The sequence below is a fragment of the Thamnophis elegans genome, chromosome Z (genome assembly GCF_009769535.1).
Source record: "Thamnophis elegans isolate rThaEle1 chromosome Z, rThaEle1.pri, whole genome shotgun sequence".
NCBI classification, from domain to species: Eukaryota; Metazoa; Chordata; class Lepidosauria; order Squamata; family Colubridae; genus Thamnophis; species Thamnophis elegans.
Window position 1 is genome coordinate 109,729,119 of NC_045558.1, and position 72,089 is coordinate 109,801,207.

Sequence of the window (72,089 nt, forward strand, 5' to 3'; positions counted from 1 at the left end):
TAAAGATTGTGGAGACAAAGGAGAACAGGCAACATTGGCTTATTCTATGAGCACACTATGCCAAAACAAAGAGCATTTCATTTAATTAGTCTACTAATTGAATTTTTTTGTGGGGGAGGCGGGAAGTTATTCAATGAGAAAACCAGAATCTTTTTTGTTGTTTGTATCCTACATCCTGAAATTTATTTAATTTATTTATTTAATATATTCCTACTAATTTGTATGAAACTTTATATATTTGTTTGAAATAATTTCAATGTTGCATAAGAAATTGCATTCATCTTTGAACATTTAAAATACCTTTTAATTTCTAACCAAATTCCTTTACTGTGAAATAGATTTCTGCTTAATGATAGCATACTGTTTATATATTGTTTACCAAACTTTATTTCTCGTGTGTTATCAGGCAATCAGTAGGAAATTGTCAGTCAAATGTATCATGTGCCATTCTGAAAGGAAAGCCTCAATTAAATTTTATAGATCAATTTAAAAAAAAATTGAACAAATCTTTGACAGATACTTCTAGAAATATAAATATTACTTAGGAATCTCATTATTCAACTATTTCAGGAATCAACATTAGCTTATAAGGAACATAATGTGGAGAAATCAGACTGAAATCACAGAATTTATTCTTCTTGGATTTGGAGAACTTTATCATCTGCAGATCTTCTTGTTTCTAATTTTTCTGGTAATATATATCATGACCATGACTGCCAATATTATTGTTATTCTTCTTATTGTGAATGATAAACATCTACATACCCCAATGTATTTCTTTTTGGGAAATTTGTCCTGCTTGGAGACTTTCTATAGCTCAACCATCCTGCCCAGAATTCTAGCTAGTCTTCTGACAGGAAACAAGAAAATATCTGTTTCAGGTTGTATTACTCAGCTATATTTCTTTGCATTCCTGATTAGTACAGAATGCTACCTGCTTTCTGTGATGTCATTTGACAGATATTTAGCTATCTGCAAGCCTCTCCAATATGCAACAATTATGAATATGAGACTTTGTGTTCAATTAGTCTTTGCCTCTTGTTTGAATAGCATGGTATTTACCTCTATATTTTAGGCATTGTCTTAAAAATACAATTCTGTGGTCCACATGAAATTGATCACTTCTATTGTGATTCTCTACCACTTGTAAAACTTTCTTGCAATCACATCAACCTTGTGAAAAATGTCACAATGATAGTTTCATTCATCTTTACTTTTCCTCCTTTTCTTTTGACACTGACATCTTATGCATATATTATTATTACTATCCAGAAAATTTCAACCTCTACTGGGAGAACTACTTGTCTTTCAATGGCTTTTGTTCATTTGCTATATAATTATTTTAGAATGTTTAGGTTTCCATTGATTGAACTGTGTCTTCAAGCATGACTCAGGAATTATCCTTTTTCTGCCACAGCACTTGACTCCAGAACAAAGATTCAAACTATCCAGGGCTTATTTAATTTAATATTCCAAAGGAAGTTATGTTGTACAGCACGGGTGTGAAACTTGCCACATCATATTGTCATGAATGATGATTCATGATGTTTTTCCTTCTTTGTGGGCTGGGGTGGTTGTGACCTGTGCATGATGCATCTGGCCCATGGACCACCAGTTTGACATCCCTGAAGATAATGATTCTCTTATACCCTAAATTGTGAGATTACTAGGAGTTACATTTGGCACATACTGTACAATTCTAGGTTCCCAGTAGCCTTCAAAGGCAGTCCCATAGAAAATTTCAAGGAAAATATATAAAGCATATTGGAATAGCCTATGTAGGTGTTAATAAGGGAAATTACTATTGCACAGAATTTATATTCTAAGTAGGGTTACAACTAGCACACCAGCTGAAGCTAAACCTCATGGATATGACCTCCACATTTGTATCTAGCAATATCCATTAATAAAATACTATGCCAAAAACACAGATTTTTTCTCTTAGGAAGTTTTCCATAAAAACTACGTAATGATAGTCATAGGGTACAAATAAGCAATCAGGAAACAATCAATATAAATATAAATTGTAAGGATACAAGCAACAAAGTTATAGTCCTATAGTCATAATGGGAGGAGATGGGTGATAGGAATGATAAGATTAATAGTAATGCAGCATTAGTGAATAGTTTGACAGTGGTGAGGGAATTATTTGTTTAACAGAGTCATGGTGTTCTGGAAAAAAACTGTTCTTGTGTCTAGTTGTCTTGGTGGGCTGTGCTCTATAGCCTCGTTTCGAGGATAGGAGTTGAAACAATTTATGCCCAGGATGTGAGGTATCTGCAAATATTTTCTTCTTTTTGACTAGTGCAGTGTACAAGTCCTCAATGGAAGGCAGGTTGGCAGTAATTGTTTTTTCTGCCGTTCTAGAAAGTCTAGAAACATGTAACTAGAAAGTGTTCTAGTTAAATGTTTCCCTCTCCATTCAGCACTACCCCTTGAAAATGGTCAAAATTGACTTTATCCAGGGACAGTCTTGAAAATACAGGGCATATACCAACTTCCTGCTCTCAGAAGATTCTCTTCTTCAATGAATCATTGACCAGTTCCAATGGTCAACATACTAGAGCATATTTCCTTTATCTTATCAGAGTCCACATATCTGTATTCTCACTTTAAAATGAAAGCAATTGCTTTAGGCATCAAATTTGAAATTTTCCATGAAGAGTTAAGAATCAATTTCTGTAGTATATTGATTATACAACACAAGAAAAGATTAGTAAAGCACTGCAGCTTCCTTATAAGAAAGCCTCCTCAGGAGAGCAGGATCATTTGCAATATGTGAAAATAAATATACTCTAACTAAAGTAAGAGAATGAGGATGTTGTGTTAGACAAAATTAAAGACTACTAAGCTATTAAACTACTACTATCAAGCCTATGCAAATCAACTGTGCCATTCTTCTGAGTTGCCTGGAATTGAAAACATTGTACTGCCCTAATGAGGTTCTAACGAGTGAAGCAATCGTCCGTGCTTTGCCTGCATTTCACTCATTAGCATCTTATTAGAGCTGAAAAAAAAGCTTCGAATATTTTTACTGCAGCATACTGTTGGGAAAATTTTCCTGGTTCATTCCAGCTGGGAGAAACCGATGAAAAAAGATTTGAAGACTGCCTTAAGAGAGACTTCTTTTGTCCAGTTTCTATTTTTGGGAGATAATCCTCTCAAGGGCAAAGCAGAGAGTTCCTGTAACTATGTGATTTCTATTCTTTTGGGGATAATCCCTTTCAGGGCAAGGCAGGGATTTTTTCCCCTATCTGTGTTTTTCCAATGGTTTTCTTCAGGCAAGCACTTGACTGGTTTGTTGATTCAGCTTTGTTACATTTTTATGAAGTGTGAAGTGCTTTTGGATGGATGCCCAGACATCTAGTTAAGCTTATTAAGAAGTTCCCCAGCTGGGGAAGGAAAATGTGACAAAAAGTATAATTTTATTATACTGTTGTGTTTATATGCTTTTTTGATGTAATGGGAATAAAAATGAATACCTGGTAGGCAGATTTTCCCCCCTCTTTTCCTCCCCCAAAACATTGGTGTGTCTTATACTCTGAAAAATATGTACTTAAATATCCACAGCTCTAAAAATTAGTAAGAATAATTTGTCAGAATAATCTGTCAGATTAGTTTACTTCCTTGGCTAGGTATTTTATTTTACTTTTATTATTTTCAAACTCAGAGTTTGAAGGGATTGAAGACAATAACCTTCAACCTTTGGAGACCAGTGTTTCCTTTCTCTTACTTACTAGTCTGTCCCCAGTACTCTGTCTTGCAGGAAGCTATGCTATAAAAGTAGATATTGCAAGATTCCTGAACTGCAATTTCATTTGGGTGAGGAAATGAGTTAATCATGACAAATATTTCATTCAACAATAGCTTTGAGGCAACCATGAACTCCATTTATATTTTTGCCTTCTGAACAATGGTATTAGATCTTAGTTACATAAAATTAGAAAACACTAAGTAATTCAGAGTAGTGATACATCTACTCTGGCATCCTATTTTGTACCAAGAACTCTATAGAAATCCTATATGTAGAATAGTAAATCTTTATTATTGTTTCCAATCAATAATCTAAAAATAGAATAGGTTAATAACAAAATGACATATTGAGTGAGGATTTTGGCAATTACCACACTCTATCATGTTACTTGAAATATAATTTGAATTTCAACAGAGTTGAACATTCCCACTTCAGTCATTATTCAAAATCTCCTGATATTTTTTTTACTAATGCCCAAGGGGATTTTTTTTTTTAAAAAAAAACCTCTGATATAAGCTAAGGAGAACAGAACAGAAGATCAATTATTGTTGGATGAATAAGATGTAGTAAGTTATTGTATTCTAATATGTATATCTATATATTTGTATCGCATAATACTTTTAATTTAGATTTCTGAATTATGATTTTCATTTAGCTTTGAAACCTATGGTCTATGTTATAATGTTGATTCCGACTTGATTCACACACCTAAGTAAATTAGTGAGATTTATTATTTATTTGTTTAGTTGTCCTTAGATTTCTTTCTTATGGAGGAGTGGATTGTAGTCAGCAATACAAGGATCTTGAAGTTAATTCTGCTTACTTTATCTCTAACTTAATCAAAGAATATTTAGTATTGTAAAAAGAGAAAGAATACTCAGTATTGTAAAAAGAGAAATTGATCTTTTATGTTGTTTAAGATATTTATTGACATGTGTCAATAAATCTACTTTACTTTTACTTTATAAATGTAAATTTAAAATGTAAATTTATAAATTTACTTACATTTACTTCACCACCAAACATAATCCACAATCATCCATTTTTGAATTTGGGAATCTTGTCATTCTTTCGTTGAACATTTGCTGTTTTGTATGTAGATATTTTATACTCCTTATATCTTCCCCATTGATATAATACAATTACAGCTATTTTATAGCATTTTTCTAGGTTAGAGTATTTTCATTGCACATTTGCAATACATTTGCACAAAATGTATTTGGCACAAAATGTATGTAAATACATCTCTTTTCCTGCTATCTCTATCTCTTTCATATCCATTAGAATTTTTCAATATAGTAAAAAAGTATTCAAAAACTAAAAAGATAAAAAGAAAGTACATTTTTAAAAAGAACATCAATTTTAACTGAAATTATCATCTTAATTTTTTTCACATAATTTACATTTTCAGTATAAGCAATAACTACTCTTTCTATCCTCTTAGGGGGTCAACTATGCACACACCCACATACATACATTTTTAAATGCATTGCTGTAAGATAAAGCAAGCAAGCAAGATGAAAGAACTAAATGATTAATGTATGTGTATGTGCATGTGCATTCATGTCTGCCTTTAAAAGGATAAATCTATTCTGAATGTATTATTTTTTAGAATATGTAGATGAAATAAATATGCAGGCCTAATGTTCAGTAAGTTTATATAATAATTTCACTATTACATTCTTAAACAAAATGTTAGCTGTGAAAGAAACTGATTATTAGCAGAGTTGAAACTGGAAAATAAATTTTAATCTGTATATTATATTATATTATATTATATTATATTATATTATGTTATGTTATGTTATGTTATGTTATGTTATGTTATGTTATGTTGTTATGTTATGTTATGTTATGTTATGTTATGTTATGTTATGTTATGTTATGTTATGTTATGTTATGTTATGTTATATTATATTATATTATATTATTATATTATATTATATTATATTATATTATATTATATTATATTATATTATATTATATTATATTATATTATATTATATTATATTATATTATATTATATTATATTATATTATATTATATTATATAATATTATATTATATTATATTATATTATATTATATTATTATATTATATTATATTATATTATATTATATTATTATATTATATTATATTATATTATATTATATTATATTATATTATATTAATAATTTCACTGTTCCTACATAATGAAGAAATGAAGTTTTTTTTTAAAAAAAAAAGCCAAAGGGAAACATAGAACAAAAACTAAAAGTCTAATAACTGAAGAGGAAGTTCTGCATACAATCACAATATTTTAGTTTTTTTCACAACATAGGGGGCAGGGAAAGATAGGAGCTGAAAGAGAGAGTGGAAAAACCTACGCCTATGAATTCAGTTCTAATATCTAGATTAACAGATTTGGAAAGACAACTGGATTCAATTCATGATGTGAAAGAATTTAAGCTATATACTTAAATTGCTCATTCTTTATAGTGCACAACTACATCAATACCCTGCTGTTTTTATATGCATATTTTATTCAGATATATTTTCAATAAATTGTGAGCTTATGTGTGAGGGAAAACATATGTTTTATTAAACAGTGAATTCTTTTTCAGTGTCTTCAAAATATTAATATTTATACATATATTTAGTTAAATCAGGTTTTCAAGAGACTTGAATACAGATGCCTATCAAGCTGTTCCACATGCCATTTGAGGATTATAGAACTTGATATGAAGCTCATCTGTGCACTTCCAGTTTTGAGAAAATAGCACTTACAAAATTCATGTAATCTGAAACTTGTGATTCTATATGAAATTGTATATGCCTGCCAGAATTTATATAATTTATCTTCAAATTGTTTAAATCATAACCTCAGATATTTATTATGAGAAACACAGTACGCAAGACACAAATTATAACCATAGAAATTTTCAGCTTGAGATTTTGGAAGCTTCATCTGTTGCATATATTTTTATTCCAAATATTTTTAGAGATTGACACTATCATTCTAAATTCCAGCTACTCTGTCTCTTTTATGATAGCAACTGATCAGCACACATATATAATATTATTGAATTTTCTGAGTAATGTGTACAATATTATACCAGTTATTTCAAATATTCTCCTTGTACTATTTACATTATAAATGTTATAATGAATGCACTGCAGAGGAACCAAACTGAAATTACTGAATTTATACTTTTGGGATTTGGGGAGCTCCATCATCTGCAGATCTTCCTGTTCATTGTATTTTTAGTGATCTTCACTTCAACTATGGTGGCCAATTTCCTTACTGTTATTATAATTGTGCTTGATCAATCCCTGCACACCCCAATGTACTTCTTTTTGGGAAATTTAGCCTGCCTGGAGATGATATATAGTTCAGCCATTCTTCCCAGGATGATAGCTGCTCTCATGACTGGAGACAACACCATCTCTGTAAAAGGATGCATGACACAGTTTTATTTTGGTTCATTCCTGGTTTGTACAGAATGTTATCTCCTCTCTGTGATGTCTTATGATCGTTTTTTAGCTGTTTGCAAGCCTTTACATTATGCAACTCTTATGAATAGCAAAATCTGCATACGGTTAGCAGGAGGCTCATGGCTCAATAGTATTTTAGCCATCACCCTGTATTTGGGCTTGTTTTTACAATTGCAGTTCTGTGGACAAAATGAAATTGACCATTTCTTTTGTGAGGCTCTCCCACTGCTGAAACTCTCCTGCAGTGACACATTTCTGGTAAAGCTTGTTACTTTCACTGTGGTTTTTATCATCACTTTCCCTCCTTTTGTTTCAACTTTGATCTCCTATATCTATATTATTGTCGCCATTCTGAAAATCCCGTCTACCACAGGCAGACAAAAAGCTTTTTCTACTTGCTCCTCTCACTTGATTGTTGTCTCTATTTTCTACGGAGCCATTGTGATTGTGTATCTCATACCAAAAACAGAGGAAGTGAGAGATTTCAATAAGATATTTTCTCTCTTGTATACAGTCCTGCCCCCTTTACTCAATCCTCTCATATACAGCCTGAGAAATAAGGATGTCAAAAATGCTCTGAGAAAAGTTTCAAGAAAGTTATTGGATGGACAATGTGTAAATTAATGACCCACAACCTGATAGACTCTTAAAGCTTCCAAATTAACATGAACACTAGTTTGTGATTGTTGATTTTGCTTAACTGGTCCATGATCGTTTATGGAGTGTATTTATTGAATTAATTTTGGTTGTTTGTTTGTTTATGTATTTATGAAATTTATTTGCCAGTCATCTTGTATCCAACAACTCTGAGCAGCTTACAACTTTTAAATTATTTTAAATGTTTTCTCCTCATATGTAGAACATACTACATGATATGTCGCCCAAATCCAAATGTATCTTTGGTCTGAAAATGGCTGCGGAACTTTGATATAGATTGGTAAATTATAGAGTTCAAACTTGATTAATCCAAAGGATTTGTCACTAGGATGTCACATCAAAGAAAGTTCTTGATTTTTTTTTGGGGGGGGGCAATATGCCAACTCTGTAAAGAAAATGTAGAGATTGCTCTGTAAAGTAAATGTAGAGAATGCTGTAAATCTAAGTGCTATTGCTATTGAAGATCTCAGCATAAAAGAATATGCAATTTGTCTATGTAATTTGATTGTATTTATTTTCTTTATCTTGCCGTCCATCTTATACAATATAACTCTGAAGAGGGGTGTCTTACAAACAGTAAAAACTATTTAAAAATAGTAAAAAAATAATAATAACCAATACAGTTAACCCTATCACTCCAAACCACAGTGCATCTTCAAACATCCATAAATAACATTTCTGGCCTCACACAGCCCCCAATGCTTGTGGGAAAAGACGCTTTTTAAAAGCGTCTTCTGAATACAGACATTCAGAGGAAATGGTATTCTAAAGGGCAGAGACAGAGTCAAGGAGGCATGCTACCAATTAGATGGCAACATTGAGGGAAGAGCCTGGAATATGCCACTCTGTAGGACCTAGTGGGATAGTGAGAGAGACTATCCTGCATATAATCTGACCACATTGGCATTCTGGATTTTAAACATAATCATGAGTCATGTTTAACCAGTATCATGGATCACAACCGGAAAGAAACTGGAAGCCAGAATTGTCCACATAACGGTAGAATATAAATGTGTAAAATCTGAGACATTCAGAACTGTGTGTTCCAGCAATCCCTCTAGGAAATGATCTTGAGTGATTAAGCAAGATTCTTGGTGAAATTCATGTACAAGATGAATCTGTGGAAAGACCCCATCCTTCATAACTTTTCCTTGCAGAAGGAATAGAAGAGCCGAAGACATGAGTCTAGGAGGATGCACACAAGTTTTTTCAGAGAAATGCAACCCCACCAGAAGTCGAATATCCAGAACCAGAACCATCAAACCTAGTAACATATGCTTATCTGAAAGATTAAGCCATACATGTTTTAAGTAACACAAAAACATAAAAATGAATGTTTAATGAATGTCTGAGAGGCTTCTGTCTTGCTAGGGTTGAATTGAAATTGATTCCACCCATCCAAATATTTTAAAAGTCAATTTATTGGGCCAGCAAACAAACAACATTGCTTAATCAACCAGGGTTGAGATCAGTGGTTGGTTTCAAAAAATTTTAGAACCTCTTCTGTAGGTGTGGCCTGCTTTGTGGGAGTGGCTTGCCAGCCATCGGACTGAGTGGGAGTGGCTTGGCAGTAATGTGACTGGGTGAGCATGGCCAACTTGTAAAATCTGGTGAAACTCACTTAACAACGCTCTTGCTTAGCAACCAAAATGTTGGTATTTGAAGCATGCAAAACTGTCAAGTTACAAGACTCTTGCACCCCTAACCCTTTAGAAAAAAAAATCCCAGGGGTGTTCAAACATGACAGCTTTAAGACTTTAAGGTTTAGATAGAGGTGGGCAGGGTGATAGGTGAGCCAGCTAATAAGTGTGGCGGACAGAGCAAGCGTGGTGTGGACGGGTGGGGGAAGGGAGCTGGAACCAGTTCTAAATGTCACGGTAGATTTGTGAAACTTCTTCTATAGAAGAGGTTCGATCTGGCAGGAACCCACCCCTGGTTGAGATGTATAACTGTGAATCATCAACATACTGATATACACCATGTATTCTCCCAGATGTTTCATGTAAATGCTTAAAAAAAGAATTGAAAGACTGAACTACTAAGAAACTTAGTCTAGGACTAAGCCTCTCATACCCCAGAATCACTCATTGGAGTCTTTGACAGGCAAAGGAGGAAAACCAGTGTAATAGTGTTCCCACTCACAACCTCCAGAGTTTGTCCTCAACAAGTCATTCACAACTACAACCAAAGTCTGCCTCAGTGCTGTAATCTACCCTGAAAAGTGTATGGTCAGTTGACGTCATACCACCAGCTGATCCATCTTTCCCCAACAGGGGAGTTTTAAAAGCAGGTGAAAATTGTTTTAACAAATTGGGTTGGTTTGTTTTTATTGTAGACTGTTTATTTGAAATATGCTATATCTTTAAGAAAACTGTCCAGAAAATGCAATCTTAGAGCAAATCTTTTGGAAAAATAACAGCAGGATAATGCTATTTAATTAGAGTCTGATAATGTTACAGAACCCAATCTAAGTCAGTCCCGGGAACAGGGAGTTTCTGGACCTATATTGGAACACACTCTCAGGAAATGTCTCTTTACCAGAATGTACCTCACCATAATTGAGCCAAAAATTACTTTAAAAAACAATTAGAGTTTTAAGAATATTCAAGAACCAATAGCAAAAGGCAAAAAGGAAAGGGGAAAAGAAAGGCAAAACAAAAAAGATCACACACACACACACACACACACACACACACACACACACTGATTTAAATTTCAATAAATAGTTCAATATTTATCTCAGTATGAAATGTTTTGTTAGAAAAGTAAGTTACTTTTGTTATGATAATCACTTAAATATGTTTCAGTTATGAAGAGCATGCAAATCATATGTACTAATAATGAAATGATAGGGGCTAAAGTTAGGATCTTGATTTGCAATACTTTTTTTTCTTTCTTTCTGGTTTTATTGAAATAATTAGTACATAATCATAAATCTTACTTGCAATGTTTCTGTAGATGAAATTTCTACTTTCATTATATTTTAAGTTATATTATAACTTTAATGATGAAAAATAGATCTAGATCAAATGTTGCAGGTCCTTTTTCTTTATTGTGTCTTCATTGAAAGTACAACCTTTTATCTAAGTATATAGGTTATTAAGTGATTAATGGATGGCATCTAACATGGAACATGATTTATCTGACAAATTAGAGAGATATCCCAAGATATTTAGAAGCTATGTTCTACTAAGAATATGTATAATAGGAGATCTCAAGGGAAAATCTCCAACAAATATTGAAGCATCATAATCTTTCTCAGCATGTTTCTCTAGAGTTCAGTACCTTGGGTATAATTGAGATATGGACCTCTATTAATCTGTGTGATATCTGGTTTTAATTGTTAAATTCCATAGGTTGGGGTGAATGGGAGTGGTTTACAATTATGAAAATAAACACACTGAACCTCCAAATAATCATACTGAGAAATCTTGACAATTGCTGGAAATTAAATTTTTAAAACTTGATGGGAAAACAATGCTATTCTTGTGACTAAGTCTATGGTTTTCAGAAGGTGTTCCTAAATAGACCATACAGGTAAGAAAAGTTCACATTTATTTATTTGTTTGTTTAATTATTTATTTATTTTTCCCATCTTACTCACATGATGGCTCTGAGCAGTGTACAGACAAAATCATAAATGTCTAAAAATCACATAAAATATGATCTATCAATAAATAGAGTTACATGACAGAAGAATAGAATAAGTTAAATGTTAAATGTTAAAAGGTAGGAAGAGGACTGTCAATGCTGTCAACTCCATTGAAAGCCCAAGATAGTGGAAAACTCATCTAAAGGGAGGATATTCCAGAGGGTGGGGAGAAATGGTAGAGGAGGTCCTCTTCCTGAACCATGACTATCTACTAAATGTAAAGTACAAAATGTTCTGGATGACCATCAATGTTCTCAAACTTTTGTGTACAATGCAGTGTAACATAACTTCCTGTCACAAAGAAAGAAATAACATGCATTGTTTTGAAGTCTATAGAATTTTCTTGTCTCTGAAAAAGAAAACAGAGAGAGAGACACACACACAAACATTTATTAAGCTGCAGAAAGTAAGAACTTTTAGATTGTGCAAATTTCCTTCTACTCCTTGTTATATAACTATTTCTAATCTGTTTCTGATAGATTGAAAATCCATAAGCAAATCTGTATTATAATAGTGAAAAAGTAATATTATTGGTTGAATGACTTTTTAATGAAAGGTGGGGGAAAATTTAAAATTTCATTTACATGCAACACTTCTATTCAGTGAGTGAAGAGATAGAGGGAAAGTCTTAAAAGTTTTTTTTTTTCCAAAAAAAAAAAAGGCAGTATTTTTTCCTTGACAAAAAGAACAAAATATTTCACTTCTCATTGAAGAAGCTTCAACAGTTGTAATGGGCTGCTGGTGCTTGAATGGAACAATAGATACAGTCCAGATTGAAAAAAGCACTTTCAAGACAACTATAATCTGGATGTCTGAGAATTTCCGCAGAAGGAAAGGGAGAGGGGGAAGGGAGAGGAAAAAGGGCAAAGGAGAAGGGAAAGAAAGAAGGGAGAGGGAGGGAGAGAGGAGGGAAGGAGGGAAGGATAAACACCTGGTGATTCGAAAATGTGTAATGGCTAGAAACATTTAACTAGTCAGAAGATTTATTGCAATCTGTCATTTTCCATTAACTCTGAATATACAGGACATTCTTATCTAATTTGCATTGTGGATAAAAAATAAAAAGTATAACATAAAAGATATGTACAATATATGGAAATGTGTTTTTGTGAGATTAATAAAATGGTGTTGAAGTCCTTTTCTGAAAACAGTCTTAAATATTAATAAGAAATTAAGTGTTTTTTTAAAAAATCCTAAGTGGCTTTATAAATCTAAACTATCACACATAAATAAATAAAAAGATACTACCATATATTTAAATTATTATCAAAGAAACGAATCTTTTCTAATGTAAAAACTAGTGTGGTCTAGTTATTAAGGTGTTAGATTAGCAGCAAGGACCAAATTCTTTAAACACACCAATGAGCAGAATAATTTTTTTCCAGTCAGTCTGTCTCAACCCTAGGAAAACAGTTCCTGAAGTCTAAAGCTGAACCATTCTTTTAACAATAAACTGATAATTTATTATCTTATCACAATCTATCTTCTGTTTTTCGGGATGATTTTGAAAGTAAATTTGTTTATCTGTTCAAGGATGAAGTCTTTCATGCATTGTAAATGTTATAGTGTTATAGTAACTTCAACAATAGTTTATTTTAATATTAATATTAATATTTTAATAGTTTAATATTCTGTACAAGAAATTAAATAAATAAAGTATTCATGGGACATATGGTCATTCCAATGTTAAACGTTCCCTCTCAGCACAGGGATAGGACAAGTTGTTTGATAGGTTCCCTATTTCCATTTGCAGGATTCTGTATCTTGTTCCAATGTATTTAATTTAATTTGTGTAAGTGTCTGGGAGCTGTATGGAAAAAACAAAACAGCTTATCTATATATTGTATTTATTTTTTAACAGAACATGAAATTCCTATTTCCATGATGATCAGAAATCAAACAAAAATTGCAGAATTTGTCCTTCTGGGATTTGGGGAATACAGTAAAGCACAGACACTTCTTTTCATGATCTTCTTAGTCATTTATGCAGTATCTGTAACTGGAAACAGTCTCATTGTGGCACTAGTTATCTTTGATCATCACCTTCATACACCCATGTACTTCTTCCTGGGAAACCTCTCCTTCTTGGAGGTTTTCTACAGCTCCAATATATTTCCAAGATTGCTTTTTGCTCTTCTTACTGGAAACAACATGGTTTCACTTAGAAGTTGCTTCACACAGTGGTATCTCTTTGGTTCCTTAGAGGCTACAGAATGTTGCTTACTTTGTGCAATGTCTTATGACCGATATCTAGCTATCTGTAAACCACTGCACTATGCAACAATAATGCAAACCCAAACTTGTATCCAATTAGTTGCTGCATCTTGGATCAATGGATTTATAACTATTGTGACATTATTTCATCTCATGTTACAGCTAACATTTTGTAATTCAAATGAAATGGATCACTATTTTTGTGATTATTTCTCAGTTCTTAATCTTTCTTGCACTGACACTAGCTTGATAGAAGTTATTGGTTTTATTATGGCTGTTCTATTCACACTTCCACCTTTTCTCCTAACTCTGATTTCTTACATATATATCATAGCTGCAGTATTGAAAATCCCTTCTATCACTGGAAGACAGAAGGCTTTTTCTACCTGTTCCTCTCACTTGGTTGTGGTTTCCATTTTTTATGGTTCACTCATGATTGTTTATATGCTACCAAAGAATGATGTCAATAGAGAAATGGAAAAATTTTCCTCTCTATTATACACAGTTGTGCCCCCTCTCACCAATCCTTTCATATACAGCCTAAGGAACAAGGAAGTCAAAGAGGCACTGAGAAATAATATTAGAAAGCTTGTGCAATATAGAGTAAAGTCCCCAAAACTAATTAATATAACAAAGATATAATAAAAGGGATATCCCATATAAGCCTCTTTTTCAAGCTTCTTAAGAATAGAATAGATTAGAATAGAATGGGATGGGATGAGAGGGCAGACAAAGAAGAGAGGAGAGGAGAGGAGAGGAGAGGAGAGGAGAAGAGAAGAGAAGAGAAGAGAAGAGAAGGGAAGGGAAGGGAAGGGAAGGGAAGGGAAGGGAAGGGAAGGGAAGGGAAGGGAAGAGAAAACAAGATATTTTATTTGGCCAAATGTGATCAGATGCACAAGGAATTTGTTTCCAGTACAGAAACTCTCAGTGTACATGCAAAGCAACTGAATAGTAATAATCATAATAATGATATAAATAATAGGGGTTATGGAGAAGATGAGAATGTTATTAATAATAATACATCCATACAACATGGAAGAATCTACTTAGACATAAGACTGTATGTGTGGATTAGGTGTTCAGCAAAGTGATGGCATGAGATAAAAAATGTCCCTGTGTCTAGTTGTTTTAAGCATCCCAAGGGAAAAAGTTCAAACAGATTGTGTCTAGAATGTTGGTCTGTGGTTATTTTCTCACCCCTTATTCTGACTAATGCAATATGCAGGTCTTCCATGGAAGACAGACTGTTTGCAATTGTTTCTTCTGCAGTCCTAACTATCAGTTGGAGTCTGTAGCTGTCCTGTTTAATTGCTGTACCAAACCAGACAGTTATAGAAGTACAAATGACTGATTCAATCATTCCTGTGTAGAACTGTATTAACAGCCCCTGAGACAGTTGACAGGGCAGCACCTCGCATGACCTAACAAATGGCTCCGCACATCACCTGTGGCACGCATGCTGTAGGTTCCCCATCACAGGCATATGGGGACCTGGAAGGATCTATGTGGCAATGGGCTTAACAGTATCCATCTTTACACTGTAATATCCCAGTAGAAATTTAAAATCATTGTTCCCACCTTGACTATATATGATTATCATGTACACAATGGGAATGAAACGAATCTGTTGTAATTTGTCTTTGTTCATGCTTATTATTAAATAATTCTTCTCCATTCCTGCATATGTTTAATAATATATTTGTGTATATCTACATAATATGTTACACTTGTTTATCTGTATTCCTTCTAACATACTTCATTTCTGTTTTCCATCATAAATGTATTTGCAGAGCAGTTTTTCCTAATATAAATTATCCTTGGTAATTATATATATATATATATATATATATATATATATATATATATATATATATATATATATATATGTGTGTGTGTGTGTGTGTGTGTGTGTGTGTGTGTGTGTGTGTGTGTGTGTGTGTGTGTGTGTGTGTGTGTGTGTGTTTGTTTTATTTGTGCTGATAAATAAATAAAGGGAGTCTCCTTTTATTTATTTATCAACACAAATAAAAATAATAAAAAACAACACAAATATAACAAAGGCAACAGAAAAATATTGGGTTTCTGTCGTGATGGACTCTTGTGATGAGCCGATTGACAGATGATGGAAGCAGTTAGCTTCCTCCCATAATTGGGGCTTACCAGGGGTTGTAAAAATCTAATACATACATACATACATACATACATACATACATACATACATACATACATACACACACACACACACACACACACACACACACACACACATGTTTTGAGACTTTTACAACATAAATACCTCTTTTATTTAGATAGTTTTGGAGAGTGTCTCAAATTAATACATACTACACATATTGTTTTTCTTCCAGCCAGAAGCTTTACATTGTGGGTTTGCATGAACAAGCCTTTTATCATTTTTTGAGATTGGAAATTCTGGATTCAAAAGCAGATTCAAACTATGTGAGTCAACATTCAAGGCCAAAACCTTTTAAAAAGTATTTTATGGTTTCAAATTCAATCTGATTTTTTTTAAAAAAAATCCACAATCCATAATGGGGAAGTATTAGAAAACAAACCATCTTTTATTTTGTTACATGAGATTAAAATAGCAGAAAGAATAAATCCTTTAGACTTTAGCCTATTAACCTTTAGATATTAACTCTGTCACTCTTTCACAGTTTCATTACATTTTTATTGTTATTGCTATTGCATTCCTCTACATACATACAAACTTTCAAAATATCTTTCAAGAAAAATGAATGAACAGTACATTAGCTTGAAATCATAAATCTCCCACCATCACAGTGGGTGGGGGAGCATAATTCATCATGTTTATGTTTAGTTTTTGTGAAAATACTGGAAGGATCTCACAATGCAGTTTAAAATATATTGATTATTTATAAAACTCTTAAAAGAAACAGATTGCTTGCCTAATAGATTCAGGATCTACTGTGTCTTTACTGTTGGGATAAAACAAAACACCCATTTTAGAGATTTTAAAAAAATGTGAATGGCAATTTATTCTTCTTTCCTAATCCTGAAAAGAAGGAATGTGATTTTTTTATACTTCTCCCATAAACTTTTAAAAACAGTTTAGGGACAAATTGTCTATTTTTCATCCATTTAGCTTTCTCTTTTTAATGATGCTGATGCATGGTGCTTTAATTATATCGCTGGGATTTGTTTATTTGTTTTATCACCCTCAGCTGGCAGGCTAGGAGTTTCGGATATAACTAGCCAAAAAAACAAATAGGCTGTAACAGCCATATGTTTTGCAATTTTGTTTATCATTTATTTTTATCACTCACATTTATGAACTGTTTGCTTCATTTGCAGCAAAAAAATGTTAGAACTATTTTTCAGATATTCTGGCCAAATATATCAATTAATTTTCCTAAGGTTATAGAGGCCTTAGATATGCAAAGTGCTTAAGGGATTTTCCCTTAAGGGCTTTGAAAAATGCATAATGATGTAATATTTTACTTCCATAATAATCTATGTTTTGTTTCCCATTCAGTTCATACTTGTTTGTTTTCAAAATAGATATCTGTTGGCTGCATAGCTATCTAACTTCTCTTTAGCAAAAACCAACATTCTTGGATAGTAATGCTATTCCAGTATCACTAATTTATACTCTTAAGTTAAATTTTATCATTTCTAGATAAATAATATTTCTTAGTGCTAGTAATTCTTCTGCATCATAAAATAAAAACAAAAACCCAGAAGAAATTATTTTATTAAAAAAAACAACTAATGAAAATAAAAGGCAGATTGGTTTGCATCTTTATATATTAACATCAGGTAGTACATATATATTCTGAATAAGATAAGAAGGAGGAGTTCAACAGAAAATATCAAGCAGCAACAGAATGGTAACTATCATTATATAAGCTTTGTTTGTTATTTGGAAATAATTAAAGAACTGGTCTTTCAAACAAGAATGTTCTGTAGAATATGTTTCCAAATATGTAGTAGCAATTGCTTCAGTTATTTCAGCAACAACCACAAGTATGGTGTCATTTTAAAATTGGCAGATTAATTTGGCACATAAATATTTAAATAAAGATAGCTACATAAGTGCTATAATGGTATGTGGGAATGGCCTTGGAAGAGAAGAGGAAGATTAGGCAGCATTCAGGCAAAAGATATATCAGTTTGAAAATGCAAAGGGAAGCATTCCAGAAGAGATCTTTCCTCCTTTCCAGATGGCGAAATGAAAGTACAGGAGGAATACATTCAACCTTGCAACCATGATCTTAACCTTTCAAGGTAATCCAGATGAATCATAACCATGAACACTAGCTGAAACATTAATGTAAGGTTACATTAAAAAGAATCTTGCTTCGGATAATGCTTTGCATGATGGTTGTCTAGTCTGCAGCTCTTCTCCTGAGGTCATTCCCACATACCATTTCAGATGTCCAACAATTATAAAATAGTATTTTTGTTTTAATTTAAGTAATTATATTTTGATATTCTGATATATCACTATTAGAATGTAATACAGAGAAACCAAAAACCTATTCATTATTATATCCTGGGCTTTGGAATTATATAATTTATGCATCAGCTTTGCCATTGAATATCTATTTTATCCTACACATTATAAACAATGTATACCATGTAGTTTTTAATGTTTTTTTGACCTGTTGAAATATTTTCTTCCGTTTAATATATTTGTGTATGAAAATGTAAGTCTGATTATATGTGTAAATATTATTCAAAATAAGATAGTCCATAAAAATCAGAAATGTTTTAAGCAGCGTATAAACAAGAATTTTCTTCCGATAAAGTATTTTATATTCTTATAATGATATGTCATAATGAAACATATTTATGCTTCTTTTTAAAATACAGTACAAAAATAAACATTTGTGCATATAATTGTGTTTAGAACAGTACTAGTTGAAAAGACACTAAACCGTTTTTATTTGCATTAGAATAATTTATAGATTCACATTCTATCCTTCAAAATAATATAAGAAAAATAGAGTTTTTGATTAGTTCCATGTTTTGCATCAAGAACAATTGGTCAATTCATTTAAATACAAGTATCAGGAAAAGCAAAATATACATTTTTTATAAACATAAATATTTTGTGAGTATAAGCAAATGAAATACAGAGACATAACATCTTCCAGCTATCTCTGTTGATCCTATTATTATAGATTTATCATCAAGTATGGGGGGAAAAGTCTGTCAGTCAAATGATATATAACACATTAAACACTTTGACATTGGTCAAAATAAGAACAAACTAAGGAAAAAGCTTAAATATGACAATGACAATATCTTTAGTTTGTGCATTTTCTTTCTTTTTCTATTTTTAAATAGGACATGGATTTCCTAGTTGCCACAATGCTGGAGAATCAGACAAAGATAGATGAATTCATTCTACTTGGATTTCATGAATTCTATGAATTTCAAACATTGTTTTTTCTGAGTTTCCTAGTAATTTACATTGTAACCATGATTGGAAATGTTCTCATTGTTATGCTAGTCATCTTTGATGAACATCTTAAAGTACCTATGTATTTCTTCCTAGGAAACCTTTCTTTTCTTGAAATTTGTTATAGTTCTAATATATTCCCAAGGATGCTTTCAGCTCTCCTAACTGGAAATGGAATAATTTCTTTCAGCAATTGTTTTATGCAGTGGTATCTGTGTAGTTCCTTGGTAGCTACAGAATGCTGCTTACTGTGTGTGATGTCTTATGACAGATATCTAGCAATCTGTAAACCACTGCATTATTTGACAACCATGAATTCTCAGACTTGTATTTATTTAGCTGCTTCATCGTGGATCAATGGATTTGCTGTATTTTCAATATTGCTCATTTTGATATTACAGCAATTGAAGTTTTGCAGATCTAATGAAATAAATCATTATTTCTGTGACTATTTTGCCCTTCTAAGCATTTCCTGTAGTCCAACTTGGTTATTGGAAATTATGAGTTATATTGTAGCTACTGTCTTCACACTTCCTCCTTTTCTCTTAACACTATTATCCTATGTATATATTATAGGCGCTGTCTTAAAAATCCCCTCTGTCACTGGAAGGCAGAAAGCCTTTTCCACCTGCTCTTCACATCTGGTTGTGGTTTCTATTTTCTATGGATCTCTCATGATTGCTTACATGCTGCCAAGAATTGAAAAAGCAGATGTGCCAAAATTTTCTTCTTTGTTATACATAGCTTTGCCTCCACTAGCAAACCCATTTATATATAGTCTAAGAAATAAGGAGGTCAAAGAGGCCCTAAGAAAAAAAATTGGTAGACTGATACTGTACAAACCAACCTGCATTTAGCATATAAAAATGCTACATCTGGGAAAGATTTGATAATTTTCAATTTTTTTTAAAAAAAATCATTACTGATTTGTAGATTAAAATCACAATATTATATTTCTGAAACTCCATCAGGTCCACCTATATAAGAAGATATTTACTAGATGAATATATTAAGATTTTTATACCTATTCCAAACAATACCGCTAAAACTAGAGAAAAAATTCCCCAAAATAGTGGGGAAATATATATGGCAAGGGAAAAAAGCAAGAATTAATATAAAAATGTTACAAGATGCAAGGATTTGAGGTGGATTTGGATAAACAAACTGGGAATTGTACTGTCAAGCAACGGGTCTAGCTTGGATGAAAGAATGTATTTTACTGAGAAATACAAGATTATTGACACTGGAGAGGCATGTTTTTCAATTGGGTTGGCATGCTTTTTTGTGGTATGATAAAAATAGGGCACATTTTTCAAAGACATTATGTAAGGAAAGGATTATTAACAATATGGAAAAGAGTGAAAGGGAAACATTATTTAGAAATACCAATATGGCTTTTAACAATGGAAGCATTGACACATCCAAATAGTAGTATGAAAAATATTATTAGATACAAAGATATCTTAACAGAAAGGGGAGAACTAAAAAAAACAAGAATTAGAAAAACAAGGGATTGATATAGGGTGGTTTTCACAATTGCAAATAGAATCAAGATATGAAAAAGATAAAAGGGAGCATGTTTTAACTTAGGAAGGTCGGAGTTGGATAAGATACTTATGGGAACGGGAGAAAGAATAATCAAGGAATATATAGCTACCTATTAAGAACTATGCTAGAAGAAGAAGTGGTAAAAGATACAATATTAATTTGGGCAAAGAATTTTGGCCATACAATTGAATTAGAAAAGTGGCAATAACTATGGGAAAGAAATTATAAACTAACCATTTCAACAACTTACAAAGAAAAGTTATACAAAATGTTTTACAGATGGCATATGTCGCCAGGAAAACTAGCTAAGATGTTTAAAGACAAGTTAGCAAAATGTTGGAAATGTCAACAAGCAATAGATTCATACTACCATATGTGATGGACATATGCAGAACAAAGTAAATATTGGATTAAAATAAAAGTATGGTTAAAGAAAATTTTACAAGAAGAAATAGAATTTAGACCAGAGATATTTTTACTAGGTATTATCCCAGAGAAATTCAAGAAAGAGGATATCTATTTATACATGTAATTACAGCAGCGATAATTCTATTTGCCCAAAATTAGAAATTAAATAAGCTACCAACAGATGAAGAGATAATAAAAAAGTTATCAGATTGTGCAGAGATGGATAGGTTGACAATTAAAATAAAGGATAAAGAGGAATCAGAGTACTTCAAGACATGGAGAAGGTTTATGACTGGCTAGAGAAAGCAAACTAGAAAAGAAAGTAGGGAGAAGATAAAGTACCCAGATAATGCACTATTAAATGGAAAAGGGGGGGGGAGAGAAGGAGAAAACAGAAAATAAAATATTAAAAATATTTTAATATATTCAAGAATGAGATATAAAGGGTGGGGGACATATCTAGGATAGACTAGTGAAGGTAATTATATCTGGGCTAACAGAAATACCATCCCAAGAAAACATAAACTGAGTTTTGAAATATACACCAACAATAATAGAAAAAGAAAGGGAGAGAGTAGGAGAGAAAGAAAGGAGGATGGGGGAAAGATGTAAGGTAAGGAGAGGAGAATGGAAAGGGAGAAAGAGATGGAGAGATTCTTTGAAAATTCTTTGGAAAAAAAGATTTTTACTTATATAATGCCAAAATATCTAAGTTCTTTATTGAGTACACTTTTATCCCATCTTAATGTAGAAGGATACTCAAAGTAAAGCCTCTGAGAATGATCTAACTACATAGGATGGAATGTACATTATGCATCACAATATTTGCATTGCAACATTGCAAGGCAGTTTTTGTATTTGTATGTCTGATTCAACTTCTATATACATGAAGAAGGTTTTTAAAAGTAAGTGGATGGTTGATGAAACTGCTTCTGAGTGATGTTTCATATGTTAATTTTCCAAATATTTATTCCAAAATAAATATACGTGCATGATTATTGTTGTGAGAAAAATAGGAATAAGGAGCATTATGGAACCCAAAAGCACTCATGAATGTACAATGGAATACCAAAGAGAAAATAAATAAATAAATCTTTTAAATAGTGTTTATTTCTTTGTTTGTTGGTTGGTTTGTAACACTAACTAATTAAAAGGATCAAGTAATTTAGCCAGCCACATGCAGTTCCATTAATATCAATTACAACATTCAGCTTCATAAAAAAAATCTTTTTTAATTAGCAATATTGTAGTATTGTACATGTCGGAAGAGTATTCCTGTTGAAAAGAATCAATCCTTGAAGCACCCAAAAGAGGAGCAATAAGTATGATCTTTCCCCTTCTCATTGGGCTTAACTGTTAAAGTAGGAAGCAAATCAATAAACTGCAGTGTCTCCCATTCCCAAAGAAGCCTCTGATCTAGAAAGATATCATGGTTGGTAGTCTTGGAAGTTGCTAAGAGTTCAAAGTACCCAAGAAAAGATGCACTGCCTCTATCTCAGTTCTGCCAATGATTATTTAAGTATAAGCAATGCTGTCTCTGTACTGAATATCATTGATTATATGGACCCTGCTAGTTCTGATTTCAACATAGTGCCACTGGATGCTAGACAATGAGTGTACAATGTTTCCTATATAATTTGCTTTAGTTTTTCCTCCCTAACATTTTTTAATTTTATGAATGTTTGTATATATTTGTCCAAAGTAAAAATTGGAAATATAGAAAGCTGATGCTTCTTAGATCACAAGGTTGCTTAAAGGACATGCATAAGTGCACCAGTTTGCCTACTGCCCCTGTCCTAGTTTTCATATTCATTTCATGTATTCATAATCATGTTTATACATATCTAATGTAATTCAATTTTGACAAAATAAATAAATAAAAGATAGATTTAAAAATAGTAATAAATATCTCTGTTGATAAAAAAAAAAGTTATGAAAATAAGATTTATGGCCTAATACGACATGTGAGAGACACAGAGTTTTCTTCAAATATTTTGTTATGAAAGGTAGAAGAAAATTTTCAGGAGCAACAGCAGTTTTAAAATTATGAATTGAAACTATAGGCACCATATTAACTTTTCTCTTGTGGGATAATTAATGACCTCTTGAGAGAGATAGAGAAAGACTGAGAGAGTAAGTTATGATTTTGTAAACTCCCAATCACCAGAAAGGCAAATATTCAAAAAGTGTGGACATAAATAAGGAAATGCTGCAGCAGTCATTCTGAATCATAAAGATGCCCTTGTTGTTATATCACAGAGGTAAGCATCTTTGTATTTCATAAGTTTTTTCTGACAATGTTCAGTGAAAAAAATGCAATCATTTTAAAAAAATGGGTTTCTTGATTAAAAAGTGGTGTTGAGGACAATGGTTTACCTTTTATTCATAAAGTATATTTAACAGCTCTAGTAAAATAAAATAAAAGAGTGTTTGCATTGCAAAAAGCAATACTTACTTGCCCTTTAACATAAAATCATTATTGCACAAGTAATCATGAGGAAAAGAAAGAATTGATTACCAGTCCCCTTTTCAGATGGAATATATTCACTATTGTTTTATCCTATTTCTCTTTTTTCCCCAGGATGAAATAGAAGATCTGTTTATTCAAACTATATGCATTTGTTAAAAATTATGCAATAAATGGCCTGAAGAAGTTAGATGAATATAACAGAATTTATAATTTTGGGGTTTGGAAACTTTGGACAATGGCAGTCTATTATTTTCTTTATTTTCCTAGTATTTTATATTGTAGCCATGGCTGGGAATATTCTCATTGTAATTTTAGTTGCTATTGATCAACGTCTTCATACACCCATGTACTTCTTCCTGGGTAATTTGTCATGCCTGGAAACTTGCTATATTTCAAATATTTTACCCAAGATGATGGTCGGCTTTTTGACAGATGAAAATACCATTTCATTCAATGGTTGTTTTTTGCAATTTTTTGGTTTTGGTTTGTTAGTGGCTACTGAATGTTATCTCCTGTCTGTAATGTCATATGATCGATATTTAGCAATATGCAAACCATTGCATTATGCAACAAATATGAATGCTCAAATTTGTATCCAGCTAGCAGCTTTTTCATGGATCAATGGCCTTATAGCTGCTTTGATCCTTTTAAGTTTAATGTTACAACTTACATTCTGTGGTCAAAATGAAATTAATCATTACTTTTGTGACACGCTTCCTTTAATAAAACTTTCCTGTAGTGATACCAACTTAGTAGAACTTACAAGTTTTAGCTTTACCTTTGTATTTACTCTACCTCCCTTTATCCTTACTGTGACTTCCTACATATACATCATAATTACTATCTTGAGAATCCCTTCCACTATTGGGAGAAAAAAAGCCTTTTCCACTTGCTCATCTCATCTGATAGTAGTTTCTATGTTTTATGGAGCCATCATGATTGTATATTTGTTACCAAAATCTGAAGCACTTAGTGAGGTTAGCAAAGTATTTTCTTTGTTATATACAGTCCTTCCCCCTGTTGCAAATCCTCTCATTTACAGCCTGAGAAATAAGGAGGTGAAGGATGCCATGAAGAAGATATCAAAAAAGTTTATACCTTTTAGGTTTTACAGAGGACAATTGTGAAGATTAAAAGCAAGAACATTGCTAAGAATCTTACTTTAAATCTTTGAACTTTCTGCCTTTTTCATATGAGAATTCATTAAATATTATTATATTTAATATTATATTATTATATTATAATATAAATATTATTCAATTATGTCCAAGCTGCTAGTTAATATTTCAATTAAGTCCCTTTTGGATTATTTCAGTAATTTGTTGACAGATCATACTGACTAGTATGAGACAAGTATTGAAAAATGTTGTTATGTATAGCCTTTGATCTCTCCTATCTATACACTTTGTTTTTATTTTCAATAATCATTATATTGTTTGGATCTTTGTGAATGATATCAGTTTCACCTGATAGTACTTTAACATTTTACTTAAAGCATTTATTTTGTAAGGATTTTATTCAGCTATAAAATCAGCTGCCAAATGTTTATATTATTTTTGTACCTATACTATTGTTTTTTCCTCTCTTCACATATGTTGATCAAACAGGACATATCCCACATTGGTGCAGCCATCATTATCCTCCATTTCAGTGAACAGAGCAGATCTGGATAATTAATAGATTTATTAGTTTTTATGCATAATTAATAAGCCGTATGCATATCTTCTAAATTATAAATAACAGAATTAGATAAAGAAGGAATCTATTCTATGAGGTAATGAAAAAGCAGGTTTTCATTCTAATTTTCCTACCTATGTTCATGTTTTGGTTTTATACCATTAAATTGAAAGATATACATAAAAAGGAATAGTACTATGGAGTTGTATAGCAATAGCACTAAGGCTTATATACCACTTCACAGTGCTTTACAGCCCACTCTAAACGGTTTATAGCATTAACATATTTTCCCCAACAATCTAGGTCCTCATTTTACTAACCTTGGAAGGATGGAAGGCTGAGTCAACCTTGAGCCTGGTGAGATTCGAACTGCCAAATTGCAATAAGTCAGGAGAAATAGCTTGCAGTACTGCATTCTAACCACTGCACTACTATGGCTCATCATAAAGCAAAGTATGCTATTATTTTTTATCTTGATACATTCAGATATATCTGGTTTCCTTTCCACAGAAATCTAGTGGTGAAAATTGAAAAACACTAGCATAGACATTCATTTCCCCCTCATTTAATGTTTGTATGAAAAGTAATATTTGAAGCAACCTGACAGGTGCTAATCTGTCAGAAAAGAGATGGACAAAACTGTACTTTGGGCTTCCTGTTATTTATCTTTTATCTAAATTCCCTAACAATCATCTTACTGATTTAATTTGTATCCACTTCAGTGTAACAGTGTATTCTTTTACACTGAGGACATTACTATTATCTGATAAATTTCAGTTGGCCTTAGTCAATCACTTTGTTAACAACTGCAAAGAATAATGTTTGGGGATTAACTATTAAAAAAAACTACAATAGTGGTTTGCTTAAAAATATTTTTAAAATGTGGACAGTTATAGAAAATAAATTTGATCATGTTAAGTGTTTAAAACATTTCTGAGTGGCCCACATGCTGTTGGAACTTGGAAGCTTCATAATTATATAAACCTAAGCATTAAGGAACTCAATACTCAATAGATGAGGCCCACTGTTCAAATCTGTTGAGATGTGAACATATATTCTGGAATATTGACTATACCCTATGAATTCAGTGTCTTCAGTAAATTTGATGAGTTCCCCTTCAATCCTATCATCTAAATCAGAAGATATGATGAAGATATTGAATAGGGCCTAAGACAGAGTCTTGGGGTACCCCATTGCATACTTCCTTTTACGTAGATACAGTTCCATTAAGGACTACATGTTGAATGTGGTAAGTCAGCCAGTTACTACTCTGTCTGATGGTAATGGTGCCTAATTTATATTTTCTATCTTATAGAAGTAGTGGGTTGTAGTCTACATTATCAAATTCCTTGCTGATGTTCAAGTAAATCATTTTGAACATTTTGCTGGTCTACTAATTTAGATACATTGTCAAACAATGCAAGAATGTGGTTATTGAAGGGTGAAAAAAGGTAGAAATCTATACCTTACATATAGTTCTTGAAAGGAAAATAGATGTATAACTAATAAATTAACCCTCCAAGTAATATTTTCTAGTATGTCTGAAATACAGACATATGAAATAGGCCACAACAACTTGTTAGTCTGATCACATTTAAATATTTAACCCTAACTAAGGATTAAAATTCTGTTTCACAATAAAAATATGAATAATTATCTTGCAAAAAATAACTTTCTGGTGATAATAATAAAAATAATTATTTAAGAAATTACTTCTTTCCTTATATACATACATTCATGCATGCATTCATTCACACACATAATGTATGAACATTAAAAGGAAAAACAAGAAAAAATATTTCAATGCAGTAATATGACAAATCTCCCTAACCTATGACAAATTTAAAAGGCCATCTTTTTGAAGATTTTCTAAAAAGCAGCAAGATTGTGGTAAAATGGACTTCAAGGAAATGGTATCCCAGAGAATGAGAACAGTAGAGAGACTACAATGTTCCAAGGTACCACTTATTATATTTGGCTGAAAATGTTTAGTTGAAATCTATACCATATCTTTGATATCCAATGCTACTTTATAGTATGTACTAAAACAATTTAGATATTGGCCTCAGAAAAACAATTTTTTCTCTCTCAATCTTTCTATCTCCCCTACATCAGTTCTACACTGATTCACTGAGATATGAAGATCTGTTAAAGTGAGATGGCCAATGGCTGAACTCTTTTTCAGCAATGGAACCAATTGGCTATCCTTCCCAGTTACATCTCCAGTTTCACTAATATTCAGACAGCACTGTTGGACATACACAAGTCTGAGAGTGAGATTGCAATACCTAAATTTGATGTATGAATAAATACATAAAATAATATCTTTTATATCCAATATAGAATATTCTTTTATTTTAATAATAAACCACAAAAATCTGAAGGAGGCATTGTACAAAGATCATTATGATCATAATTGTAATATCACAGAGCATACCACCAATCGTAAGAACACATAAACAAAGTAAAAAATAACAATATGTTGGGGAAGTACAAAGCAAGGATATTCCATGAGTCAAAGGAAATGACAAATCATTTTGACATTTTACCTCTTGAAAAAGCTAATTTTTTTAAGTTTATGCCAAAAGGAGTTGGTCTGGGCTCAAGCACAGCCTGGCTTAAATGATATTCAAGAAGACAAGAGCAGCGAAAAAAAAATGACTGTAGAATTCCTAACATCAGCATTTATCTTTGGATGTAAAAGTATATTGGGAATTAAATTAAATATACCACGATGTGGATAATAGCAATAGCAATAGCAATAGCAGTAGACTTATATACCGCTTCATAGGGCTTTCAGCCCTCTCTAAGCGGTTTACAGAGAGTCAGCATATTGCCCCCAACAATCTGGGTCCTCATTTTACCCACCTCGGAAGGATGGAAGGCTGAGTCAACCCTGAGCCGGTGAGATTTGAACCGCTGAACTGCTGATCTAGCAGTAGCCTGCAGTGCTGCATTTAACCACTGCACCACCTTGGCTCTTACCTCCAAGTTTATGTTATATTCTAAAGTAATCTTTAACTGTATTTTAGAGGATCAATTTTTAATTTGTCCTGCTGTGTGCTAGATCCTTACTCATTTGATGAGATAAATGGAGATTGTTGGATACCAGAAACATTGGTAATGGTTTACACCATGGTCCTCTGTTCCAGCAGGAACAGAGATTCAGTCTGATTGGTTGAAGGGTCTGATAGCTCCCTATAAAAGGGCTGCTATCAGACTGAACTTTCGCTGAATTGTACATATTTGACTTGTGCTAATAAATAGCTGTATATTACTCTGAAGCCTGAGTGTGCCTTCATTCACTCGATTTAACACTGGCGATGAAGGAGGGATTGAAAGACAACTAGGCAGACAAAAAGAGCTCGACAATCCAGCAGGTCAATCCAGCTGGGAGCACGGCACAGCATCGAGCAGCCATCTTTGAGCAGCAAATTTGAATGTGCTCAGGAACACAACATGACAACGCACGCTCCACCAAATCTGTATAACCCAGCTACCAAACACTGGGAACCCTACATGATGAGGTTTGATTGCTTCCTCGAAGCCAATGACCTCATGGGCCTTTCTTAAGGTCAGAAAAAAAAATGTTCCTGAGCTACTGCAGACCAGAGGGGTTCGAGACGGCAAAGGATTTGTCCGAGCCAACGCCACTCCAATTGGTCACTAGGTCAGTTCTACAACATTGAGGACACACTACACTCCCAGACCATCTAAATACATCCGGAGGCACAAATTCAACATCAGTAACCAAAAAGAAGGGGAATCCATCAATGAACATGTTGCAGCGCTCAGAAAGGCTGCAGCGTACTGTGAGTTTAGAGATCTTGATGACCGCATCATGTGCAGTGTTAGGGACATTGGCCTGCAGAGGAGGTAATTAGCAAAAACTAATCTTACTCTCCAAATTGCCCTAGACAAAACCAGGGCTACTGATTCTTCAATTAAATCAACAAAAACCTTTCAGCACCAAAATTAGATATCAGGCAGTTGCCTGGAGATTGTGCCACGGCAGAGGCCCAAACCATCGTGAAGCACAGGGGTGCACTCAAATGCAACCGTCTTCCATTCGGAGTTAATATAGCCCCTGGACTGTTCCAAAGCATCTTGGAACGGTTTTTGCAGGGGATTCCAGGATTCATTCCCTATTTTGACGACATATTGGTATCGGCTGCAAATAAGGTGCAATTATTTAAAAGATTGGGAACTGTTCTGGCCAGAATCAGAGACAAAAGTGTCCGCCTCAAAAAAGAAAAATGCCAAATTAACATGCCAAGGGTTGAATTCCTAGGGTGCCTCATTGACGGCTCTGGGATTCACCCGACCAACAAAAAAATTAAGGCAATCCAGGACGCCTCTACACGTTGCAAACAGACCGAACTGCATGCATTCCTCTGGCTCTTTAACTTTGCCAGTGTTTTTCTCAAGCAGAAAGCCATGGTTGCTGAGCAATTGCATCAGCTTCTCAGCAAACATGCCAAGTGATCCTGGGCCACAGCGGAAGCAACCATATTTGCTGAAGTGAAGAAATTGCTGTCAGCGAACACGTTTTTGGTCCAATATAGCCAGACCCTGCCACTTGTCCTAATGTACGATGCTTCTCCATTTGGCATAGGAACCATCCTCAGCCATTGCATGCCCAATGGAACCTAGGCGCCCATTGCCTACTACTCACAAACATTGTCTGCTGCAAGCAGAACTACAGCCAATTAGACCGTGAGGCTCTGGCTGCCTACGGCCGTGGCTTTAAACTTATCATGGACCACAAACCATTGCTAGGATTGCTGGCTGGGGACCGGCTTACCTATGCTTCTTTGTCGCAAATGACCAGATGGACAATCTTCCTTGCGGCCTACAGTTATCGCCTCGTCCATCGACCTAGGATTTAGGATTTTAGGATTTTATTAGTATTTATAGGCCGCCCTTTTCCCTGAGGGGACTCAGGGCGGCTTACATAAAATAAGGAAGGGAGGGTACAGACAATAGACGCAAACAATACATAGAAGTAAAATAGTAAACAACATTCATTCATCATTCGGGTGGGGACAAATTAGCTTTATCCCCAGGCCTGATGGGCTAGCCAGGTCTTAAGGGCTGTGCGGAAGGTCTGGACGGTGGTGAGGGTACGAATCTCCACGGGGAGATCGTTCCAAAGGGTCGGAGCTACTACTGAAAAGGCTCTCCTCCGTGTAGTTGCCAGTCGGCACTGACTGGCAGATGGAACTCGGAGGAGGCCTAATCTATGCGATCTAATTGGTCGCAGGGAGGTAATTGGCAGGAGGCGGTCTCTCAAGTACGCAGATCCACTACCATGGAGGGCTTTATGAGTGACAAGTAGCACCTTGAAATGCACCTGGAGATCAACAGGTAGCCAGCGCAGCTCGCGGAGGATAGGTGTTATGTGGGCGAACCGAGGTGCACCCACAATCACTCGCGCGGCCGTGTTCTGGACTAGCTGAAGTCGCCGGATGCTCTTCAAGGGCAGCCCCATGTAGAGCACATTGCAGTATTCCAGCCTAGAGGTCACAAGGGCCCGAGTGACTGTTGTGAGGGCCTCCCGGTTCAGGTAGGGTCGCAACTGGCACACCAGGCGAACCTGGGCAAATGCCCCCCTGGTCACAGCCGTCAAATGGTGGTCGAAAGTCAGCTGTGGATCCAGGAGGACTCCCAAGTTGCGAACCCTCTCTGAGGGGTATAAAATTTGACCCCCCAGCCTGAGCGATGGAACACTGATCGAATTATTGGGAGGGAAACACAACAGCCACTCGGTCTTCTCCGGGTTGAGTACAAGCTTGTTAGCCCTCATCCAGTCCATAACGGCCTCAAGACCCCGGTTCATCACGTCCACCGCTTCATTGAGTTGGCACGGGGCGGACAGATACAACTGAGTATCATCCGCGTATTGATGGTATCTTATCCCGTGCCTCCGAATGATCTCACCCGGTTTCATGTAGATGTTAAATAGTAGGGGGGATAAGACCGAACCCTGCGGCACCCCATATGTTAGGGGCCTAGGGGTCGATCTCTGCCCCCCCACTAACACCGACTGCGACCTGTCCGAGAGGTAGGAGGAGAACCACTGTAAAACAGTGCCTCCCACCCCCACCTCCCGCAGTCGTCGCAGAAGGATACCATGGTCGATGGTATCGAAAGCCGCCGAGAGGTCAAGGAGAACCAGGATGGAGGCATGGCCTCTGTCTCTGGCTCTCCAGAGATCATCGGTCAATGCGACCAAAGCAGTTTCTGTGCTGTAGCCAGGTCTGAAGCCCGACTGGAAGGGGTCAAGATAACTTGCTTCCTCCAAGGACCGTTGAAGCTGGAAGGCCACCACCTTCTCGACAACCTTCCCAACAAAAGGGAGGTTGGAGACTGGACGGTAGTTGTTAAGGGCAGCTGGATCCAAGGATGGCTTCTTCAGGAGGGGTCTCACCACCGCCGCTTTAAGTGCGGCAGGGAAGTGCCCCTCCTGAAGAGAGGCGGTAACAACCGCCTGGATCCAGCCTCGTGTCACCTCACTGCTGTTGGCAACCAGCCATGAGGGACACGGGTCCAGTACACAGGTGGAGGCACTCACAGCTCTCATGGCCTTGTCCACATCCCCAGGGGCAACATCCTGAAACTCAACCCAGAGGCGGTCTACCAATTCATCCTCTTGTGCCTCGGCTGGAACTGCAGGGATGGAGTCCAAATCTGACCGAAACCGAGCAATTTTGTCCGCTAAGAATTGGGCATAATCCTCAGCTCTACCCTGCAAGGGTTCCCCCGTATCCCTCCTATTTAGGAGGGAGTGGGTTATCCTAAACAGGGCGGCTGGGCAGGACTCAGTGGATGCAACCAAGGTGGTAATATGAGATCTTTTTGCTGCCCTAAGTGCCCTGATGTACTCCTTGGTGCTAGTTGTTAGGATTGCTCGGTTCGATTCGGATTTATCGGACCTCCACAGGTGCTCTAGGCGTCTCCTCCGGCGCTTCATCTCCCGGAGCTCCTCGGTGAACCAAGGAGGCCTCCGGGATCCGCCGCCTCGGAGGGGCCGTAGTGGCGCAATCCGGTCAAGGGTCTCCGATGCTGCCGAGTGCCAGGCAGCAACCAGAGTCTCCACCGGACTGTGGGCGAGAGTATCAGGAATAACCCCAAGCTCCGTCTGGAACCTCAGAGGCTCCATAAGTCACCTGGGGCGGAACCACTTGGTCGGTTCCTCCTCCCTACAGGGGGGTTTGGTCTCCGAAAGTCGAGCCTCAGTAGGCAGTGGTCTGACCATGACAGGGGTATGATCTCATTACCCCTCAGACCAAGATCACAAGTCCACTGCTCCGAGAGAAATACGAGGTCGAGCATGTGACCTGCTGAGTGGCTTGGGCCCCGGATTACCTGGGTCAAGCCCATGGCCGTCATGGAAGCCATGAACTCCTGCGCCCCATCAGAGTGTTCACCGAGCGAAGGCAAATTGAAGTCCCCCAAGACCATAAGTCTAGGGAACTCAATTGCTAGCTCGGCTACCGACTCGAGGAGCGAGGGGAGGGCTGCTGCAACGCTGTTGGGAGGCAGGTACATTAACAGCAAACCTACTTGACCCTTGAGGTCCAACTTTACCAGCAGAGACTCACACCCGACAAGCTCCGGAGCAGGGATCCTACAAGGTGCTAACGACTCCCGGATAACGATAGCCACACCCCCACCCCTTCCCTGGGCTCTCGGCTGGTGCAGCACCTAAAATCTTTCTGGGCACATCTCTACGAGGGGGACTCCTCCCTCCGGGCCCAGCCAGGTTTCAGTAATACATGCCAGGTCTGCCCTCTCGTCTAAAATTAAGTCCCGGACGAGGGGAGCCTTGTGAACCACAGACCTGGCATTTAGCGACAGCAGCCTGAGACCAGGGTCCTGATTACTCGCGCCATCTGGCCTCAGAGTGGGACTCATAGGGCCGGAAGGAGGGATCTCTGTAACGTAGCGAACCCTCCTTCCCCGGTAATGGCCAGCCCTAAAGTCCCCACCATATCTGCCCCTCCCTGTTACGACCGTAATGCTCCGGCCCTCTCCCATGTCTCTGGTCCCCCCAACCACCCCAGTGCCCCCCGCATTCCTCGGCAGGTCCTCCGAATCATACATACTCATTCACTCACCCAGGCAATCTCCACGTAATAATTAAAAACACAAAAAATACAACAATAATAGGTAATAAAAAGTGGGAACATTCACTCAATCACATACATATCCCATGCATATCCCATACAAAAGAAAGAAGAAAAAGGAGAAAGAAAAAGAGAAGGAAAGATAGATTGCGCAGTTGTTAATAGTTAAATAGTTAATAAAATAATTAAGAGCCCAGCTCGAATCCATTGAGGGTATACAGGGGGGGGGGAGGGTGGCGTTTCCCCCCCTCTGGTAAGGTCGAAAAGTCCCAAAAGTCCAGATGGTTATAAGGACCGCCAAAGATATTGGATCCGGGTAGCCAAATGTGTAGCAGGGCGTAGGGTCTGGATGGCCGGAGTGATGTCTCTAGGGCAGCAAGAGGTGATGCTGGTTGAGCCGGTATGGTTTGTTCGTGGATATTAAACTCTGAAAGCTGCAATTGTAGGCTGGGTGGATAAGTGCCAATCAAGAAGATGGTAGAAATGACACAGCAACGACAAAGAAGTAAGAAAGGCACCAGCAGTGGCCACTGGGGGGAGTCCAAGCTCCAAATACACTGCCTCTCCGGAGTAATGGTGACTGATGTAAAGTGACTCAGTAAAAGACAATAATACTGGTCAGCACAACACTCCTGGGGCAATGGTAACAATTGATGGTATTGGTTGCCACAGAGGGCTTGTCGTTGAGATTCTAAAGTTCCAGTCCCAGTCCCAGCAGGTAAATAGTCCGACAATGTGAAGCCCCGCAGGAATAGCGGTGAGGTGGAGGAAAAACGCCGCACCAGGATATGGGGAGGGAGTCATCGAAGCTGCAGTGGGGACAGGAAACTAGTTCCTCTGTCTCCCAGTCCAGTCTAGGCATCTCTCCTGGGCTCCCCACCCCCTCTTTGGGGTGCAAACCAACCCCTCGATGCTGTCCAATCCACAAAAGAGTTCAGTGTCTCTCAAAGCAGCGGGGCCGAAGCCACCGCCTCTCACACAGAGCTGCCGCTGCCGCTCCCCAGCTGTTCCAAAGGGCCGGCATGGGAAACCGCGTCGGAGGAGATAACGCCGTCTTGGAGCCGCTCAGAGGCAGCCCCCTCCTCAAACAGCTACCCCCCTGGGCAGCCCGAACGTTGGCGCCCCACAGGAACCCCTCAATTACCATTTCAGGGGTCCTGGTCGCCAAAACCGGTCTTTTTCTTTCTTATAACGATCGGAGCAACGAGGCTCGGCTGCCATTCCTGTTCTCACGCATGCGCAATCCTAGCTTTTCCTTGGGGCATACCGATGCCTTGAGTTGATGCCTACTGCCTGAACTGCTTGCAGATCCTACCCCAAGACACCAGTCCTCCTCATTGACTGTCTTGAGGCTGGTCCTGTCTTGTCTTGTGACGTCGCCTGCCACTCAGCAAAAGACTCTACATTCCAACAGGTTTCGAATTGGGTGTGGAGGGGGTGGCCCAAGCAGCCTGTGGGGTCTGAATTCAAAATGTTTTATTGCAAACATGATGAACTGTCAGTAATAAATGGTTGTTTACTATGGGGAACGGGTCGTTGCTCCACCCAAACTGCGCATTGCAGTATTAAAGGCCTTGCACGTAGGGCATCCTGGAATTGTCAGGATGAAATCTTTGGCCAGGAGTTATGTGCAGTAGTCTAACATGGACAGGGAGATAGAAGAATGAGTGGCTACCTGCACACCATGCCAGGAGTCCAGACCAGCTCCCCAGAGGCACCCGCTAAGGAGTGGGAGTGACTTCAAGAACCATGGTCTAGGGTGTACATAGATTTTGCTGGCCCTGTTCATGTCTAGACCTTTATGGTAGTTGTGGACGCCTACTCAAAATGGCTAGAAGTAGTCCTCATGACCTCTACCATGGCAGAAGAGGTCATCAAGGCACTATGGAGACTTTTCTCCACTCATGGCCTGCCCGACGTTTTTGTCTCTGACAATGGCCCCAATTTATGGCCATGCAATTTGAGACCTATTTAACAGCACAGGGAATCAGACATGCCCTGGTTGTTCCATTCCATCTGACTTCCAATGGTCAGGTGGAGAGAATGGTGAGATCTGCAAAAGAAGCCCTATCCAGGGTGGGCTTGGGAGATTGGCAAACATGGGTTGATCAATTCCTCCTCATACAGCACATCATGCCAAATGCTACCACTGGTAGAAGCCCTTCTGAGCCTCTAATGGGTCACCAGCTAAGGTCCCACATAGACAGGCTACACCCAAACTACTCTGCCACGTCGCCCCCAGATTCAACCGGCAGAATAAGATACTTTAGCATAGGGGATCAAGTTTACGCCTACAACTATGCTGGGGGAACTCTTTGGATTCCTGCCTCAGTAATAGGCATCACCAGGCCTTGCTCTTATCTATTAGAGTTTGAGGACGGTCAGAATTAGAGACGGCACATTGACCAACTCCATGGCCGCATCTCCAACTCCAGTCTTAGGCAACCAGAGGTAACTCCTGCATGAGTTAGCCAAAGCCCTACACAAAAGGAGCACAAATTCACTCCTTACACAGAAAACTCAATCCTGAAGGTACCGAGGCACTTACCTGTAATTGTTGCAGGCCCACAGTGAGTTGTGAGTGAACCGGCTGTGGCCTGTGAAAATTTCCAGGAGCTTCCACCAGGCGAAGCCGCGGACACAACAGGTTGATCCGACCTGACTGAAGAACACCCACCAACTGAACTGAGAGGTCTGGACGAATCACCCAAAAGCCCGCCTATCTGCGTCACTATGTCACAAGTCGGTTGAGCCCATCTAAGAGGAGAGGGGTGTTAAATACCAGAAACATTGGTAATGGTTTACACCAAGGTCCTCTGTTCCGGCGGGAACAGAGATTCAATCTGATTGGTTGAAGGGTCTGACAGCTCCCTATAAAAAGACTGCTGTCAGACTGAACCTTTGCTGGATTGTACATAGTTGACTTGTGCTAATAAAGAGTTGTTCGTTACTCTGAAGCTTGAGTGTGCCTTCATTCACCCGATCTAACAGAGATGCATAAAGGTAATGGGAATGATGGGTGAACCATTTTACAACAATGGAATCAACTCAATATCTTTCTTTCTGGTTCTCCAAATTCACACATATCTAGACAGTAATGCAGAACACATATTAATCTCCCTTATATGATCTTTTACTTCCTAAATTATTTGTCTTTTTGTTAATTCTTCTACTAAGATCAAAGACTTTAGAAACTCATAATTGCCATGTGTTTTCCCTTGATCATGCAGCCTTTATTGCTTTGCAATCAATTAATAATATCAGAAAATATTGGGGAATTATTTATAAGCTGATGCTTAGAACATTAATAACTTAAAAGTAATGGACAATAAAAATTCAGGGGCTCATGAAAAAATCATCTTTCATTTGTAAGTCAATTCTGATTGTGATAGGATTTAAATGCAATTCATTAGTGAGTTTTACCTTGCTGTGTTTTAGAATAAAATCAAAGGAAGTAATTAAGATATATAAAGTGAGATAACAAAGACAAACATAGGCAGAAGAAATAGGATAGAGGTATCGATATCGAGATAGTTTTTGTCTTCCTAAAATAAATGTCATAGGCACAAAGAAATATTGCATCAATTGATATCATTGTAGTGATAGCTAATTGCATCACCCTATTTTACAATTATTATAAACTCTTGTTTCAATTTTATGTTTTCTTGTTTACATGTATTAAGAGATTTCCCCCCCTCTATTGCTATGAGGTGTATTTGAAAATAACCCCCCAAAAGATATCTATGTGCAGTCTGGTTTGCTGAAATTGCTCACATATATAACAGTAAATCCCCTTGTTCTCCAGTGCATTTTACAACAACAGTGTTTCTATGAGTGCTAAAAAAAAACCCCAAAAGTCATAATTTTTAACTCAGTGTCTTGGGTAGGATCCCAATTAATAAATTGGTTCTTTAAGCACAAAATACTTAAGATCAAAATTAAGCTTTGAATAGAATAGGGCATTAATTTAGCTAAATTTAATCTTCCTATATATAGATTTACCTATTTCTCCTTTAACTATATTTCCCATTCTTTCAGGACTTGTTCCCATATCTATCATGGTCAGAAACCATACAACGATAAAAGAATTTATCTTGTTGGGATTTCAAGAATTCTCTGAACTGCGGATTCTTTTTTTCTTTACCTTTTTAACGATTTACATTTTGACCATAATGGGAAACATTCTTGTTCTTCTGTTGATTATCTTGGATCCACATCTTAAAAGCCCTATGTATTTTTTTCTGGGGAACCTGTCCTTTCTGGAGGCTTGCTACAGTTCAAATATATTTCCAAGGATGATTTCAGCTCTCTTGACTGGTAACAGGAGAATTTCCTTCAACAGCTGTTTTACACAACTCTATTTCTTTGGTTCATTGGTATCTTCAGAATGCTGTTTACTCTGTGTGATGTCTTATGATAGATATTTAGCAATCTGTAAACCATTGCATTATGCAACCATCATGAAAAGCTGGACATGTATCCAACTAGTAGCTGTCTCTTGGATCAATGGATTTGTGGCTTTGATGGTACTCCTTGTTTTGATGTTGCAGTTAAACTTCTGTAACTCCAATGAGATTGATCATTACTTCTGTGAATATTTTCCCATTCTAAGACTCTCCTGCAGTGATATTAGCATGGTGCAAAATTTGAGCTTCCTGGTGGCTTCTGTGTTCACATTTCCTTCTTTTCTTCTGACACTTACATCTTACATTTATATTATTGTTGCCATCTTAAACATTCCCTCTGCTACTGGGAGGCAAAAGGCTTTTTCTACATGTTCATCTCACTTGATTGTAGTTTTTGTTTTCTATGGATCTCTAATTATTGTATATATGACACCAAAGGCTAAAATTGGGAGGGAGATGCAAAAAATATTCTCTTTGTTATACACAGTTTTGCCTCCCCTACTCAACCCTTTTATATACAGTCTGAGAAATAAAGAAGTCAAAGATTCTCTAAGAAAAAATATCTGCAGGAATTTTCATTTACTTTCAAAGGAAACCAGAGGAAAGTTGCTTATGTAAAAAAAAGCAGAAGACTGAAGGAAGACATAGTGGAGGATGAAAGAAAAATTAAATACTTGATTCATTTTCTGAATATATGTAGACAAGTTTTTCAAATTAACAGGCTGGAAGTGTACATTATTAAAATATATCATGTTGTAATATATTGTAAATTATTAAAATGCATTACATTGTAAATTAGAACTAATTTTACTATCTCTGAAACTACTTCCAATGAGATTATGATTTGATACCCAGAATCATACAATAAATGTTACAATAAATATCAGACAGGAAAAATCTCATTTAATTGTTCAGAACATGGGAAAATTATTGGCCAGCAGAAAGAAGTTTATGAACACAAATAACATTCTGATCAAAAAAGATTATGTAGCATTAGAAAATGACTGTAAAAATAAATCTATTTTAATTTTGTTTTAAAATCTCTCTTCCTTTTGAATCTGTGTTATTTTGAATTGCAGGCCAGCTATTGGAAGGTAGGAAATGAAAATGAATATTGTATTATCAGCATAGTAGAGAGTCTGGTAGCATAGAGATTGAAAGGATATCTTTTTTTCTTCACATTTTTTAACAGATTGAAGTTCTCAACTATTATTATATTTGTGTGTGTGTGTGTGTGTGTGTGTATGTATGTATAACATTTTTATATTTCTATTATTTCATGTTCTCTATATTCAAACAAGCATTTTACCATTGCTTTGCTATACCATGGTGGCACAGTGGTTAGAATGCAGTATTGTATGCAGAGTTTGATTATGGCCAGCTCAAGGTTGACTCAGTCTTCCATTGTTATTGTTCACTCAGCCTAACACCATTATATGTTATTTCATTATGTGTGTGTGTTTGTGTGTGTGTGTGTGTGTTGCATTTATGCTGATAAATAAATAAAGGGAGACTAGTATAGATCTATTTTTATTGCTGTTTTGTATTTTAACCATTATTGTGGGGTGTGTTTGTGCGTAATGCCTGTTGAGTGAATATGATGGGACTGGGGGTACGACCTGGAGCCCTCTTCACTGAGTGTAGAAGAAGAAATGGATGGGGGGCCGGATGCGCCCCTCGCCCTAGAATGAATGCTGTGTGTGGCCTGCCGGGAAGAATGGGGGTCATGGGAGAGGGGGGGGTCTACAGGTGGGGAAGAGGGTCAGAGCATTTTGGTTACGACCGGGAGGGGCAGATATGATGGGAGCCATAGGGCTAGCCATTACCGGGGAAGAAGGACTCGCTACATTACAGCGATTCCTTGTTCCGGCCTTCAGGTTCACCTCAAGAACCTGGTGGCAGAGGAGATCAGGGCCCTGGTCTCAGGTTGCTGTTGCTAAATGCCAGGTCTGTTGTGAATAAGGCTCCCCTCATCCAGGACTTAATATTAGACAAGGGGGCAGACCTGGCATGTATAACTGAAACCTGGCTGGGCCAAGAGGGAGGAGTCCCCCTCTCAGATGTGCCCAGATGGGTTTCAGGTGCTCCACCAACCACGACACTAGTAAAGGTGTGGGGGAGTAGCAATGGTTGTCCGGGAGTCATTAGTTCCTCGCAGGATCCCTGCCCTGGAGATTGTGGGGTGTGTGTCTCTTCTCTTGAAGTTGGACCTAGGGATTCAAGTGGGCTTGTTCTTGACATACCTACCTCCCAGCTGCATCACAACAGCCCTGCCTGTGCTGCTGGAGTCAGTAGCCGGGTTGGCGGTGGAGTTCCCCAGACTAATGGTGCTGGGGGACTTTAATCTACCGTATCTTGGTGAACACTCTGAAGGAGCACAGGAGTTCATGGTCTCCATGACAACCATGGACTTGACCCAAATAGTTCAGGGCCCAACTCATAGACCGGGACACACACTCGACCTTGTATTTCTCTCGGGGCAGTGGAGACGTGATCTGGAATTAAGGGGAATAGAGACCTCGCCCTTGTCATGGTCAGATCACTCCTTGCTGAGGCTTGATTTCAGACACTATTCCCCCACTGCAGGGAGGTGGAGCCAATTAAGTGGTTCTGCCCCAGGTGCCTGATGGAGCCAATAGGATTTCAGAGGGAGCTTGGAGTGATACCTGACTCCCTTGCCTGCAACCCGACCGAATCCTTAGTCGCTGCTTGGAATGCTGCGGCGACTGAGGCACTAGATCAGATTGCGCCTTTGAGGCCTCTCCGCGGCAGTGGATCCAGGAGGGCACCTTGGTGTACCGAGGAACTCCAGGAGATGAAGCATCAAAAGAGACGCCTAGAGTGATGTTGGAGGACTAGTAACTCTGAATCTGATCGAACACTACTAAGAGCCTTTATTAGGACTTACTTAGTGGCGATACGGGCGGCAAAATGCACTCATTTTTCTGCTCTTATTGTGTCCACGGAATCTTACCCAGCCACCCTGTTCAGGATGACTTGCTCCCTCCTGAAGGGTGAGGGGGTAGGGGAACCCCTGAAGGGAAGAGCTGAGGAATTTTCAGTTTCTGTCAGATAAAATCACTCAGTTTCGGACAGACCTGGATTCTGCTTGGGCAATACCAGCCGAGGTGCCGAGGGCAAGTCTAAGTCAGTTTTCCTGGGATGAGTTCGATTTTGTCACCCCTGAGGAAGTGGACAAGGCCATGGGAGCGATGAGCGCCTCCACCTGTTTACTGGACCCATGCCCCTCCTGGCTGGATTCGACCAGCAGGGAGGTGACACGCGACTGGCTCCAGGCGATCACCAACGCTTCTTTGCAGGAGGGGTCTTTTCCACAACCATTAAAGGAAGCGGTGGTGAGGCCCCTCCTCAAGAAGCCTTCCCTGGACCCAGCTGTCCTGAAAAACTACCATCCGGTCTCCAACCTCCCTTTTTTGGGAAAGGTTGTTGAGAAGGTAGTGGCGCTTCAACTCCGACACACCTTGAATGAAGCAGATTATCTAGACTCCTTTCAGTCTGGTTTCAGGCCTGGGTACAGCACAGAAACCGCTTTGGTCGCACTGACTGATGATCTCTGGCAGGCTAGGGATAGAGGGCATTCCTCTATCCTGGTGCTTCTTGACCTCTCAGCGGCTTTCGATACCATCGACCATGGTATCCTTCTGCGATGTCTGGAGGAGGTGGGAGTGGGAGGCACTGTTTTATGGTGGTTCTCCTCCTACCTCTCCAGTAGGTCACAGTCGGTGTTGGTCGGGGGACAGAGGTCGACCCCTAGGCCCCTGAATTGTGAGGTTCGGTCCTATCCCCCTTCTATTCAACATCTACATGAGATCATACGACGGCACGGGATAAAGTACCATCTATATGCAGATGAAACGCAATTGTATCTATCTGCCCCATGCCAGCTCAGTGTAGTGGCGGACATGATGTGCCAATGCCTGGAAGCTGTCAGGATCTGGATGGGGTAAACAAACTCATGCTGAATCCTGACAAGACTGAGTGGCTGTGGATGCTGCCCCCGAAGGACAGTTCGGACAGTCCATCCTTGATCCTGGGGGGTGAAAACTTACACCCCTCAGAGAGGGCTTGCAATTTGGGGGTCCTCCTGGATTCACGGCTGACACTGGAACACCACTTGTCAGCTGTGACCAGGGGGGCCTTTGCCCAGGTTCGCCTGGTGCATCAATTGCGGCCCTACTTGGATCGGGGTGCACTTCAAACAGTCACTCATACCCTTGTCACCTCAAGGCTGGATTATTGCAGTGCGCTCTACATGGGGCTACCCCTGAAAAGCGTGCAGAGACTACAGATAGTTAAGATTGCAGCCGCCTAGCGATATTGGGTGTACCGAGATACACCCATTTTACACTTATCCTCCGCGAGCTGCACTGGCTGCCAATTGGTCTCCGAACTCAATTCAAGGTGTTGGTCATTACCTTTAAATAGCAATAGCAATAGCAGTAAGATTTATATACTCCTTCATAGGGCTTTCAGCCCTCTCTAAGCGATTTACAGAGTCAGCATATCGCCCCCACAGTCTGGGTCCTCATTTCACCCACCTCAGAAGGATGGAAGGCTGAGTCAACCTTGAGCCGGTAAGATTAGAACCGCCGAACTGCAGATAACAGTCAGCTGAAGTGGCCTGCAGTACTGCACCCTAACCACTGCGCCACTTCAACTCTTTGTTTTGAAGCCCTACATGGCTCAGGACCAGCGTATTTGCGAGACCGCCTACTGCCACATACCTCCCAATGGCCGATAAGATCCCACAGGGTGGGCCTCCTTAGGACACTGTCAGCTGGACAATGTCAGCTGGCGGGGCCTCGGAAGAGAACCTTCTCTGTGGCTGCTCTGACCCTGTGGAATCAGCTACCCCCAGACCTCACCCACCCTCATGGCCTTCAGAAAAGCTGTTAAAACCTGGCTGTTCCAGCAGGTCTGGGGCTGTTGACCTTATTATGTAGGGTCCAGCCCCGATCAGAACGCATGCATGTTGGGGAATTTTTAAATTTTTTTTTTTGTTTTTTCTTCTTCTTGTAAGCCGCCCAGAGTCCTCCAGGATTGGGCAGCCTATAAGTCTAATAAATTGAATTGAATTGAATTGAATTGAATATTTCAAGCTATTTTATTTAGCTCTCATCAGCTAGCCATACCCTTGCTGGGAATTGAATCTGGGCTGTATTACATATCAGGCAGTTGTATTAGCCACTAAGCCATGGGCTCTACACACACACACACACACACACACACACACACACACACACACACACACATATGTCAAGGTAAAGATTCCAAAGATTCCCCTTGCACGTCTGTGCTAGTTGTTCCCGACTCTAGGGAGTGGTGCTCATCTCAGGTTCAAAGCCGAAGAGCCAGTGCTGTCTGAAGACCACTCCAAGGTCATGTGGCTGGTATGACTAAATGCTGAAGATGCACAGAATGCTGTTATCTTCTCACTGAAGGTGGTTCCTATTTTTCTACTTTCATTTTTACATGCTATCGAACTGCTAGGTTGGCAGAAGCTGGGACAAGTAACGGGTGCTCACTCTGTTACACGGCACTAGGGATTCAAACCTCCGAACTACTGATCTTTCTGATCGACAGGCTCAGTGTCTTAGCTTCTGAGTTACCACACACACACACACACACACACACACAACACACACACACACAGTCTATCTGTCTGTTTGTCTGTCTGTCTGTCTGTCTGTGCCACATACATATATCAGTTTCAGTACAATATATGGAGTATTTGTATCTCCTTTACTTGATACACTGAAAGGAAATGTTGTAATTGAGAAAAACAAAGCAAAACAAAATTAAAGCCTTATAATTTCTGATTGGAATCAGCTACTATCAAACCCAAATTTGCAAACAAAAACTTTTGTTGCTGCTGAAGAATTAAATAAGCATGGGAAAAAGAAAGAAATGCCATGGCACCAGCCCAGGATCTCTCCCTCCAGTGAAGACAGCAAAACAACCACGAATTGAGGAGCTCTTTGTTGGCAAGAGATCTGTAAGTAAAACTAACCCCCCCAGCCCCAACAATCTGGAGAGATTAGAACAGGACCGGCAAAAAGATATGGCAAATCAGCATTTACTAGACTTCTCCAATCAGGTGGAGGGGGAACAAAATGTCTTATCACAAAAAGCTCTTATCACAAACAACTAGCCCAACAACTTCCTTTATTGAGTCTAAGTTAAATACTAAAAAGGCAAAGAACAACCAGATAATTCAGAGTATGGAGAGTTTACCCTGGGAAAATTCAACCGAGTTTATGGCAAAGCAATGCCTTCTCACAGCGCAAACAGTGGTCTCAATATTTGAACAATTAATTACCATCCAACATGATGTAGAGTCACTGAAAAAAGATTTAGCTGTTTTTCTTCAAATGCAATATCGGGCCCCAAGAACTCCCACTAAAGCTCAGGCAGAAGATTTGAGTAACTCCCATTCCCAGGATAAGGGAAAGGAAATAGAACAAAGAGCCAGAAAAACAGTTAAAGAGACAGATAAAAGGAGACAGCCCTCTCAAAAAAACAGTCGTCCCCCCCCCCCAGACAAGGCATCGAGAGGAAAAGGTATCAAAAAATAAGAAATCAGGAAAGAATCCCTCCGTCAATCACAACAATCACATTGCTTGCTACAAACACAAAGGATAGCTTTTAGAATCCATTTGAACAGACTTAATTATGGACGTTGGAACTCCAGAAGTGTGATATTAAATTCCCTAAGCCAGCTTCTTCACTGTCACAGGGGCATGATTGATCGCCGTGCTTACCTGAGTGGTTACCTGAGGCCCCAAATTGGAAGCGGATCCTTCTGCCTTTCAAACAGCCCACCATACCACAGATGTTATTCAAGATGAAGGCATTTTTAGCCTCCTTCCAAATCTTTCCCATCAGAGTCTTTGGTGAGGAAAGGGTTATCCCTTTAATAACTAACATGCGAGCATCCAAGGTGAATGAGACCACCTCATTTTCAACCTTGGAAAAGAAAAAGAATGATAATAGGAGTCAACCAATCTTGCACGGAGAAGAGACACTTAACAGCACAGAAGCTGGCCTCATTAATGCTTTTGGTGCTCTCCCAAGGAAAGAACAAGACGATATATTATTCAAGCTAGAAAATTTGAAGAAATCCTTATTGGTTACAATGGATACAGCAGAGCCACTTATAGACCTGGTTTCCCCAATAATTGAGCCTTTCACTCCCCCCCACCAGAGGACAAGAGATTGCATGAATTTAAGATCGTAGAAAATAGAAGCCAAGATCCAAAGGGAATATTAGAGACCCCAGAAGAGATGGAGATGTTTTCATCCCTGTGTGAAAATTCTATGACACCTTCATCACCGCCAGCTCCAAACCAAGATACTGAGAGTCGACTCATGAAAGAGCCACCATTGCAAAAAATGAAAGAAGACCTAGTGACGCCTTGCCCTGCAGCCGGAGAGGACACTTCGTAGTGGCGGGCTCTGCTGGCTGGTGCTGGAGCCTCCTGCCCTGAATGGGTTTCTCGGGAGTCTGCATATGATCTGGACGGGTCCTCCTTATTTTTGGAGAAGATTAGTTTGGTGTGCGATGATACCTCAATCCATGAAAACTACATGAAAGTATCATCAGATCCCCAAGAATTGTATCTGACTCAAAGAAGTGCACGAAAGATTTTTTTGGAACTGAAGTAAAGACCATTGTTCCATTAAATCCACATGATTGAAACAACTGTACAACCTTTGAAACTTTTTTTTGTTGTTGCTTGAAACTTAAACAATAATCTCATGAATAAGAAGTAGGACATAGATATGCAGCCATCATTGTCCAACACTGTTGGATCCACCAATGTGTTCTCCAAGGAGGATTCATAAGTAGAGATCATGCCGACCACCCAACCTTCCCCATGCAATAATGCGGTTGATCATATTAAGAAAGCTGAAAAGCACATTTGCAATGCTAAATTCTACTAACTTCTACTCTCAGATCCCACAGCAACATATCAGAAAGAATTACAGTATGCAGCCTTATGAAATAAATTCCTAAGGACATAAAAGACCACTTCTATAGAGAAAACACTCCAGGAGTTCTTCCTTCTAAAAATACACAGATCAAACAATTCAGCTAATCCCATTATTTCAAGCTTGGAACCTTAATAGCTGCAACATCTGAATTTATGAACTTAAACCTTATACTACGAGCACCGTCTACATAAGAGACACCACAATCTTCCTAAGAAAACTGAAATTCTTTGGCAATCTTCTTGGCAACACTATTTTAGCTATCATGGATATTGAAACTCTATATACAACCGTCATTTGCAAACATGGGCTTCAAACATGGGCTTCAGGAGCAGCATCAGTGATGCACCACCGAGCCACCTTTGTGGATTCATATAATTAATGGTTACATTTCTGTGGAACCTCAGCCACGAAGCATTCCCGCCATATCCAGGCAGAAACAAGCTCTTCTAGCAGACCCTTTCTATTCTTCTTCACTTTGACTATTGTGTTGCTTATAATCTGTTGAAGCTAGAATGACTCTGCCATATTCAGCTATGTGCCTTTAAAAAGGGGGGGATTGGGGGTAGAGAAAAAGGAAATCATATATTTTTTTTCTGAACAGGAAATCGTCTGTATGGATTTTATTCTTTTAAAACTCATCCTTTTCCTGCATCTGGACCATTAACTTGATTAACTGTTTTGACCATACCCAATGCAGGAAAAGATTTTTTTTTAAATGAAAGCCATTATGTATTCTTCCCTTGCAGAAGAATTATTTCATGTTATCCCAGAATTATTTGGGAAATGTATACGTAACATAGCTGTTATTTAGCTGTATGGATTTGACTTGAATAAAATTTATCGGGGGGTTGGTTGGTTTCCATGTTGTTTCTAGTTTTGTGGTAAAGAAAATGTTCAGCACTTTAAAGTAATAGGAAAAGATTTTTAAAAATGCCAGATCTACTTGTTTCCTTCCTTCTACCTGATCCTGAGAGGCCTTGTTCTCTGGCTGTAACAGCAGTTTCTTCCACTGACATTTTATCCATCTGTTCCTTTTTTTAAATTCTCTAAGTTTAAAAACTAGTTCCTTTTTTAAAAACAATGACTATTATTGTAAGCTATTATTTGTACCCTATTTGACTCCTATTTGAAATAAAGAAGTGGTCCCTAAAAAAAGAAAAAAAATCCAAATTTGCCAGTGATATTTTCCTGCCTGCTTTCCATATAATAATATGTATGCCATCTGTCCCTATCCTACTGTCCCCATTTATTTGTAGTCATTTCCCTTGTTTATGTCCATGTCCATGTTTATACTTATACCTGTTATCTTGTACATGTTTGACAAACTAAATAAAATAAAATAAAATAACCAGAGACAACATGAAGAAACTAGAATATAGTATTTCTTGTCCATGTTTATACTTATACCTGTTATCTTGTACATGTTTGACAAACTAAATAAAATAAAATAACCAGAGACAACATGAAGAAACTAGAATATAGTATTTCTTTAAAAAGTTTAAAATTATTTCAAAAGTATCCAATTATTTGAAAATCCAATGAATTCATGTATCTAGAAAGGCATTTTCCCATGATACTGAACAGAAGCAATGAGCACCTGGTTAACACTTCCCCTCTGGGGTATTTAACGTCTTAAAAAAACATATTGTAAGTTATAATTTCCTGAGCTCTTATAATCACCAACAAAAATGAATGTTTATAAAATGAAGATGTGAACAATGACGCTGCCATCTTTATTCTGGATCATGATGATGTTCTTGATCTGATATCACACAGGTAATCACCTTCTTTTCTCATAACTCTTTTTGAAATGAATTGGTGTAAACAATGGGTTTATCAATGAAAACTAATATCATGTTGAAAGAAAATCAAATAGCATATATTGCCATCCATGAAATTCAGCTACTTAGTGATCTAGTAAATTAAAGCAAAGTAGTACTTTGCAAAGGTCAGAAATAATTGCAAAATGATCCCCATTTCTGTCTGGGAAACAGTCTGCCTTCAAAACTAAAGATGAAGAAGCTTTGCACTAGAAGCTACACAGGATTGTCCGGTTGAATTCTGGCTGTTCCTTCCTGTCCAGAATCTGCCAGACTTCAGGCATTGGGATAAGATCTTGATAGTATTACAAGTATCAAGATCAAGACAAATAGATAAGCCAAACTTTATTTATGCATATAAGCAGGAGTCTATCAATGTTTCATATTTTGAGTTGTTACTTATTCACTCAGAACTAGAGAAACTGCTTTCTGAATGCAATTCTTTTAATATGAAGGAATAGAGTAGATAGCATATTCATGACCTGGAAAAGAAATCCATGTATGATAATTGTCATGATTATCTTAAAGTTACTAGTCTAGCCTGTATTAAAAAGAACTGATGTTTATTTTATAATATACAAATTTTGCTTCTTTTTCTCTCCCCCCACTCCCCATTCCCACTCCAAAGATGCATGAGATGATCTGTGCTTTCCCTGCTGTATGCATATTTCAATGATAGAAGAATGAACATAACGATGAATATCACAGAATTTATCGTGTTGGGGTTTGGAAACGTTGGACAATGGCAATCTCTCCTCTTCTTTGTTTTCCTAGTGATTTATATTGTAGCCACGGCTGGGAATGTGCTCATTGTGACTTTAGTTGCAGTTGATCAACATCTTCATACACCCATGTACTTCTTCCTGGGAAATTTGTCGTGCTTAGAGACTTTCTACATCTCAAATATTGTACCCAAAATGATGGCTGGCTTATTGACTGATAAAAACACCATTTCTTTTCGCAATTGCTTTGTACAATTCTTCTTCTTTAGCTCCCTCATGGCAACTGAGTGTTATCTCCTATCTGCAATGTCATACGATCGATATTTAGCAATATGCAAACCTTTGCATTATACAAAAAGTATGACTACTCGAATCTGTATCCAGCTAGCAGCTTCTTCATGGATAAGTAGCCTTATAGCTGGTGTCTTCCTCTTGAGTGTAATGTTGCAGCTTACATTCTGTGGTCCAAATGAAATCGATCATTATTTTTGTGATACATATCCAATTATGAAACTTTCCTGTAGTGACATCAGCTTTGTAGAACTTATAAGTTTTATCCTCGCTTTTGCTTTTACTCTACCACCTTTTCTCCTTACCTTGACTTCCTATATATACATTATATCTACTATCTTGAAAATACCTTCTACTATAGGTAGGAAAAAGGCTTTTTCCACTTGCTCATCTCATCTGATAATGGTTTCTCTGTTTTATGGAACCATCATGATTGTGTATGGGTTACCAAAGCGTAAAATACTTAGTGATGTCAACAAATTTTTTTCTTTCCTGTACACAGTTTTAAACCCTCTTGCCAATCCTTTCATATACTCCCTGAGAAATAATGAAGTAAAGGATGCTATCAAGAGGTTAGCAAGAAAACTTATGTCCCCCAAAAATTATTAAGGCAGCTATTATGATTTATAAAAATGGGACAATTGGGAAATGATGAAAAATCATGTTATTGTCCTATTGATATATATTTATTATGCTCTGTACCTGCAGTATACAGATAAACCTTTTACTATTTGTTGGATCAAATTATATTTCACTTTTCTTACAGCCCTTCAAGGGAGTTTATAAACTAAAATAGTTTTTTTTTTTTTAAAAAAAAACCTGCTGAAATGAAGGAAAAAACCTAGCCATTTCAGTCATACATTAAACAGAAGTGCTAAGCTATATTTTCAATAGTGTTAGTCCTTCCAATAATTTGGCCTTACTTTTATAATAATAAACATTTTATATAAATAAATGTAACTCTACTTTGCCCTTGCACATTTATTAAAATCAATGCACTATGTTTATGTTTATTGCAATCTACACACACACAAACACACACACAAACACACACACACACACACACACACACTTCCTAGTCAGATTAGATGAAACATTATTCAGGCAACTGGCTATTGCCTGAGCACTGTCTACATAAACATCTAGGGTTTTTTTTAATAGTCTTAAATTCAATACTTGGTTACCTAATAAATTAAAACTTATATACATACATACATACATACATACATACATACATACATACATACATACATACATACACACATCCTCAAAATATTCTAATTTCACATGATGTTTTAGCAAGATTTTGAAACTAGATACATGAGCTTCAAAGGTTTTCTTTAGTTTCTCTATAGTGGGAAGCTCCCAGTAGCTCAATGTCAAATCAAATGAAATAAAATCAAGTTACTTCAAATCAATTTTGAGGTTGTTAATGAGTGCAGAAATTCCAAAATAAAACCAGGAGACAGAGAGAAAGCCGGGGGGGGGGGGAGAGATCTCTCACAAACATAAAGGTTTTATACATACAGGAAATGTGCAATGATCAGACTTAGATATAAGGAAGTAAATTCTGAGGTGCAGATGTTTATCATATTCTGTGTGAGTGCAAAGTCTTCAAAGAAATTCTCTAGCTATGACTATGGCGGCCTCATAACTTTATTATAGTTATTTCATCTAGAGTAAATTAAAGAAATTCACAACGTCTCCCTGCCTTTTCTACTTGACCTATTAAATTTTGCAGGACAAGCATGCTCTGGGTCCTGTAGCAGGTTTCTGCTGTCTGGGGGAACTCAGGAAGACAACCTCTTCTATCACATCACACGGCTTCTGCAACATTATTTTCTGGGAGATTAAACTTGGTTCCACTGGCTTCTGTAAGGCATCAAAGACCTGATTATGTATTAAGCCTTGGTCTAGGTGTGTGGCTGAGCCTGTATTCTGATTTTGTTAATTTTCTTTTATATTGGACTTTGTCTGTTATTTATTATTTTGTAATGAGGTTTGTTAGCCAGAGTCATATATTTGAGACGAGGAACAACATAAATTGAATATGTAAAATGGCACCTCCAACCAAGCCTAACAAAAACAGAAACAATCATATTCCACCCAGCAATAGCTTGGCACGTTACCAGCTTTGGATGAAGTTTCAAATCCATATTTTACAATGTTTATTGCTTATTACAATAGCATGTGCTACAATAATATATTATCACTATGCTGCTATTTGCCAACCTTTACACTACAAGGTGTTCACTGTGTATGTGATGTAATCACTGCTGGTTGCTGGTAAACATTATTGTCAGGATATTGTGCAGAAAATGTCCACATGAGTCAGAGACACTAACACAAACTTGTAATTTTATATTAATAAATGCATTTAACATTCAAATTTAGCAAAGAAGATAGTTAGGAACACAAGAACATCATGGGGTAAATCAAACAGCACACGGAAGAAAAAAAGGCTCCCTCTTTATTGCCTCATGCATGAGACAGCACTTTTCAACCAATTAACTACAACTGTGTGTTCTGGCCTATTCACAACCTCTCCCTGCCTTTTCACTTTAATGTTCCAGCTACTAAGTTAAATATCAACATTTGATATTTAATTTAACAACAATGATTCTACTGCATACCCCAAAAACTTTCAGGTTATCTTTGGTCATTGGTCAGTTTTGGCTTGTATGTGTTTCATATTATATTTTCCCTATCTAAAACAATTTTCATGCCTCCATTAGAATATTTTTGTACTGGAATTTCAAATAATACTTTTTGGCCGAATTGAATCAATCAGTTCCATGCTCTTTATCCCTCAAGTCATTTTGTGGGAGTTTACTTTCATCAACATGTCAATGATAGCTAATTATATCTTTTAACCCCAGGATAAAAAATGAAGTTTTCAAGATTTTGATTCTGGAGGCTGGCTGGTTTGGATGGTGAGCTCATAGGAACTCTGTCCTGTGAAGGCCAAGTAGCTGTCAGTATTTGTACCATCCAGATTTGGAGACATTGAATTCTTGACCTTGTATGGAGTGGCCACATCTCATTCAAGAGAGGCACACATTACTTTTGGGGGGAGGGGTTTTCCTGGATTCAAAGTTACTAGTTGATGAGCAGATTGTGTTTGTGACAGGGAAGGCCTTGATACAATTGGTGACCTTTCATACCGTTTCTTACATTGGGAGAGGGGCTTCAGACAATCACTCAATTCAATTCAATTTATTGAGTTTATATGCCACCCGAGAGACTCAGGGCGGCTCACAATAAAAAAGGGAGGGGATACAAAAAATAAAATAAAAACAACAATTTAAAATTCTACAACAGGCATAACCTCGTATGGGGCTGGATAGTTCAACAGCCCCAGGCCTGCCGGAACAGCCAGGTCTTAACCGCTTTGCGGAAGGCCGGAAGGGTAGTAAGGGTCCAGATCTCCATGGGGAGATTGTTCCATTGGGCCGGAGCAGCCACAGAGAAGGCCCTCCCCCGAGGAGTCGCCAGCCAACATTGGCTGGCAGATGGGATTCGGAGGAGGCCTAATCTGTGGGATCTAATAGGTCTTTGGGAGGTAACTGGCAGGAGGCGGTCTCTCAAGTACCCAGGTCCAATACCATGTAGGGCTTTAAAAGTAACGACTAGCACCTTGAAGCGTGTCCGGAGACCAATGGGCAGCCAGTGCAGCTCGTGGAGGATAGGTGTAACGTGGGTGTACCAAGGTGCACCCACAATCGCTCACGCGGCTGCATTCTGGACAAGCTGAATTCTTTGAACACTCTTCAAGGGGAGCCCCATGTAGAGCGTGTTACAGTAATCCAGTCTTGAGATGACGAGGGCGTGAGTGACTATCCGAAGGGCCTTCCGGTCCAGGTAGGGTTGCAATTGGTGCACCAGGCGAACCTGGGCAAAGGTCCCCCTGGTCACAGCCAACAGATGATGTTCTAGAGTCAGCTGCGGATCCAGGAGGACTCCCAAATTGCGAGCCCTCTCTGAGGGGCGTATAATTTCACCCCCCAGGCTGAGAGATGGAATAGCTGGACCATCTTTGGGAGGGAGCATCAATAGCCACTCGGTCTTGTCGGGGTTGAGCGCCAGCTTGTTTATTCCCATCCCAACCCTAACAGCCTCCAGGCACTGGCCCATCACTTCCACCGCTTCACTGAGTTGGCACAGGGCAGACAGATACAGCTGTGTATCATCCGCATATTGATGGTATTTAATCCCGTGCTGGCGTATGATCTCACCCAGCGGCTTCATGTAGATGTTAAATAGGAGGGGGGACAGGACCGAACCCTCCGGCACCCCAAAGTTGAGGGGCCTAGGGGTCGATCTCTGTCCTCCGACCAACACCGACTGCGACCTGTCCAAGAGGTAGGAGGAGAACCACCGAAGAACGGTGCCTCCCACTCCCACCTCCCGCAACCGTTGCAGAAGGTTACCATGGTGGATGGTATCGAAGGCCGCTGAGAGGTCAAGAAGCACCAGGATAGAGGAATAACCCCTATCCCTGGCTCACCAGAGATCATCGATCAGCATGACCAAAGCAGTTTCCGTGCTGTAGCCAGGCCTGAAACCGGACTGAAAGGGATCGAGATAATCGGACTCATGTCCTAGTTCAGCTATTGGCAACCTTAAACACTCAAAGAGCCACAAATATCCTAACCGGAAGCCCCCTGTTCAATTCTGGAGCTGACCAGAAGTCGGTTCCTCCACTTCCGGTAAGGATATTTGTGGCTCTTTGAGTACCTTTGGTTCAAGGTACTAATTATGACCTTTAAGGCACTCCATGGCTTAGACCCAGGGTACCCATGAGACCACCTACTGCCACCGGTAGCCTCCCATTGTCCAGTGCGATCTCACAGAGTTGGCCTTCTCAGGGTGCCGTCGGCCAGACAGTGTTGACTGGTGACCCCCCAGGGGGAGACCCTTCTCTGTGGGAGCGCCTTCCCTCTGGAATGAGCTGCCACAGGAGCTTCGTATAATCCCCAACCTCTGGTCCTTCCGACGCCCTAAAAAGTTGGGTTTTCCAGCAAGCCAGCCTGGCCCGAACAAAACAAATCAAAGTATTGCTTATTGTTAATTTTAATTTGAATTCTTTTTTAAAAAAAATGTGTCATTGTTAATTTTAATTGGGTTTGGGGATATCCTATTTAATTTTTTTTAACTTTTGTAGTATGTGTTTCTTTTAATGTTGTATGCTGCCCTGAGTCCTTGGGAGAAGGGCGGCATATAAATCGAATAAATCTCAACCATAGAGTCTCCTGCTAGCATTCTTTTTCCTCTACCTTTCCTAACAGAAATCCCTATAAATTGTGGAGTTGACTGGAAACAGGGAGCTGCAATATAGGGATCAAAGAGCCACATGCAGCTCCAGAGCCATGGGTTACTGACTCCTGTCCTAGTCATCTCATGGTTTGACTACTGCAATACATTCCCTTGACCACCTGTAAATTTCAGCCACTCCAGAAGTTGGTGGCACAAGCATTAATGGGTGTGCCTCACTATCCCAATGTAACACCTCTTTGCAAGATGCAGTGGTTGGCAATTTGTTACAAGCTACAAGTGCTGCTTGTTAAAAGTGCTGCTTGTTACCCATGAAACGTTCCTTGGTATAAGGCCTGATTATGTGATGAACAAGTGTCCTTCATACATCAGCCATCAAATTCAATCCTGCAGGGCTGGCATACTCCAGGTTCAGTTCAGTTCAGTTATCTATTTGAGTCTCTGGAGGTATGCTTTATTTTATAATTTAAAGGTTTTTATTGATTTTATTATATTTTTTGATTATGTTATAATTATAGTTGATTACCCAGTAAAAAAAATCTCCTAAAATCCATTTAAAAAATATTTTCATCTGAATCTTACAAGTTGCTTCATTGGCCAAGGAATGTGTTTATCTTGCAAATGTTAGAACAGTGGAGACTTTTTCTGATATAATTTCTATCACTAAAGTGGAAAACATTATCATTATTATTTTTATACAGGTCTCCAAAACATTCAACATTCTCACACATCAATTAAATTATAAAGTTAAAAGTTGGCAACTATAATGAAGAACAGTTGTTCATTTTATCTCACCAAATCCTGGATGAAGAAATAAGTTTTCATGGACCTTTTAAACAACAGCAAAGTAGAGGCTATTGGATCTTGGGATACCTCATTCCAGTAGGAAAAACACACCTACAGAGAAAACATACCTCCAGGGACTCAAATAGATGCCTGAACTGAACTGAACCTGGAGTATGCCCACCCTGCAGGATTGAATTTGATGGCTGGAAATGCATTTGGCTCTTTCATCTCTCCATTGTAGCTCCCTGTTGCCAGTCAGCACCACAATTTATAGGGTTTTCGGTTAGGAAAGGTAGAGGAAAAAGAATGCTAGCAGGAGACTCTATGGTGGGGGGAACTGGACTTCTAGTCAGCTCCAGAATTGAACAGAGGGCTTTGAGTTAGGATCTTTGTGGCTCTTTGAGTGTTTAAGGTTGCCGACACCTGAACTAGGACATGAGTGATTGTCTGAAGCCCAACTCCCAATCTAAGAAAGGGTATGAAAGATCACCAGTTGTGTTCCCTGTCACAAACACAATCTGCTCATCAACTAGTAACTTTGAATCCAGGAAGATTCCCCCCCCCAGTAATATGTGCCTCCCTTGAATGAAATGTGGCCACTCCATACAAGGTCAAAAATTCAATGCCTCCAAATCTGGATGGTACAGAGGCTTCCCTGAAGGCTCCAGATGAAAAAAAAATGACCCTACAAGCAAACTGGAAGTGACTTCTGGTTTGTCCATTGGGACATTTTTCACCCTCTGGAGCCTGGAGCCTTCAGGGAAGCCTCCTGCAGGTCCCTGAAGGCTCTGGAGGACTAAAAACGGCCTTATAAGCAAACTGGAAGTCTGTTCCTGAACTTCGGTTTTGTCCGTAGGGCTGGTTTTTTGCTTTCCAGAGGCTTCAGGGAAATTCCTGAAGTTTCCAGAGGTCCTCTAAAGCCTCTGGAGCCTGGAGAGGGCAAAAATAGCTTTAAAAAGGCTGAATTCAGCTGGGTAGTGTGCACATGCGTGTTGGCCAGCAGACAGAGCAACGCCTCACATGCCCTGACAAATGGCTCCACATGCCACCTGTGGTCTGCGTGTCATGGGTTTGCCAACCCAGACCTATAGAGAAGTTTTGTTACATGGAAAAATCTACTTCAGATTCTCAACTGCTGCCCATAATCAGTTTGCTATAACTTCTGATCTATTGCATATCACCATACTATAATTTCCTTGACCTTTTGGCAAAAATTTGAAATATTATCTGATTTAACAAAGTGTCAGAAAACATCAGCCCTTAGGTTTTGCTAAATTTTGTATATTAAAATCTTTCAACTTATATATTGAAATCTGAAATCTGTCCGTCACATAACTTTATCTGCACCTCAGGGACTTAAACACATAGTTCAGACACAAATTTGGTACCAGACTGCATCATTATCACCAAGGCCTTTGAGTTTGATAAAATGATAATTAGTCCTCCTGTGTTTGCCTTAAGCCGCTAGAGGACTTTACATCACTTTCCCTCCCAGAGAGAGAAAAATATTCCATCTTTGTAATTACCTATGTTGAACTTTTTAATTAGCCACACTGCTGCCTATTAACAACTCCACTAACTATGTATAAAGCATCTCATTAGCTTAATTGCCTAAAATTGCCTTGAAAAACCATAACATTATTTTTTTTAATGAACCAGCTTTAGATGACAAAAAAAAGCTTTTTTCATCAAAAGGAAATTACTGAGGAGTTTTCTAATGCATTGTCAGAACAAATTGACTTTAAAACAATTAATTCCCATACAAAGATTTGTATGCAGAATAAATTTTAAAAAATCTACTAAATGCAATCATATTTCCCTTGTATAACACCAAGTATTACTATTTGTTGAGCACATGGAATTATAATTACTATTATTCTTCATCCAACTCAGCAAAAAATAACATTTGGTGTTATTAGTTGCTATGGAATAATTTTATTTGATTTTTATTTATAAATAATTATTGTTCACTCAAATACACTCAAGGGAATGGTGAATGCTAAAAAGACTGTCTGTGGATAGTGTCAATCCAGCAGTGGGTTCCAATGTAAGTTAAATCTCTACATTTGCACATAGATATTTTCTGAGATTCTTATACATTTTTTCTCCAGAACTTTAATGTATGATTTTATACGTTGATTATGAAACACTAGAATTTTGAGTATCTTGTTTTTCACAGAGGCAATGTCTCCCACTTCTTCCATTGCCAAAAGGGGACAAATTGCATCTCAACAACAGTTACATCTGTAATTGCTAAAGAAGTTGACCCACTCATATGTATCCATATATAGCATACAACTTGGCCTCTACACAAATGTGAGGGCTTATGAAACCATTTAATCAGATTTTCTTAGGATTTTGTTTGGTATCTCCTAATCCTGTGATGGCACATGGAGCAATGTTGCCTGGTACACGCGACATCAGCCATTCCTATTCTGGATTTCTGGCACACATGCACATATGCCAATCAGTTGGCCTTTGTGTGTGTGGCAGTGCTGGAAACCTGGTTTTCTGTTTTCCAGCATAAGCATGCGCTTCCGACCAGCTAACCAGAAAACTTGCCAGCCGGTATGTATGTGCATGACAGAAACCATAAGTATATTTTTAGTGCACACATGCCCCCTGGCAACTCCTCTTCTTGATTGTGGCATAGATGAATGTACGCGCATGTGAAGTGCTCCTTTTTTTGCACATGGTGCACGTTGTGCCCTGCACACACAGTCTCTTCTCAGCACTCAAAAAGGTTGGCTGTCCAACATAGTATTCAGGCCTGAAGCTAACACACCAAGTATTAAGTTTCAGGCCTAGGCTAGGGTTTTACTCAGCACCTGTTTGACTCTAAAGGCCTGATGCCTCTGCTTGTTTCAATTATCTCATTGGCATAGTGTTATTGTGCAGAACTTTGTAATCTTGACTTATCTCCTGAATATTTAGGACAGGGGTGTCAAACTCAATTTCATTGAGTGCTGCATTAAAGTTGTGTTGGACCTTGGGGAGCTGGGGTGGGTGTGGCCAAGGCGGACATGGCCAGCTCAACATCATTTGTGTTTGGGGCATCTGTAGTGGCTTGAACACTCTGCCAGTGAAAACAGGCTCCTGAGCTCCATTTTCAGCTGCAACAGATTCCTGTAACCCTTTGCCAGCAAAAACAGAGTTCAGGGGGACATACTAAGCAAATATAGATGGGTCTTTTCCAGAGTCTGCTTTGATGCTCTCACATTAGCTTTACTGGTGAGAGATTTCATGGGGTTCCTTATTTGAGAGATTTTGCTCTTGTGAGAGTTAGAGTTAGAATTAAAAACTCTTGTTAATTTCTCAAATGGGCATCTTTTTTATAATATCCCAAAACATGCTTTGATCATCCCAATCATTTACAAATATATAAGCCATATATTTTATAGTCATTATTTTTTAGAGAAGCTAACTCCATAATCATATACCAAGTGGCCAAATATTTTCACCAAGTTATATAATTGTGCAAAAATTTAATTAGATATGTTGTTTTATTGACGTATTATTTTCCCTTCCCCAGTAACAAATACAAATACAAATAAATACAATAGCAGAGTTGGCAGGGGCATTGGAGGTCTTCTAGTCCAACCCCCTGCCTAGGCAGGAAACCCTATACCATTCCAGACAAATGGCTATCCAATATCTTTTTAAAGACTTCCAGTGTTGGGACATTCACAACATCTGGAGGCAAGTTACTCCACTGATTAATTGTTCTAACTGTCAGGAAATTTATCCTCAGTTCTAAGTTTTTGCAGTTCCACTGGTGTTTTTGCAGGAAGCTGAAATTTGTTGATGTATCTCATAAAATTCTTGGACATGGTACCAAGTGTCCCAATGGCAATGAGTATCACTGTTACATGTTTCATCCATAATCAGGTAGTTCGACGGCCAGGTCGTAGTATTTCATAGTTTTTCCCCAGTTCCTTTTCTTCAACTCTGCCATCTCCAGGTAACATGATGTCAATAAATTGCATGTTTTGGCCCTCTATAATCATGATATCTGGAGTGTTGTGTTCCAATGAAGATCCGCCTTGTTCTTGAGCTGCCAAAATAAAGCCTCCTTTTTCTTTTTTCAATACTTCTGATCTTAACCAGTTCCAAGTTAGCTTTTGGTATTTGAAAGTGGTACAAGATGATGATGATGAGTTCATTTTTGGTGAGATTCACGGCCTTTGTGACTGGTTGATAGCTGAACAGCTCGAGTCCTAACCAAGGACCTAGGAGCTGTTAAGGTAACATTGGAGGATATAAGCTGTTCCAAGTAGGGTGGTTTTTTGTAGAGTCAGAATGTTCAAAACCAATAAATGTAGAATTTCCAAATAGTGAGGTAGCCCTTTAGGTATCGCTCCAAGGGCTCCAATTACAATTGGGACAACACTCGATTTCTTTTTCCACAGTCGCTCAACTTCAATTTGCAAGTCCTGGTACTTTGTGATTTTTTTTCTTGCTGTTTATCTTCAATTTGTGTATCACCAGGTATTGCAATGTCAATGAACCAAACTTTTTTTCTTTTCAAATATTGTTATTTCAGGTGTGTTGTGGGTCAAGTGCCTGGCAGTCTGAATTCTGACATCCCACAAGATCTTGACTTTTTCATTCTCTAGAATATTCTCAACCTGATGTTCCCAGTGGTTTTTGCTATACTCAAATCCAAACATCTGGCACAGTTTCCAATGAATGATTTTAGCAACTCAATCATGGCGTTGTAAGTAGTCAGTTTATAAAATTTTGCTCCATCCACTGATTAAATGGTTGACTGTCTCATCTTTCTCATTCAGAGGCGACATTTGCTGTTGGTGGTAACATGTTAAATATTTGCCTTCATGCAATTTGTGGCTAAGGCTTGTTCTTGAGCTACTAAAATAAAGCCTTCTGTTTCTTTTTTCAGTACTCTTGATCTTAACTAGTTCCAAGTTAGCTTTTGGTCAGCTTTGCCTTCAATACTTTTCAAGTATTAGCCATTAATGGCTTTTATTATTATTGTTGTTGTTGTTGTTGTTGTCATACAATAGATCTGGATTGCACGCTTTGACAAATCATTATTATTTTTATACAGATCTCCAAAACATTCAACATTCTCACACATCAAATTATGTTACCTATTTTTCCCCATTCCAAATATTGTGTAAGTTTTTTTCCCTCCATCTCCCCACCAATTCCTTGTGATTCTTACTGAACTTTGAAATGCAAATATTAGCAATCTATGTTCTGACTTTTGGAGGGTCCATGCTTTCTGACATACATTTAACACTTTTCACAATTAAATTGTTTGTGATTGGTGGATCATTAAAAGTGCAATGTGCTATGGTTAGGCAAATTGATAAAATACAGGTAAGATAGTCAATGCTTACTGGCCTTTTGTTCAACAACTATTCTTTAATTAACAGTTTTTTATTTTTAATTTTCAAAACAAACAATTAAAAATCTTCCTTTTTTACATACTGTAGAAAGTGCATCAGTTGGTTACAAAAGACTTTTGTGCATCTCTTCCACAGTAATCAAGCATAATTCATAATAACTCAAGTATTTTAACTCACATATTTATACATGTTACCATCATCATACCTCTATTTAAAATTTACATCTCATTTCCTTAATGAGAGCTGAATAGCTTGAAATAGATATATACTAGTCTCCCTTTATTTATTTATCAGCACAAATGCAATATATATATATATATATATATATATATATATATATATGTATGTATGTATGTATGTATGTATGTATGTATGTGTGGGTGTGTGTGTGCGCGTGCATTATCCCTCCTTTATTTGACTATATCTTGCATCATATCATTTCCCCCTAGTAATCAAGACTTAACTAAATCTAGCTTAATTCATTGTTGTTATTATTATTATTATACAATTGTATCACAGCGGCCAGTTGTTTCGCCGGATTTGGCATTGGTTACTAGTCGGGCCCCATCCAGGGCCTAGGACGTCGTAACGTATTTTCGTAATATGCGTGCAGATCCAAGCAGTGCGGCTTTTTGCATTTGACTGATGGTGATTTTGTCAATCTTTAACTGTTTTAAATGTAATTCCAGTGCTTTTGGAATAGCACCCAGTGTGCCAATTACCACTGGAATTACCACTGCTGGTTTGTGCCATAGTCGTTGAATTTCAATTTTTAAGTCCTGGTATTTTGCAATTTTTTCATGTTCCTTCTTAGCGACCCTGCTATCACCTGGTATTGCGATGTCTATGATTGTGACCTTGTTTTTCTCAACCAGTGTGATGTCTGGTGTATTATGATTATGATTATTATGATTATGATTATTTATATATATAATAAAAAAGGGTTTATAAACTTCCTTTCATGGCTACCATTCAATATTCATATCCAGTTATTACTTATCATAACAGTTCAACATTGTATACAAGACTATTATTATCAATTTTTATTTAACTATACCTATTATCACTGGATTTAACTAAGTTTAGCTAATTTTGAATTATACTCTTCCACCTATCAACCTGTATCTTTCCAGTAACAAAACAGTGTCATATCTTCTGCCATTTGTGGCATCAGTCTTCTAATCATCTCCTTAATCAGTTTTGTATGGACGTCTCTTAGCAACTCTTGCTTATAAAATCTCTCATGTAATTTCGATGCCGTTCTTCTGTTTCCTTAATCAGCTTATCTTTGATTATCAGTTGTGTTATCAAAATTATTGCTAATAAGATTTATCTCTTTAAATCCATAAATTCTTTTATTTTTTCCTCTTCTGTATCTTCCCCTCTTGGGTAGGTTTCCTCTCCATTTAATTCCTCTTTCAGTATTCCACTCTTTCCATTTTCAGAAACAAACCAATCACCATAAATATCAGCAATTTTAATTTCTTTATATTCATTTTCCTCTTCGATTTTTTTGATTTTAACAACCACTTTTTCCATTTGATGAACATCTTCAACATCTCTGTCATATTTTACTGTTAGATGCACTAAGTAATCCAACTTCTTCTCTATCCTCTCACTTGTATTTGATAATTTCTGTATTTCTGAGAGTATCTTTTGCAGATTTAAAATTTCTTTCTGGTGTTGAAATTGCACCATGATTTCCAGCAGACAAACACTACTGCTCTATCTTAGAAAGTTTTAACAGAATTAAGCATCACAATAACATTTCACCTTTTTCTGGTTAAAAATCTACTTCAAAGGAACATCTGTGTGCTTTTCTTTTTCTTTTTATCACTCTCTATAAACAAGCTGTGAGTCCTTGAAGTGCCAAGCCAGCATAATCAGTGAAAAAAAGTATTTCATTTCCAATACACAAACCTCTAGCCTCCGAGTAGCAGGGTTACAATATTATAATGTTACCATTTCTTTGTTTCCCTTTGTATCTTTTTGTATTTCAAGTTTAAAAAAGGTTCAATTCTTAAATGATTTAGAAAAACACCCACAGTACTTGAAAGAGGAGCGTTTTAGTCCATAGATTACAAAGAATAGTCAACGAAAAAAAATAGAAGAAGGAAACTTAATCCATTTGTTTTAAAAGTCTTGCATAAATTCTATACGTAAAAATAGCATTTAAAAAGTAAGATAACCCACTGTTCAAAACCAGTCCAAATTTAATTCCACCGCTTATTTCTTCTGTTCTCCAATTTAAATTAATTTTAAGGTTTTTTTTATAGGCAGTCACTTTTAAAACAGTAAAAATTCCTCACCAGCTGAAAACACTTTCTCTTTCCACATCCTTCCATTTTGGAGCTGTGGTCACAAAGGCATTTATGAAAACAGCTATAATGGAAAAGAGGTTTATTTTTGTTTTCTGGAAATATAGGGGAAATGGCAACAATTTGGACCCTTAGGGACATTTAAGGGTTAGTCTGTGGTTCATGGTATTGGACCTGGGTACTTGAGAGACCGCCTGCTGCCAATTACCTCCACTAGACCGATTAGATCCCACAGATTAGGCCTCCTCCAAATCCCATCCGCCGGCCAGTGTTGACTGGCGACTACCCGGAGGAGAGCCTTCTCTGTGGCTGCTCCAACCCTCTGGAACAAACTCCCTGTGGAGATTCGAACCCTCACCACCCTCCAGGCCTTCCGCAAAGCCCTTAAAACCTGGCTGTTCAGACAGGCCTGGGGCTAAGAACTATTGCCCCCGTCTCGAATTGGTATGACTGTTGTGTATTTTAAATTATGTATTGTTTCTGTGTCGTTTTTAATTTTCTGTTTGTATCCCCCTTCCCTGGTTGAGTTGTGAGCCGCCCTGAGTCCCCTTCGGGGGAAAAGGGCAGCATATAAATAAAATCAACATTCAACATTCAACATTTAGATCAGGAGTGTCCAACCTTAGCATTTGTGGACTTCAATTACCAGAAATCCCCAAGACAGTCATTCCCCATGCTGGGGAATTCTGGGAGTTAAAATCCACAAGTCTTGAAGTTGCCCAAGTTGGACATGTAAATGATGAATTCCTAGAAACCTCAGGGATAATTTTATTGCCTGAAGAATTTGAGAACATGCAGTAATCATCCTATGGATGATTACTTTAAAGCATAAAAAAATGCCTTCATTACAAATGTAAGTCCTTTTCTGAATCTGAAATCTATCAAATCAAGAGTTTGCCAGATTAAAAGATTAAAGATTAAAACCTTCACAAGTTTTTTAAAAATGGGGATGGGAAGTAACCAACCCCATTCTATAGTTGATTCCTAAGGATAAACTATAAGTGTGGCTCTGAAAATGGATGAAAATACAAAAGGTTTTAAGAAAAAAGGTCTTTCAATCCTCTATATACCAAATTAGACTTGCAACAAATGATTATATCTGAAGAGTTATTGCACTTCAGAATATACAACATTCAAACAAAATGATCTAAGATCTGATTAAATGTACATCAATTACACTGTTTCTATGTACCTTTTGTAACAAATTGCAATTGGTAGAATGATCAATATTATATGTAAGTTTCCCAACAGACTGGGAAACTAAAGAGCAAATTAAATAAACCAGTGAAAAATCAAAAGAACTTCAACTGTTCTCTTTTCTAACAATGAATAATACTGCAGTCAGGTAAATATGTTTTTGATCTGAATGATGATTCAGCATACAACTTTCAAAGTTTTTATATTGCCCTCTTATACTACTTATAAATATTTACAACTCCAGAAGCTGAAATTGTGCCATCAATGGAACTTTTAAAGAAGAGATTGCACAGCGAATTGTCAAGGATGATAGAAATCTTCTGTTTGAGCAAGGGGTTGGATTAGAAGATCTCTAAGATCCCTTTCTACTCTGTTATTTTGTATTCTATTTCTTTCTCTGAAAGAGTATGTAGCATTCCACTCTACAATTTCTCTTAATAGCATTTGTTATCATTTGCTGCCATCTAGTGGACATATGTATATATATTGTCAGATTAATTACTTGGTGTAGTGAAACTGCATGTTCATAGTAATCATAAAATATTATTCTAACTTTTTGGATTTTGGGAGAAGGATTGAATTGTGATGCTTATAATTCAAATTGTTATTATACTTAATATATAATTTTAATGACAGTATTTAATATAATATTAACAAAAGGACATGAATACTCCTTCTGATGGGCAACTTTATTAATAACATTAAAAATAGGACTGACTACTAATGCTAGTAGTAAAATTGTGGAAAACTCCGATTAATTTCATGCACAAAGTATATCTAACACATTTATATCTGAAACATAATTACTGTATATCTGAAACATAAACTTTATGAAACATAGATAAAAACTAAAATAGTCTTACAAGCCTGATTAGTTTTATTCAAAACTAGCCGATAACTCAGCCCTTATTTATAGGGGGAAAATGTCCAGACCAAATGTAATTTTTAATGTTGGATTTTCCCTCCTACCAGAGGGAGACCCCTTGTGGAGTACTGTGAAGCCGTTACTATGACAACTGTACTGTGCTGCACAGTAGAAGCCATTTTACGGCAATACAGTAGAAGCCATTTTAAGGCACAAGATGCTGTATCTTAATAGAACACACACACAGGGATGTCTTATCCCCACATAATTTGTTTCCAGAGTGTAAGTCATCTGTGTACCAGGTTTGGTTGAAATTGCTCAATGCATTCCGGACTTATACTGGAACACACAGAGACATACATACACACATCCATTTTTATATACATAGATTTAGCTCTAAAGGGAATAAAATGTTGCAAACTAATCTTACACTATATTGCTTCCAAAACTGCTCAATTTTGCACCTTGTGTGGACTGTTCTGCCCCATTCCATCCCCAAAGAGAATTTTTAAAACCAGACAACAGTGTCATTTCCTGGATCTATATTTTTAAAATTAAGAGAAGAAATTTCTTTGCAGTTACATAAAATTGTTCTCTTTTATTCACAACCAAGTTCAGAATAGACAGAATTTTTCTCAGAGCTATACAATTCCATGTTTTGGAATATAATAGAGTAACACATTATAATTCTCAACTATAATATTTTTTTTCCAAAATTATATTAGCATATAAAATAATTTGAAGCCAGGACAAAGCTATAAAAGGACAGGACAAAAATAATACAAATCAACGAACCTTGACATTTCTTATTTGGCTAATAGAATAAATCTAATGTACAAACTTTTTTCTTCAAAGAGCTCATGGGCACAATAAATTTTCTGATGAATTAGTTCATTTTTAAATCACAGGAAATATATTTCACATGTTTTAATACCTATATTCACTGAGTTTCCAAACTTGGAAATTCCAGTTCTTTTTTCCATAATTCAGTTATGCCACCAATATGATTTTAATTTCACATTTCAACACCTTCTAGAATGCAATTGTTGGTCTTCCTTCCACGGTTCCACCTGTTAAGGAAACTAAAATTCCAGGAGCCATGGAAGATCTTAAATAAATCTTTAAACTATATAAATTATTAAACATATATTGAAATCAAATTCAGGTTGCTTTTTTATCTACGGATGATAGAGAATTTTCTCATCTGGAATTGTGGCTACTTCTTAGCCAACCTCTCCTGTCCTCTGACCTCCTGAAGTTTGTTTGATTTTGTTTCTGATTAGCATCTTAATATTTATAGCAAAGTACCATTTTTTATCACCACAGAAGGCTGCAGGGATTTTACGTTCTCAAAATTCAGTCATTGAGTGACAGGGGACAGATTGTTTACCATTTGTTGCATTCCCCTATTTTTCTGACAATAGCCTCCACCTGATGATCTAGGAGGAGTTTTGAATCCTGAACACCCAGTTCACAGACCTTCCAGGCAGTGGAGGGTTGCAATTTATTTTATTACCGGTTTGCTCAAGTGCGCTCATGTACTCGTGCGATGCTTCTGCACATGCGCAGAAGTGTTTGGGTAGGTGGGTGGAGCCTCCCGCCACCGCCACTACTGGTTCACCCTATCAAGGGCAAATCGGCGGAAACCCACCTCTGTTTCCAGTGTAGTGCAATCCTACCAAAAAACAAAACAGGACAATAGAAGAACCCTGATATATAGTCATCAGCTTAGTCTTACTGGGGTTCAATTTAAGCTTATACTGTTCCATCCAGACCCTAACAAGATATCAATAGTATATTGGGCCTTCTCTCTTCTATCCAGACCCTGGGCCAAGATGGCAATAGCATCTCCTGAACTATCATCATCATACTGTTGGTATGAGAACTCTCATATGTTCTCCTTCAGGGGTTCCCTAGTTTCTCACATTTGTTTAGCCAGCATTCATTGAAGTTAACAGTTTCATTGATGGCTAGATACTCATTTTGATTTCAATGCTACAAAATAAATTCCAGCATTGCAGTGTGGAATCTCAGGTGTTCAGGTGACATATAGATATTTTAGTGGTAGGTAGCAAGAAAAACTCTTTTTATGTCCCTATATGAAACAAATAAAGGCAAATTACTTACCACCAATAGTATTTTGTTTCTTTGTTGATTTATTCTAAAATTTATATGCCCCCTATTGAATCAAATAACTCTGAATAGTTAAGAAAGCAGATACACGCAACAATAAAATCAGAAAAAGGAATAACAAAAGATTCCTGATAAATATAAGGAACTTATCATCCAAATTAGAGCAAGAATAACCTATGCTAAATGAGGAAAGAGCTAGGTTGTTAAGGCCTTTCTTCAATGTCTGGAACATTTCAGCTACAAGCAGAAATAAATGCTTATAGTTTTTTCTTTTCACCTCTAGAGGCCTTAGCAAAAAACAAAACAAAGCAAAATAGAGCAATATGTGAAATATATCATTTTTTTTCATCTGCAAAACAGTATTACAAATTGAATATGTGTATCTGTAGTTCTATCAGAAGTAAATGTTTAAACAATGTTGTCTTGGGAATAACTGATTTCTTTTTCCATGTCTTCCCTTGCGAATTAGGTTTGTACAAAAAATAATAATAAATGGTAGCAATTGCATATAATTATGGGATGTATGCTTTCCAAGCAAGAATATGCTTGGAAAGCATATCTTCTCTGTGAACTGCCTAGTAAAGCATCTACAATGTTAGCAAAGCACTTTATATGTTTTCTAGCACAGATGTAAGGAATAAATTCTCCATTGACTGGTAAGTAATGGTGTGTTAAGTAATCTTACCGGTGAACTCAGTAAGATTATTTCTTTGCCTGCATTTGATTAAATTTGAAGGAAACAAAACAGGCATTTTCACTGACAATTTGTTTTACTGTTAATTTGTTTTAGAAGAAAATACAATGATGTTGGGGCTCTTTCACAATGAGGACAGTGAGGTTACAGCAAAAGAACAAATCTCATAAAGCATCTTCCAAAGGTAAAACATCTGTCCAGGGGAAAATTGATTGGTGAATGACAAGATTGCTGGTTTACTTCTATTGGCTAGTGGGAAGTGTTGCATTTTACTTCAGACACTTTGACTTGAATGTTTCAGTTGGAGAAAAATGAGTAATTTTCATGTGTTTGCTGTTACAGCTCTCCTCTATGCCTCTTCTCCATGGCATTCTGTATGTGTATATGTGGACTTGTGTGCCTTAAAATCAGTTTTGATTAGTGCCTTCAATTTTCTTGGTAAGATTTCAGAAGTGGTTTATCCTTGCCTGATTTCTAGGGCTGAGAGGTCATGAATGGCTCAAGGTCATTCAGCTGGCTTTATGCCTAAAACAGAACTAGAACTCACAATCTCCTGGTTTCTAGTCTACTGCCTTAACCACTACACAAACTGATTTCCCGTACCATTATAAACAAAGAAACATCTTGTGGTAAGTGATGCATTTACTTTTGCTTTTAGGAACTTGAAAAAGATTTCGATACCATCAGATAAATCAATGTTTTACCATACTGAAGAATGGCATCACAATATCACACAACATTACAAATATTTTATTTGCCTGCAAATATGTACTAGAATGGAATTAGAGTCTTTGTTATATCTAAACCATTCACTATGAGTCTAATTTTTAATTTGAAACCATCAATTTATACTCCATTCATCCATTGAACATGGTTTCTGTCCATTTCATTTTAAACCATATATAGTAGAAATATAATTAACACTTCAATGTACATCACTTTTTTCTTATACTGAACATTATTTAGATATTGACATATGACTTAGTAGATATGCAACGTCCTCAACTCTCATCTGGGTTGGGAGAGGGAAAGATATTTAAAGAAATTATTTTTCATTGTCCTTTATTTTCTACAGGAAGAAACACTTTTCTATCTATGGATAATCGAACTCAAGTTACCGAATTCATTCTTTTAGGATTCATTGGCAATCCCTGGCTTCAGAAGTTACTCTTTGTCATTTTTTTGTTTGCTTATTTGATCACCCTTATTGGCAATGTAATGATTATTTTGGCTATAAGAGCTGAAGCGCATCTTCACATCCCCATGTATGTCTTCCTTTCATACTTAGCACTTCTTGATATTGCTTTTTCCTCAGTCACAGTTCCAAAAATGCTACAAGACTTCCTTTCTGAGAGAAAAGCTATCTCCATTCAACATTGCTTCACCCAGGTCTTCTTTATTATGTGCCTTTCAGTGGGAGAGGGTCTTCTTCTTTCTGTGATGGCCTATGATAGGTTTATAGCTGTGTGCCACCCCTTGCATTATACAGTGATGATGAGGAAAGAAGTTTGTGCTGTCCTGATTGGTAGCGCCTTGTTCATTGGCTTTCTCTATGCTCTATTGAACACTCTTCTCTTAAAAACTTTACAGTTCTGTGGGACCAATGCCATTCATCACTTCAGCTGTGAGGCACCACAACTATTCAAACTTTCCTGTAGCAACACCTTTGCAAACCAAATGGTAATTTTTACTCTTGGTTCATTATTAGGGATGGGGGCTCTACTCATTATACTGGCCTCCTATAGTCTTATCATCTCTTCTGTTTTAAAGATCCAGTCCATGGAAGGGAAACGCAAAGCTTTCTCCACTTGCACATCTCACATGATTGTTGTTTTGCTTTATTATGGAACCATTTTTTTTAGATATCTGAAGCCAACCTCCAAAGATACTGGTAATCAGGAAATTGCTCCATCTATTGTTTACTTCATTGCAACACCAATGCTAAATCCCATAATCTACAGCCTCCGTAATCAAGAAGTGAAAAGGGCATTTGTTAAGATAATACAGAGCAGACAACAATGAAAATTGAAAGTGTAATATTAGCAAGCTTCCTTTAGGGCTGTTCAAAAGTACATCCCTATAAGTAAGTAAAATCTACAGTTAAGAATTCTCTGCCTTAGATGTTTAATCAGATAGGATAGCAAAATAAGGCCAGGGCCCCTTTGCCACACTTATCAACTGGAAATACCATTTGTCCCAATACCTTCCTATAAAAGTTCCTTAGCCTGAAGAATTGATTGATTCTATATTCACATGGTCCTTTGACAAAAGGAGTGCTCATTCTGAGGACTTCTGCTGCAAATGAAAAGATTCTCAAAGTGATGTATGTTTCATGAATGGAAGATTATAAGCAGTAAAGCTGGTTATAGTAGTATTGAGAAGCAATGGCATTCCCATTTTTGACAAAAAAAAAATGTTCTTTTATGTCCATAATCATGAGTTAATGATGAAATAAAATGCAATTAGAAGTAAAATAAACAAGCAAAAATATTGTAAATGGCCAAAGATGAATGAAGAAAACAGTGAAAGATCAATATGCTAATTTTACAAGTGATTTCTTGTAATTTTTTTATTTGATGTGTTTAGAATTCCAATATATTGCAGAATCGTTGATACTGGTTTATAGGTTGAAACTTTTTCCAACATTCCCATTTATATAATTCCCCATAAATATATTATCAAGTCAAACATTAGTGATAAATTAGTAATAAATCACAGAATTGTAGGCTAGAAATTCTAAAATTTCTAAATCCACTAAATCATTTGTGACAAAATCACCATCAGTCAATTGTAAAAGGCAGCTGAATCTGGAACAGTTTATATCCTGAGATGATACCTCTAACCACCAAACATTAGCTTTGCCTATCCAAAGTCCTTTATCCATCTCAGTAGGTGAATAAAATGCCAAATCCAGTCTGAATATTTGTCTGACTTTGGAATAATAATAATAATAATAATAATAATAATAATAATAATAATAATAATAATAATAATAATATCTAAAAGTTGAGTTATGGCAAATGGGCTTATTTTCTTGTTGATTTGAAATTTTTCCTGCTTACCAAAGTAGCTTTTTCAGTATGAGCAAGTTGATGAGGAGGAATCTGAATAGACAGAGTTGGAATGCACCAGCTACTAATTTTTTTTGGTATTATTAAATGTGGCCTTCTGGTGAACCTGTGAAGTGGTCTTAAACTTCATGGGGACTGATGAAACAGCCACTTGTAATATGTGGGACAGATTGTGTCTGAGGTTTCCATCTCTATTAAGGGAAGGAGTTTCCAGTTTGGCATAAATGGATTCTTTCATACCTCTCTCAAATATCTATCTATTCTGCTCAAAATGTGACCATTATTGTTCTCAAAAGAGTGTCTTTTTTATTTTAAAAGAAACTATATATTGAGAAAATAATATCCAGCAGGCAATCCTTAACACTCATTCTAGGATGGGAAGTAAGTCTGGGCCCCTACCACTTCTGCAGTGGCACTCAGTGGAGGAGACACCAGGCAATACTCTCAACCCTCTCATACACACGCAGCCACTCACCCATGCAGTCCCCACGAAATAAGTTAAACACAAAAAATACAACAGTATGAATTTAAAAAAAAGTGGGTGCAAACATCAACCAAGCATACCATTCACACTACATTCCTAAAAAATTCATGGAGCACTGCGCTAGTGCGATGTAAGATAATGGTGTGCCGATGGAGGGCGAGCTGCTCTGCTCTTCTCCCCTCCTCTGAGTCCTAGAAGAGCTTCCCAGGCCACAGGTCCAAAGTCAGTAGCATATAAAGTGGCTGTAAGCGGAGAGGGCACGGGATAAGGGTCCGGTATTGGTACACAGCAGCTTTCCAGTCCTACATCCTCCAGATCCAACAAACAATTTATGGCCCCCGTGTCAGGGGGTAGTTCTTCTCCTTCCTCTGAGATTGAGCAGGGTCCAGAATCCGGGGGGGGGGGAGAGTCTGTGGGGCCAACGTCTGGGACTGGCCCGAGCTGCTCCAGAAGATGGAATAAAGGGCGCCAATTCCTACAGAGCCAAGTCCTGACCCCTATGGCTGCCATCATCTACCACTCCTAGCCCTATTCCAACCTTATCCTACTACTAAACCTAATCCTAACCTAAAGCTAATCCTAATTCTAAGCCTAAACCAAAAACTAACACCAACCCAAACTAACCTCACCCATTCTAACCCTACACCAGCCTAATCCTAATAACCCCAGCGTAGTCTAGCCCTAACCCCCACACTAACTCTACCCCCAACCCTAGCCACGACCCCAACCCCAGTCTCCACTAGCCCTGCCCCAAGGCCAAGAGCCCCCACAGATGGTACAGTCTTCAGTACTAAATCTATATCTAATCTATGCCTAAACTATATCCTAAATCTATATCTAATCTATGCCTAAACTATCTATAACTATAAACCTAAACCTAACTAAATCTACCTAATTAACTGGAGCTATGGCAGGCAGAAAACAGTCAGAGGGAGGGCAGATAGAATGACCAGAGCAGATGGCCCCAGCCGAGGCGAAGGAGAGTCAATGCTGGGTAGGGAGATGGTAAGGCTTGCCGGTAATGGAGAGGGACAGGAGTGGTATCCGAAAGGCTGCGATGGAAAAAAAAGGAGGGGGAGGCATCCAGGCCTCTCACTGACTCGGCAATGGATGATGTCAGCACGGCGCCGCCCTTCTCCGCTCCGAGCAGAACCCAACAGGGGTGCAGGGGCGCAGGGGCGAGAGGAGAGGGGCGAGAGGAGAGGCTGGAAA

At 37.6% G+C, this 72,089-nt stretch overlaps 7 protein-coding genes across 7 annotated transcripts; all 7 read left to right on the forward strand.

The window, feature by feature from the left end:
• Positions 1 to 6,897: 6,897 nt before the first annotated feature.
• On the forward strand, positions 6,898 to 7,851 carry LOC116521329 (olfactory receptor 5B21-like). Its single transcript, XM_032236012.1, has one exon. The coding sequence runs from the start codon at positions 6,898 to 6,900 to the stop codon at positions 7,849 to 7,851; it is 954 nt and encodes a 317-aa protein (XP_032091903.1).
• A 5,569-nt stretch (positions 7,852 to 13,420) lies between these two features.
• On the forward strand, positions 13,421 to 14,392 carry LOC116521330 (olfactory receptor 2AP1-like). Its single transcript, XM_032236013.1, has one exon. The coding sequence runs from the start codon at positions 13,421 to 13,423 to the stop codon at positions 14,390 to 14,392; it is 972 nt and encodes a 323-aa protein (XP_032091904.1).
• Positions 14,393 to 19,084: 4,692 nt separating this feature from the next.
• LOC116521331 (olfactory receptor 2AP1-like) lies at positions 19,085 to 20,053 on the forward strand. Its single transcript, XM_032236014.1, has one exon. It carries the CDS (start codon positions 19,085 to 19,087, stop codon positions 20,051 to 20,053), a length of 969 nt encoding a protein of 322 aa, XP_032091905.1.
• A 3,757-nt stretch (positions 20,054 to 23,810) lies between these two features.
• LOC116521332 (olfactory receptor 1038-like) lies at positions 23,811 to 24,749 on the forward strand. Its single transcript, XM_032236015.1, has one exon. It carries the CDS (start codon positions 23,811 to 23,813, stop codon positions 24,747 to 24,749), a length of 939 nt encoding a protein of 312 aa, XP_032091906.1.
• A 12,737-nt stretch (positions 24,750 to 37,486) lies between these two features.
• Positions 37,487 to 38,452, forward strand: LOC116521333 (olfactory receptor 2AP1-like). Its single transcript, XM_032236017.1, has one exon. It carries the CDS (start codon positions 37,487 to 37,489, stop codon positions 38,450 to 38,452), a length of 966 nt encoding a protein of 321 aa, XP_032091908.1.
• Positions 38,453 to 48,365: 9,913 nt separating this feature from the next.
• LOC116521334 (olfactory receptor 6N1-like) lies at positions 48,366 to 49,292 on the forward strand. Its single transcript, XM_032236018.1, has one exon. It carries the CDS (start codon positions 48,366 to 48,368, stop codon positions 49,290 to 49,292), a length of 927 nt encoding a protein of 308 aa, XP_032091909.1.
• A 19,125-nt stretch (positions 49,293 to 68,417) lies between these two features.
• Positions 68,418 to 69,344, forward strand: LOC116521335 (olfactory receptor 1019-like). Its single transcript, XM_032236019.1, has one exon. The coding sequence runs from the start codon at positions 68,418 to 68,420 to the stop codon at positions 69,342 to 69,344; it is 927 nt and encodes a 308-aa protein (XP_032091910.1).
• The last annotated feature ends 2,745 nt before the right edge of the window (positions 69,345 to 72,089 follow it).

What these genes read in the sequence shown, in the direction of transcription:
- LOC116521333 (XM_032236017.1), top strand. Translation starts at nt 37,487, where the DNA reads ATGGTCAGAAACCATACAACGATAAAAGAATTTATCTTGTTGGGATTT.
- LOC116521330 (XM_032236013.1), top strand. Translation starts at nt 13,421, where the DNA reads ATGATCAGAAATCAAACAAAAATTGCAGAATTTGTCCTTCTGGGATTT.
- LOC116521334 (XM_032236018.1), top strand. Translation starts at nt 48,366, where the DNA reads ATGAATATCACAGAATTTATCGTGTTGGGGTTTGGAAACGTTGGACAA.
- LOC116521332 (XM_032236015.1), top strand. Translation starts at nt 23,811, where the DNA reads ATGAATATAACAGAATTTATAATTTTGGGGTTTGGAAACTTTGGACAA.
- LOC116521329 (XM_032236012.1), top strand. Translation starts at nt 6,898, where the DNA reads ATGAATGCACTGCAGAGGAACCAAACTGAAATTACTGAATTTATACTT.
- LOC116521331 (XM_032236014.1), top strand. Translation starts at nt 19,085, where the DNA reads ATGGATTTCCTAGTTGCCACAATGCTGGAGAATCAGACAAAGATAGAT.
- LOC116521335 (XM_032236019.1), top strand. Translation starts at nt 68,418, where the DNA reads ATGGATAATCGAACTCAAGTTACCGAATTCATTCTTTTAGGATTCATT.